A 72,089-nucleotide genomic window follows, 5' to 3' on the forward strand; every position below is an offset into this window, starting at 1 on the left:
CCCAGCCTGAAGTGTGACTGTATCTTATGATAAACAGCATACCTTTAAAAAAGAGCAATATCAATAATGGGTCCATTAATTTCTTGCAACCTTGTTACTCGTGTAGACAGGCACTACTTCCTTATTTGTTTCATGTCTACATTTAGAAGTTACTGCCAAATCATCTTTTGCCTGACTTACTCCCATAGAGACAGTACAAATTTCCTAGCAAACCAATTACATTTCAAATTTTGGGTTTTTTTCTATATCATAATTTGAAACCATGTTTTCTTCCTTTTAACAAGTTCCATTTCCAACTTTGCATCTCATTTTCCTAGCTACCTTATCCAAAATAAAATTCTCTGGGTAGATACTCAAAATGTGGTGGGTTTGATTGCCCCATCACAAGTGCTGCTCTTCTTGGTTTAAACTCTAGTGAGGGTAGCTGTAAAGAACATTTTTTTTCTCCTTTGTGTTTACATGAGCAAAATATCCCAGTTGCTTCAATAAGACTCCATGTAGTTGCAAAGTCATCCAAACAGTTTATAGGACATGAAAAACAATTGCAATCACACAATCTAAACTTTCATGACATTGTCAAAGCTGAGAGAAGGGTAAAAAAACCCTTGTTTATTGGAATCTTAGAATCACAGAATATTTTAAGTTGGAAAGGATCCATAACGATCCAACTTATTTCTCCTCACAGTACTCTCTAAAACTAAAAAATATGACTAAAAGCATTGTCCAGGTGCTTCTCGAGTAGGATTGACACCCTGACTACTTCTCCAGGGAGACTGTTCCTGTAACCAACTATAGTCTCAGTGGAGAACCTTTTCCTAATGTCCCATCTGAAGTTCCTTTGATGCAGCTTCATTTGATTTGCTTGTGTTCTGTTGCTTTTCACCAGAGAGTGTAGATTAGTGCCTTGCCCTCTGCTGCCGTCATTGGGAAAGTTGTAGACTACAGAAGATGCCCCTCAGCCTCTTGTTTTCCAAGTTGATCAAAGCAAGTGACATCAGCTGCCCCCTGCAAGCCTTGAGGCTTTCCATCATTTTAGACACCCTTCTTTGGATGCTCTCTAACAGATTTGTACCCTTTTTCTATTGTGACCCAAAACTGTACACAGGGCTTGAGGTAAGCCTACATCTGCCCCAGCACCTCCCTTGCCTGGCTGGTGATGCTGTGCCTGCTGCCCCCCAGGACATTCTTGACCCTCCTGGCTGCCAGGGCACAGGTGACTCATGTTCAGCTTGCCATCAACCAGGAGCCCCTCTTCCCTTTCCATGGCACTTCTTTCTAGCATCTCATTCCTCCATCTGCCCATACATCCAGGGCTGCACCATACCAGGTGCAGAATACAGAATTTGCTCTTGTTAAATTTTATACAGTTTGTGATTGCTCATCTTTCCAGTCTGTCCAGTTCTCCCTGAAGGGCCTCTCTACCCTTGAGAGGAGCCATTATCATCATCAATGTTTGATTTCAGTTTGTTATAGTATCTTTAATATTATTCTTTATTGTTTTTTATCATCTAATTGTTCTCCCAGAAGTAATGTCTTCTGCATTTTACTTCTCTCAGATGTTCTGCATCTCAGTTTTAAATCTGTAGAATGTTCCATATCTGTTTTGGGAGAGGAAGGGGTAAATTTTTTGGAACTTGACAACATTTTTACCATTTGAATGATGGCAGCCTATTAAGATATTTTGTGCTTCATACTGTTCTCCTGAATTGCCTTGTGGGAAATTATGAGTTTTTAGTCTAAGATTCTGTTTTCTTGTATAAAGATGCTTGCAGCCATGAGATTTTGATGTAGTGAATACGTAAAATAAAGCAGCCTCAGATTCTCCAGCAAGCAGAGAAACAACCAATTCATTTGATTTCTTTCTCTTCTCTCTTCTGACTGGTGCAAATATTATAAATAATAGGGAAATTTAATAATTGCAAACTCTGTAAGTGATATGTAATACACTTATATTTTTTACAACTGCTCCCCCTTTTTACTCTATATTTTAAAGAAAAGGGTCCGTATTGATTTTTGGTGTGCTTGTTGAAGTCATAAATGATTTCCAAGTTACAATGGTAGTAATGGAAAAGGGTTACATTCACTGAAGACCATTACTACTGCAGGTTGGAGCTTTTGCTGAAAGGAGATTTTGCTACTGAAATTAGACATGACAAATTCTCAGAGATTAATGGTGTTGCTTCAAGACATAAATGACTAGTTCAGAAGGAGCCAAGAAACTGATAAGCTTCAATTTTTCTCAGTGCTGGAGAATGAAATACATATCTTGCCTGGCTTTTGTTAAGCTGTGGTAGTGTAAACTGTGTAAAAAAGATAGTACAGCATAGAAGGGCTACGTTCTTTCTTCTAAAATGTACTGAGAATTGATTTAATTTGGTATTCTATGAGAACAGTGGGAATTTTTCAATAGGAACAGGGTTAGTTTTATATGGAATAACTTTGAAAAGTCCCACAGTTACTTTTATCCTGCTTTAAGTGTGTCTGTACTTTAGAATGAATGTGAGATATCAAAACACAGTATTTTTATCTTGGTATGCAAACAAGTGTTTTATTTAGTGCTGTAGTGATATCAATATTCCTGTTTTTCTCCTGTTCTACATGCAAAATAGTTGATTTAGAATTAATACTTCTTAAATTGGCCTTTAAGGAAGAAATTTATAGCAAATTTGCTGTTCCATGACATGTTACTATTCAGCAAAATGCTTAAGAGTGACCTGAGAATTCAGGTAGAAGGAAGAACATACTTACAGTCAGCTTAGTATTTGTAAATAGTAAAACCTGGTCCAGGTCACACTTGCCCAAGCTTACAGTGTGACACTTTTTTCCAAAGTATATGTAAACCATTCTGACTGTCCACTGTCACTTGTTTTCTCTCTTCCTGTTCCTCCATTGCTCCAAAGTTAATCCCTTTTTCTAAGTTTTCTAAATTCTCTTTCAATTCATGCTTTCATTTAGATTTCCTTTAGTGTTAGGCAATGTTGTTAACTTTTTTTTTTTTTGTATTGCCAGTACAGTACTGGTTTCTTCACCATACTCTTGGCCATTTTCCAAGACAAAATTCATCAGCAGCCTGATGCCCCAGGAGTCAGTGCACCTACCTCTGTCATTGCCAAATTGCAACAAAGTCTGAGCTGAGTTCAGAAACTCAGCTGAGGTTTCTAACAGTACTTGTCTTTTTGGAGTTTCATAAATACTCTGGCTCAATTAATATATGAGATTCTGAAGTGGAAGATTAAGTTTGATAGAACCTACAAATAACACTGTCATATTCTGAGGGTTATGTTCTTCCAGGGAAATTAGATCCAATTATCTGTTTCCATTGGCTTGATCTTTCATCTTATTTGTTGGACATGTGGTCTAGTTTAGTCTTGACTGACTTATTCTTTTGTAAGTCTCAGTTGCATTGTTGTCTCTCTTCTTGTCCTATAGAGAAACGTCTCAAGAAGCTCCTTAAAACAGCACATTGGATGTCACCCTGGAGATTCACCAATTTTTTTCTGACCCATTTTGTTAGCAATAGCTGCTTTTCCATGCAGTAGCAAACACAGGAGTACAAGACACATTGAGAGAAATGTTCAACAGAGAGTGGACCTAAAAAATCAAACCATGCTTTTATGTTCTATGACAATTCTTGTTGCTGTGCTGAGTTTCTCATGTATTATAATATCATCTGAACCAAAATAACCCTGGGGCTTCTGTGAATGTTTTATTCATAATATGCCAGATACAGCATAAAGATTTTTTCCTCCTCTGCTAGAACTATATCAGTAGCTTCAGTAGTACACAAAAGAAGATCTTTAGGCACTTTTATTTGTTGTCTTAAGATCTGAAATCTTCCATCACAATGCATATCTGGAAATACAAACTGCTTAAATAAACTGTGTGGGGATTCTGATATTTGCCTTTGTGTTTCCTCACTGCATTATCATCTGTAGTAGCACAGTAACAAGACAAAATCTTTCATGATACATTCAACTGAACAGGTATTTCTAAGGAAAACTCTTTTTGTATTTTTCCTTAATCGTGTGCAGCTCAATTTTAGTGAATGTCAGATTTTGTTCTTGGGTCACAACAATCCTGTATAATGCTTTAGGCTTGGGGTAGTGTGGCTGGAAAGCAGCCCAGCAGAAAAAGACCTGGGGGTGTTCATCAATAGCAGCTGAACATGAGCCAGAGTGTCCCCAGGTGGCCAAGGAGGCCAATGGCATCCTGGCTTGCACCAAAATCCCTGTATCTGACACCGGGGCAGTGACTGTCCCTCCATACTGGGCACTGGTGAGGCCACACCTTAAGTCCAGTGGTCAGTTTCGAGCTGCTCACTACAAAAAGGACATTGATTTGCTGGAGAGAGTCCAGAAAAAGGCAGCAGAGATGGTGAAAGGTCTAGAGCAAAGACTAAATGTGAGGAACTGACCATAGCCCCCATTCCCCATCTCCCTGCACTGCTGAAGGCAGGGAAGGATAGAGAAAATTGAGGGTGAAGTCGAGCCCAGGAAGAAGAAGAAGAGTATACATCTCATTATTCTACTTTGAATTTATTGGCAATAAATTTAATTAATTTCCCCACTTGACTATTTTTGCTCATGACAGTAATTGGTGAATGTCCTTATCTTGATGCGCAAGTCTTTTGATGGATTTTTTTCTCTCTTGGTCAGCTGAGGAGTGACAGAGTGACTTTTGTGGGTACATCCTCTCAACCTACCATCCTAAAATTATCTGAAAGGAGGTTGTAGTGACATGGATGTTGGTCTTTTTCTGATAAAAAGTGATAAGACAAAAATCGTTTTGCCAGAGTAGGTTTAGATTGAATATTAGGATAAGTATCTTCACTAAAACGATTACCATTTATTGGAACAGGCTGCCCAGGAAAGTGGAAAGTGGTTGAGTCCCTGTCACTGGAGGTAATTGAAAGAGTAAAATGTGGTAATTGAAAGAGTAAAATGTGTGAAAGAGTAAATTGAAAAGAGTAAAAAAGTAAGTGTTGGCCCTTAGAGAATGTTCTAGGGTGGACTTGGTATCGCTGGGTTAACAGTTGGGCTTGATGACCTTAAGAGTTCTTTTTCAGCCTAAATGGGTCTATGATTCTAGAAGAGGAATTTACAAAAGGATACAGGTTTCTGCTGAGTATTAGAGCCTTCACCCACCAGTGCAGGTCTGGTAAAGCAGTTAAGATGTATGGGAGAATCTGAAGAGCTGGTAATGTGTTGCAGAAAATGTTATTAGAAAAAGATCAAATATAAATAAATGCTTTGATTTTCATTGTCAATGCAGATATCTATGAAATAAGATCAGATCTGACGTTTTCACTAACTCAAATATAATTTTGAGACAGATGGTCAAGCTTACTTACTATCATTTCTTAAAAAATGAAATAGTTTTAAACTTTACTGAAAGACAGCTTAGAATAGGCTTCCAGAGCATTCTCCAACTTTCTTCTTTTTTTACAATAAATTAGGATGCCATAACCAACATAATATAAAATCTGTAATAATGACAAACAGTGTTTGACAAAATGATATGTGGTTTCTTAGCAGAATCAGTAATTTTAAATTTCAAGATATGTAGTGTTCTCTGTTTTGCCTCCCAGATGAAAGCAAAACTTGACTCGTGTTTCCTCTGTAACTGATATTTTTTCCATCTTTCTTAATAGCTAAAAAAGAGAAAATTTAATCTCAGATATTATGTTTCTAGAAATCAGTTGCTTCAATGACTGTACTGAGTTCTTAAGAAGGTAGCAAACTTTTTTTGCAAATGTGTGAGATGTTTAAATTCTACCCATCTCTATAGTGATACAAACACATTATTATGCTTCTCCCCCTGCTACCTGACACCTTACCTTCAAAGAAATACAGGCAGTGTATGTATTCTTTAGGAATTATGAAAAGGCTAAGATGCTTCACTCTGCCTATAAGAAGATTCAAGAACTTGAAGTTAATATTCTACCACATTTTAATTTCTTGATCACACCTGTTTTTAATACAGTTGAATACCTTGTATTATAAAGTTCACATATATAAAATGTTAGAAATATGCAATTACTTTAAAAATGGTAAAAACCACATGCATTTTAACTGTACAGAAGGGGTAGTTACTACAATCATATTTAAGTATTAGATATACATAACTGAGAATCATAAATGACCAAAGAGAACTGTAGACCTTCTTTGTCTTATCAATAGAAGAATTTGCACATATAAATTGCTATTTATGGGAATAAAACATTCATAATTTTCACAGCAAACACCTAGAAGTAGACAACTTCACTGCTGACATAAAATATTGTTTCACATGATTCATAGGAAGTGGTTGTATGTGTGCCTCTCTCAACCTCTGGTCAATGTAATCCAAATCAATTTGCTTTAGCTCCAATAATATAGATCACCTCTCAACTATGGATGAAAGGCTTTTTCCTCTTTGTTGTGGAATGAGGGGGTAGCTGTCAGGATTAGCTGATGTGCTCTGAGACACCTTACAAGGCAGTATTTTTGGTACTACCCAACATATTGTGAGTTTGCTGAGACTTAAGATGTGTAATCATACCCCATAGGCACTATGTATGTATCTTATTTATTTTGATGAGCAGGAAAACATCTAAAAGCAGAAACTCAAGTTGTTGTGCCCAAGTAACAAGCATAGTCTAATCACATATTGTATTAGTCACATAATTCTCATTTGACTAACATCTCCATTTGTTCAATGCCATATATTTTTCAGGGCTGCATATTCTTATCTCACTTTGAAACTTAAGTTTGATATTCTTGATCTTTGGGCTTTGCTACTGTGGTAATGCATAAATGAACAGCTAAATCAGCTGTTCTTACAGAGAGCCATACAAAGTTTGTTTTATCAAATTGAAACATGGTAAACTTTTGGAAAAATTGTATTGTTTCTTAATTTCTACAAGCAGTGACAGTCTGAAAGCATATAAACACAAAATAATCCAATGAGTAGGCTTTCTTGTAGGATAAAAAATATTATAATGAGAAGTCGTGTGTTGCAAATGTAAAATATCAGCTTTGGACAGGTTAGGATTATTTAGCTTTCAATATTTGAACTAATAATAGCATGATATTCACCTAAATAAAACATACAGTGTTGTCTTTTTTCACAGAAATACCAATTAGACACATGCATGAAAGATATGAAGAGAGAAATCAATCATGTAACTTATTAGCTTTGATATGGGAAAGACTTCTATTTTTGAGGTCACAATGGATATTTATATTAAACTATAGCTATCTATATTTATAGCTATCTATCTAATCTATATCCATATTTATTTATATAATTTGTAGCTATATATCTATTTTTAAACAATTTGTTTCATTGAGGTTTTTTTATCTTCTAAAAGTATGATTTGCCTATATTTCAACTCTTTATGACTGGTCTCTTTCAATTTTAGACATCAAAAAGGACTATCTTGTCAAAATAGGTAGAGGTTCTGTTCTTGTTATGGTGCTGTCATTATGGGCAATTAGAAAAAATCATTGCAGATATGATGTTATTACTGATGCATAATGTAAAACTTTTTTTCCCTCTGATGCAGCTTTCAAGTACATGTACTGTCATTGTTTTTTGACATAATATTGTATTTCTCTAAAGATTTCTGAACTCCCAAAGAAACTGTTGGTCTTCAATAAAATAAAAAAAAATACATAATTTTTTTTAAATTACAATAAAATTTTAAAAAATTACATAAAAAAACTTGTTCAATATCTCTTTCTCTGAAAAGATTCTTCAATTACTAAAGCCAGGTATCCAACTAGGATACTACTGCAATGAACTATTGGCAAAAGCCTAGACTAAGAATTCCTGCTAGATAAATGGATAATTTCTCAGTGAAATGTTCTCAGTGAATCTTAGTCACTTGTCTTTTATGATCATCTTAGGGTACAGTCAGTCATAACATGTACTTAATTTTAAGTTTTATTCCTTAGCCTCAAATGAAGATTGAAATTATTACATTGCATAATATTTATCCCTCTTTCTATTACCACATATGGTGAATCAGAGAGTTAATTAGTTTGAATAAAATTTGAAAATCAGTCTGATTTATTTATAAATAAAAAGACAGAGATAATACTAATTATTTTTCAAAACTTAACTATGGATCTCTAAATTTTCATAACTAGAGGGACCAAGTTTACATGAATGTATAGACCCTCCCTGTATGATTTTAGTTTTCACATACATGCATCTCAAATTATTCAGTCAGTGAATGCTGTAAGCAGATAAATAATGCATATTATTGTCAGAGGTGTGGATAATTTCCTAGTACTATCTTCTTGAGAATGAGAGTGCTTACTTTTGGTAATCATGCATGACAAATGTAAAATAAGCACCCAAAATGCAAATATACAAATAGAAGTTTTATAGAGGTTAAGTTTATCAAGGAGGACGTATTAGAATAGACAGCAAAGTTGTGGGGAGCAGAATAATGCATTAGAAGATAAATTTTCCCTACAGAGAATAATTCTGGTTGTGGAATGGTTCAGCAAGCAGGCTTAGTGAAGCTACCACAAGGCATTATTAAGGAGAATTTTGATTATATTAATTAGGTAAATATTCCATTCATAGAACAAATGAATATATGTAGAGTACACGATCTTTACTAGAAACCTTAATCACTCTTCCAAAGAGGCCTTTCTAGAACTGGATGAACCTAATTAGGAAAAACAGGTATAATTAATACCAGAGAATTTCTGCTTTTCTATTTCACTCCTGCAAAAGTGTAGAATGTGAAAATCTTTCTTTTTGTTCCAAACTTGTTGTTGATATGCCTCAGGGATTCTGGACATCTGTAAAAGAAATCTAGAAGTGTCAGTTTGTGATCTCTCTCATATTTTATATGTAAAATTTAAATGTCTTTGTACTGGAAATATTTGATATAAACTGTTATTGCTTTCTGTATGCCATAAAGATTAGATTGAATGCCCTTGAGCATTTTATGACATTTCATTCTGTAAGTAAGTTTATCATAATTAGAAAACTTGCATAATTAATCCATGTCCCGTGCGATCTTTAATTTGTAATACTTGTGTTGGGCAAAAGTTTTATATCACATTTCATATAGAAATTGAAAATATCACTTTTCTTTTTGGTTTCATTTTTTTTTTTCTGGATTATCTTGGGGTTTTTTCTTCTTAAAAAATGTACTTAAAGGGATATTGAAGAAACTCATGAAATGTTTTGTCGTAGGTTCAAGAAAGAAAATAACACTTCCCACCCAAAACACATAAAAAAAAATAATAGTATGACCAAGTCCCTTGAAACTTTTTTTCTATATTATCAGAAGTTTCCATTACATTTATAAAAGGATTTTCTTCTTAGTATACTTCAGAGCTTTGAAGTAACAGCATATTCAAGGGCAAGTATTTTTCTAACACTGATAATTAGATAATATTTGAATAAATACACATTTCTGTAGTAGTGTGCATGTGTGTGCATGAATAAAGATTTTCTTTATGTATATATACACATATATATATGGGTAGATAAGGAAAGAGGAAAGATAACTCCCATTTTTAATATGGGAAGAAAGGAAGATTCAGGGATTAATCTGTGCCTGGAAAGATGATGGAGCAGATACTCTTGGAAATTATATCAAGGCATATGGAAAGCAAGAAGGTGATTTTACCACTTTAGTGGTTTCACAAAAGGCAAATCATGCCTGAAAAAAAATTGATGGCTTTCTACAGTGGGGCTGCAGACTGAGTGGTTAAGAGAAGAGTGACTAACATAATCTATCAGTACTTGTGCTAAGCATTTGACACTGTTCTGAACAACATCAATACCAAAAATGAAGAAATATGGATTTGGTGGATGGATGTATTAGTTTGAAAACAAGCCAGTGAGGGATTCCAAGTCAGAACTACAATTTAATAGGAAAATTAAGATAAAGTCAGTAATGCAGAAACATTGGCTTAAACTGACAAAGTCAGGATACAACCTGACATCCTGTTGGTCAGGGTGTTGGTAGAAGGCTGATTAAACAGAGTCTGTAGTCTTCTTGAAGTGATAGATGTGGTTCTGTTGAAGCAGTGATCCTGTAGAAGGGTCTGGCCCTCCTCCGAAGGTCCAGTGGTGGTTATGTAGCTCTTGTCTTCTACCAGTGGGGAATCCAGTGGGTAGTGCTGCTCGTGGTGTTCCAAAACTCGTATTGTATCCAGGTAGGAATGTTTGGTACCTACCCCTGGGCAGAGCATCTCACAATGGGATGATGTAATTTGATGAGTCAAGCAGTGAGACTTGATGGCAGAGGTAGCCCCCAAAGGGAATTATCAGGGATGAGTCACAGAAGAGCTAAAGAACACTGTCCCACCTGTTTTTAACAGCTTGTGAAGATGGTCATAGAATACAAACTTTTGGTATGTATTTGAAGCTGAATGGCCGTAAACCATCTGTAAAACTTCTACTGGCCAACATACTTTTGGTTACATTTTACATTGTAACCTAAGATAATAGACCTCTTGGTGGGTAAGGCTTGGCTGGAAGCTTGTACTCAGAGTTGCCATCAATGGCTCAGTGTCCCGAGAAAAACAGGTGATGAGCAGTGCAACTTAGGGGTTCATACTGGGATTGGCATTATTTCATATCTTTTTTGGGGTCAAGGAGAAATAATTGAGTGCACCCTTAGCAAGTTTTCTGATGACACCAAGCTGGGTGGTGCAGTCAACATGCTGGAGGAAAAGGACGACATCCAGAGAGACCTGGACAGGCTTGAAGTTTGGCCCATGCAAAACTCACGTGAAAACACGTGTGCGAGGTCCTGCATAAAGACATTTTTTATAAATGTATTGGGTCAATTCCCACCACTAATAGAGTCTAGTCAGAGAATGGATTGAGGAAAGCTGTGAGAAGGACTTGGGGGTGTTGCTGAATGAGAACCTCAACATGTGCACTTGCATCTCAAAAGGTTATCCCATTTCCTGGGCTAGAATGGGCATCAGATGGACCATTGACAGCCTGAGACTAAGGGAGGTAATTATCTGTCTCTCTCTCTTGTGATGCCCCTTTTCAAGTACTTCACAACTCTGAGGTCCCCAGCAGAAGAAAGGCATGGAGCTTCTCAATCAGGTGCAGAGAAGGGCCACGAACCTGATTAGAATCTGGAGTCCCTCTCCTATGAAGACAGACTGAGAAAGTTAGGGTTGTTCAGCCTAGAGAAGAGAATTATGGGGAGGCCTTATGGAAGCCTTGCCCTGCCTAAAGGAATCCTATAGGAAAGATGAGGAAAGACATTTTATCAAGGAGTATAGTGACATGATAAAGAGTAAAAGATTTAAACTGGAAAATAATATATTTAGAGTAGACGTTGAGAAAAAAATCTTTGCTGTTAGGGTGGTGGGACACTGGAACATACCAGAGAATATGCAGATGACCCATCCCTGGAAACCTTCAGAGCCAAGAGGAATAAATATTAACAATTTTATATTTTAGACTATTGCCCTTATCTCATGACTGTTGCATCATCTTCATCTCAATTGTGCTTGTGCTAAGATGAAATGGAAATTTGAAAGAGTTGTCACAATTGTCCTGTCAGCAATACCAGTTGACATTGAAGAGGTGCTTACATCCAGTATTTGAAGCATGTGGGACACTGAATTTAAAATATACAATACACACACATTTGTGTATATATATGTATTATATGTATGTGTACATAAAATGTCATTCATCTGGGCATCACAAATGTGAACTTAGCTTGCTAGCTAATCACAGATGTACAAAGCATAAATATGGGAAAGAAAGTAAGAAAAACAGAAAGCAAAGAAATTTCTACTAAATACATAATATTAATATTTTCTGTATCACAATTAATGTACCTTTTATTTCATTTTATGGTCATGAATGCAGTTTTACTTTGTATAAGTTTACTTGAAAAAACATGAAGAGCTTTTTAACTGAAATTTCTAAGAAAACAATGTTCATAAATCACAAACAGCCTGTGTCATTTCACTCTGTGACTTACCCCACCTATTTGCAAAAAAAGTCTGACTGCACTGAGTTAAAGAAATCCCAATAAAAACTGTGTTCATGGAGGTTTTCTGAGAGCTAAGACTGCTGCAGTATGGGTAGAGTGCATTTGTACCGTACATTGTTTAAAAGCTTCTAAGTGGAGTGGAGAACCTGTCTGCATACAATCCTAGAAAAGATGTTGCATCTATTGCTATTCCTTAACAATGATAGAAAAAGGACATGACTGAGAGGACACTCGACTGATATATTCACAGAGCTACTGATTCCAGAAAATATGACATAAATTCAATGAATGGAACTCAATTTTACTTAAAGCTTGTCAAAGACAAAGAAAATACACTAGTGAGACACTGTTTTATTTGGTAATTTTGAAATTATTACTCATATTCTTGAAGATGTGTAAAAAAGTAAAAATTAATGGGGGATTTTCTATTCCTTACTCTCTAGCAGCTGCAAAATGTAGCTCTTGGATCTCTAAGGCATTTGCAGATTTTTTAGTTCATTTGTGATAATCAAATAGTGCATTGATTACAGTTTCTGACATTAGGTTGCATAACAACTAAATCCAGCCCAAGAAATTCTGACAAATACATAATTATATAAAATAATTGAGCCAGCAGTATCCTATATTCTTACTGACTGTATGTAAAAGAAACATACAATGTGTTTTGTAAAAATAATTTACTAACCACCAACTTTCTGACAAGACTGGGGGCCGTAAAATAAACTAATAACAAAATAAGCTAGTAAGGAGACATTTGCATTTATAGCAATGAAGTTTTAATTTTATAATCATCTTAAATCAAGACTTATGAAAATGTAATGAGGTCCAATTTACTGTTAATAGCTGTTTCACTTCTCTGAGAATAAACTTTTTCTTACATTTCAATAATCTACACTGATAGTAAATAATTTAAGCAGCATGGTACAAAAGATAGTGCTATATATATTTTAAATGAAGCTGTTTAAGGGAAAAAAATGTAATGGCTTGAGGATCAAAGTAGTTTGTGTAAAAGTAAACAGTAAAAGTATCCTTGGAGGAAAAATAAACAAGCTTTCTAATGTCTGCAAATAACACACTTTCAGAGAAGCATTGTCTTCTATGTGCTGCCTTTGCTCTGAGAAGACTTTGTGGCTTTGACCCTCTGTCTGAGACCTCAGGGCACTGTAGAACCTACTGTCCTGGTGTCTCTGTTTCTTCTGCCCCTGGCCCATTGTCCAAGAGCCTATTTCAGACCTTAGGCACATTAGCAGTGCTGCAGAAAGCATCTTCAGTTCCCAACATTCTGACCCGTCCTTGACCCATAACCCAGGGACTTGAATAATCCCTGCGGCTGGAGCTGTCCTGATGCTCCTTGGCTGCCTGTCACCTGGATGAGGTGGTGGTATGGGCCATGGCTGGTCACAGGGAGTTTCCACGTGTGTAGCTGTATGACTTAGCTGACTGAAATACCTGAATTAGAAATGACAGATACCACTGTGGACTTTCCTTCCTGCAATGGTACTAAGAATTATTACTTCATTCATAAGAAAAATTATTTGATTTAGTTGCAAAGTCAAGATATTTTTGAAGCATTTATTTTACCAGATCTAATTCAGAAAAGTTATTATAAAGATAAGCATTTTTGTTAACATTTTCTTTTATGTACTTCTTCCACCGTGCTATTTTTCAGTTGCTAGGAGGATGGATCGAGACAGGTATCACTGATTTGCTTTCAAAGTGGAAGCAGTATGTTAATAACCTCAGGATAAAGCATAACCTTGAAAGGTGACCTAACCACTGAGAAGATTCAAGATATCTGGAAGATTCATTCTTCATCCCACTGAAAATGTATGTTTAAAGACATTGCTCATAAATTTAACTTGCAACTCTTTCTGCACAGTGCTGCATACAGTTTTATCTAATAAAAAAAATTTGTTACAAGACAAAAGTGCAGAACGGAAACATAAGCACTACGTATAGTGCTTATAGAACATAAACATTATAATAAAATTTATTTGGTTTTTTCTTTCCTCTTCTCTGGCTTAAGCAAGAGCTTGGATTTTTAATTCACAAATGGTACTCAAAAGGGTGTTTAAAACCATATGTAACATCTTATGTCAGAACCTTTTAATAAATCAGATGGTTTCTTAAAGGTACAAATGTTGGTCACTGGCACTTCAGCTGACTATGTATCACTGCACTTGGGGTCAGGCTAGACTAAACTGTATGCAAAATTACAACTTTAAGTGTAAGTTGTAAACAGCTTTTATGTGAGTGCTTTGAGGCTTGCCACAAAGTAACTGTGGAATAAAGATGATTTTTTGTCAACCAAAAGCAACACTGGTATTCCTCTAATCCTTTAATGCCCCTGAAATTGCAGAGGCACGTGGATATCCCAGCATTTAAAGCTTTTTAGGTATCCAAGTAGTTTTCGAGTCATACACCGGACCATGTTTTGATCCTGAAAAAAATTTCTTTCAAATTCTGGTGTTTCTACATATATGTGTCCCAAAAAAACCCATATACTCAGAATCTGGAGTAGAAAATGGATTTATATATATTTGAATGCATGACAAAATAAATTAAAGTCTGCATTTCAGTGAAATTATTGTCTGAAAATTTAGAGATACTTTATAGACTTTACATTAACAATTTACTGTGTAGGAAAATGTATGAGTCAGGATCTTGTTAGTTTGCGTGTCCATGATTATGGGTGGCATATCCATAGACCCATAAGGACTAAATACAGTATAACTAAGCCTTCAAGAAGGAAAATTCTATACATTTGGAACCAGTTTGCAGAAGTAAATCTCCTTCCTTTTTATCCCACTTCACCCCTACACGTATAAAACTTGTGTTTGCTGAACTGAATTACTTCTGAAACTAATGAAAGGTGGGGATATTCTTCTGGAAGGTGAGAGAAATTGGCTTAAATATTTTCCAACAGAGGACAGAATGCAATCATTTCATCTTAGAAGATTTCTACAAACCCAAATTGATTGGACAAAAGAAGGCCATTATTAAATTTTCCTCATGTGACCTCTGTTTCTAGCCATGGACCAGATTTTGGTGACCATAAAACAAGCAAATATTCTGCCATAAATCTGTTGAACCAGAACTAGACTCTCTAAACACGTAAGAGCTGAAAGAGCAATAACAACTATTATAAAAAACTCAGGATTAATATAAATCTTTCATTTTACAAATATGGCAGCACGTACTTTTACTTATTTTAAGCAAAATAAGTTTGGGACCTTTTAGTCCCTCCACAGTTCTGCTTGACACTTTAGCTTTATAAATAGAACTTCCTTTAAAATTAAGCAGCTTCACAGAGACTACACGCTGCTTACACCTGTGAAAGCTAATACTTAGCAAGATACAGCCTCTCGTTTTCTAAAGCCAATACACCTTCTGTGCTTCTCCCAGGACATTACACTTGGTTAAATAGTTGGTTGTTAGTATTCATCTAGTTTAGAAAGTATTAATTAGCATTCTTTCTGCTACTTTACAGAACCCTCTCTGATCATGATCAGAGTAGTGAATAAAATATGGAATTCATACCATTAAAAAATGAAAAAAAGAAAAAATTATCCCAAAGAGAAAGTTATTTGTTCCTGATTAAAAAAAAACAAACAAGGTTCAGCACAAATACTTTTTAATTTGCCTGTCTATCTTTCAGGCAGAGACAGCAACGACTTCATCAATTAAATGGATGTAGGCTTATCAGTCTGAAAGTCTTTAGGATGTCTGTAAAACCCAGTACCTTTTATCTTGGTCACTCCTCAAACTCCTTTCCTACCATCCATGTGGCAGGTTTGCACCAGAATATTAACTGAATCTGGATGGGGAAGGAAAACAAGGGTATGTTTCCACTGAAGTGACATCTTTCAGTGGTAAAAGTACCCTTGCAAATACACCAGTTCTAGCAATTAAACTGTTTTTAGTGGAATGTGCAGTGGCCCCTTTAGAAGCACTGCTAATGGAACTTGTCTTTCTCTAGCAAATATCACAAGTTTTTTTCCTTGAATGTCCTTACAGACCTGAATTATTTTGTTTTGCTTCAAATATGATTTTTTTTTCACACCTAATGACAGCCAAGTTGAAGACTGATTAGATTTTAAATGGGCATAAAGCTATTAGATCCATATGTTAGATGATATTCAGCTGAAAGAGGTAATTGTTTACATGACTTTGAATGCCAATAGCACAATAAAGAAAATCCCTAAGGCTAACTTCTTCACACACTGCATTTGTTATCTACTGGAATTAGTTTACTACTCAAATCTCAGCTCTCATATAGCAAACTCTGAACACCACAATTCTTATTTTTTTAAAGGACTTAAACTAGTTACAGAGTTCTAGTTCAGTTCTGGCTGTATAAAGTATCCTGATGAAAGACTCATCAGTAGAAAAACCTAATAAGTTAGCTTGCTCTAATTTTTGAATACTTTAGAGTTGGTCTAACAATTAAAATTCTAATTAGAAACTGAAAATCTATAGATATTTTGGTACAGAAAATGGAAATAATTGCATCACCAAAATTTTTAACATTATTTTTGTGATCAAAGATATGTTTAGAGTTAATATGACCCCTAATAAAAAGCTGCCACAGGACTGAATTTAGCAAGTTCATATATTGACCTAGAAATTTTTTTGTATTTAGAACAAAGAAGCAAACAAGGCATTCTTAGGTGGACCAGAAGTTTTATGATAATTTCCTTTTTTCCTTTTTTATGAAATGTCTACCATTACCAGTCCTAAGGGAAAATAAAACAGTTCCACTCTAAAAGAAAACTTACAGGAACTGCTATGAAAACCTATAAAAACCCATGCTGCGTAGAATATCAAGGAGATAAAAAGAAAAGTATTTTCAGAAAGAGAAATATGCTTTGGATGATACAAATTTTATTTACTATACTGAAATTATCCATTTCTAACCTCAAGGCAGTTATGCAGTCTTAAATTAGAGATAAATCTTGTACAAAATAAAAATCAATCATGTCTATTTTCCCAATATTTTAGGCAAAGAACCAAAAATAAATGGCCTCATATTCCAAATGCAATATTAGTGCTCTAGTAAGAATGCCACAGCTGGGATTGTTTATGTCATGAACATGAGTACAGATAGGGTTTGTTATTTATTTTTAAATCTAGATTCAATTAAAAATAGAATAGGCTACCACACAGAAATAAGCATTGATTTTTAACAATTCACTCATGGAAACACTGCAAGAGAACTCTTAAATAGGAAAAAATACTTTCATAGTGTTGGAATTAGAGCCATAATTCCCTGTGTGAAGTGTACAAGAAATTCCTCTGAGTTTCTGCTGATACCTGGAGCATGCTTATTAGCAAATAATAGAAGAGCCTTTGATTCAGGTTCTATTTCTCTGTAATTTCTTATTTTGTTACCATGAGCAATATTGTGCATACAGTATTGGTTTTTTTTAATCATATAAATTACTGCCTCAACTATGCAGAATTCCTGAAGAATGATTTTTAGGAACAGAGGACCACTGGTTGAGCAGGATAATTTGGTGCTGCTCAAATAAGAATATGCTGTAAGGGTCATTTTGTTAAACTTAGAGGTTAGCCATAAGAAGATTTTTCATATTCAGGGCCAAAGCTCAACATCTTAGAGGCATCCAAATAGAAAGAAAAATATATAATAATGTTTTTTTCCATTTTACAGGTAATGGAAACTGCAACAGCAAAAATAAGGTATTACCTGAATATACAGTTTTATTATGCTTAATGCTTTCTAAAAATGTAAATGTGTAGAAAATTACTTTCAAATTTTTATCAATATTGTAGGGGTTTTTTTTACAAAGCCATAGATTTGGATAAAAATGCAGTTATGAAAGCCTTTAAACAAACCTAAAAAAAAAATAAAAAAGAAATGTTGTCCCTGAAGTCCATCAAACCAGAAATTTTTCATGCATTTATGGTTTCATGTGGTGTTTCAACAACATGCGTAAGCTTGACCTCTGTTTGTTACCCAACAAAGATTGACAAAAGCATTTTCTAGCAGCAAGTGCAGCACAGAAGTTCAGAAGACAAAAATTTCTCTATTAGCATTGAAGAAACACCAAACATTTGCAGATTTAGTAATTGTAAATATCTATAAACCTTGTATGCATTAAGACATCATCCTAAAATATAAAAAAATATTTATCTGAAAAATAATCAATACTTTTTAGGATCAAGTCAAAAGAAATGTAAAACCTATACGCTAGTTAAAGTTAGAAATAAAACAATGGAAATTTAATTGGACAAGTTTTGGGGTCTTTTTTCCCTGTTTGAGGATGTACTTAATTATACTCACATCATATATATATGTGTATTAAACTCCTTGAATGACCTCCCTGAAAATCCCTGAAGTAAAATTTTTGAAATAAGTTTCAAAATTCAGTTTGAGAGGGAAGGGAATAATATGAGAATCTATCTATATTAATAGTTTATGGTTGATAAAAATTTTTATTATTTAGTGGGAGGATAAAACTGTGTTCAAATGTTTTGAGAGGTCTTATACACTTGTAAGGCATCAATTCTATTGTTACACAGAAACATAGCAAGATTCTGACCTCTTTGACCCATGATCAGAGCAAGGCCCATGAGTAAGCAAGATGTGATTATGTGTAAGAGAGTTTTTCACTGTTTCACAGGTGTGAAGCTATAACATAACACATACCAAATTCCACCAAAATGAGGCAGAAAAAAACCTGATATAAAAATCTTTCTTTGCTTCAACTGCTAATAGTTATTGGTTGGATCACTAATACCTTTGGATTTAAAGTTCTTTTCAAAAGTGGATAATATTTTGCGGGTTTTTGTTCTTTTGGCAAACCAACGAGTTGTGAAATAATAGACTTTAAACAAAACCATGAATATAATAAGCCAAGACAATACATACAATCTAACTGACATAAATGTCTTACCTGGTGTCTCTGAATCATAATTATAGTATGATCATGACAGCTGTCTTTTACAATTACCAAAAACATTTTCTATGAAACTTGTACTGAAAATAATTTATTTCATTAAAGACACATGAATTCTTCCCTCCCCTCTATTAAATTAACCAACTAACATATTTCAATTAACTATTGTAGACAAAAGCAAAAAAGAAGGATATAAAGTAGTAAACCATCTGTGCTGTTAAATCTATACACAATGCAGTGTGCCAGAGATGGAATTTTTATTTCAAGTAAAACTTTTAATTGCTTTGCTTTTATGGGATTGCTTACCTTAAACTTTTCTTTCTATAGAAAACATGTGCAATTGCCATTGATGTAATTGGAAAAAGATGCATTTTATGAGTTTATATTACAATATATATTTTGTCTTCCTGCTTTATTGAATACATAAGTCTTACCCTTAGTTTCACTTACATCTTTTCTGCAGTTATCACTCTTAAACTTCGAAGTCAAGTTTTCCAAAATTCACTTACATATAGAAAAGATGTCATATTCCTCATTGTAAAAGCACTTTAATCTAATGTATTCTTTTATTTTCAGAACATATTTATCTTCATACCGTATTCCTAGTAGGCATATATTATGAGGGCTTTTTTTGTAATAAGGCAAATATTGCCAATATTCTATTTTTCATTAGAAGGTAATATGGTTTCTGTCAGGTTTGCCTTCTCTGCACACACTGGCCAGTAACAAGAAGGTACTTTATTTTTGGAAGAAAACCAGAAATAGTGATGCCCTCAGATATTATCTGCTTCCCATTATGTTCAACAAGAGAGAAACAATGCAAGGAGTGGTGATGATACTAAAAAAAAAAAAAATGAAAAGAGAAAACTGTGAAATTGAACCCCTCTGATAATTACACAGCCATGAATTTTAATGGATTTATGTCCTAATATCACTTAAAATTTAGTTCCTTTCACCTCCATCTAGTCACCAAAAGGTGGCATTTACTTTAAGCTTATTGTCAAGACACTCCCATTACTTAACAGAAAAAAAATTAGCATCTCTAAAGGATCACTCATGCACCTGAGTATGAATTGCTTATCAGAAGTGCTTGTTAAAAAGCCTGAGCTAGGAACTTTGTCAGCAGCTAATTGCTCTCCAGATTGCTAAAGAAAATGTTTCCCATAGAACTTCAGAGTAGGATTTATTTTGCCCACCTTCAAATACCTAATAGTTAGAAACTTTAACCTTTCAGTTCAAGTGCCCTGGTCAGTGTCAGGTATGAGTTGCCATGAAAGAGGTAGCACCTCTTGATGTCTTAAGATTGGATGATTTACTGCAGAAAATATTATTTTCAGTCAGCTATATTTTCAGACAGATTTTAAACAACTTTTTTGCATTAGGCATCTATTTTCTCATATTTGTAATTTTTCTGATGCTTAACATTTTTTGCCAACTACTTCTATATAAGCCGCCAATTAGCCTAAAATTTATTTAATTTGTTCCTGAGAAACTATTTTATTTACCTGACCCCTGACAGGTGTTATAAAGATTTTTAAATCTTGGAGTGAGCACTGGCTGAGAAACAGAAGATATTAACTTCTCTAGGGATGAGAAACCATCTTTGCACATTTCTGGAGCATATGTGTTTGTACTTATTTTCTGTGTGTATTTGTCTTTCTGTGTCATCCCAATTTTGGTGCCATTTGAAGCTTTCCTGAAAATATAATATAGTCTTGGCCTATAATAAGTGGTTCTGCTGAGTTTGCTTCACATGGTAAAATTCTGGATTCCAGACTAAATCTTTTATAAAAACAATATTTTAAAAATAAATTTATAAATAACCCAATATGTCTCAAAATAATATAACTGCAGTGACCAAAAGTTATTTCAACAATATTTTTCTCAGTATTTTAGTGAGTAATCTAGATAGAGCTGAGACCATATTTTTTTTCCTGTTCATTTTCTTCATTACCTAGATCACTGAGTACAGCTGTTGGACCCTGGTAGTGACATAGGTGAGAGCCCATCACTGTGTGCTTAATTTTCTTTGGGCACCAAAAGAGAAATCATCTGCTTCCTGTACCAATAATGCAGAATTTGACAGTATATGGGGTTTTTTTAAGTTTAATATTTTACTAGAGAATAAACATTTGATTCTATGGTATAGCAGGTTAGACTAGACTATGCTACATTGTGCACTCATTTAAGCTGATAGCCCTGATGTACAAAATACTTCTTACTAGTGTGGAAGCTTTGCCCTAAACTTGCATGGATTCCCAAACTCACTAAAGCACACTTGTTAAGATAGAAATAATGCCTTTAAATTATGCCTAAGTACTTAGAGAAATTGTTACTTCTTTTTATGCTTCAGCAACAAGACTTTAAAGTTATGCTAGAAAAGAGGCAAACAACATGATTATTAAGCTGGGCAAAGGACACTTCCTTTCTGAAGACGTGTAACTTTGCGTAAAGGATTAGATTCAGAAGGCCTCTAGCTGTTTAAATCCATGATACCTAATAATAATGCATAATAAAATGTTTCTACTACATACATGTCTTCTTAATAGCAGAAAGCACTAGAAGTTCAACACGAGTGACGAAGACTGGACCAAGTTTATTGCTTTTTCTGGGACTGGATGATTGTCACCCTGATTCTTAAGACTTCCTAAAGCCTTCTGAGTTTACATTCCTTTGGAGAACTTTCCCACACAATTTCTGTAAACAACGTATTGTTTACATTCTTTTATGGGGGTGGAAAGCACTTGATGTACTGGTGGTTTGTCCAATGTCTTTGGAGAGGTGGACCGTTCACTCTCCAATCCAATGTCACCCTTGGGAAGGTATAAAAGACAGAGTCAGATAATAAACGTCCCTTTTTTACCTTGCAAGCAGCAGGTGGTCCGCGTGGTGCTTTCACGTGTCCCACAGCGACATCTGGTGACCCCGACGTGATATTGCAGCTTAGGCTGAAAGCACGCGGGTGAGGTGTTTTTTTCTCTCTCTGTCCAGCGCTCTGCCTGTCGCTATTGTTGGTAATGGAGAGTTTTGAGAGCATCAGGGAGGAGTCAGTGGCTTTGAGCGTTTGGAGGGAGGTGTTGAAGCGGAAACGCGTTCTCTTTTATTGGGATGATTTTGAGAGGCTGTTTTTATGGGCAAGGGAACAGGGATTCTTTCCCAGTCTTGCCGAGGCTCTGTCCTGGGAGAAATGGGCTCCTGTGGGAGACCGCCTCATGGATGCCCTGCTTGATAATCGTTTTGAAGGCATTGGGCCGCTGCTGATGTTGTGGAAGAGATTGGATGCCATCTGGCAGGGCTCTGACACTGGTGGCTCTCGTGATTCTCTGAGAAATTTTTCTACCTCTGATGTTGGGGAGGCCGAGTCCCTGGGGCGTGGCCTGGATTCCCCTTGTGCCCAGGAGAGTGAGTCAGAGGACGGCTTCTCCTCTGGGGAGCCCCGGGCTCCCAGCCCGCTGGCTCCGAGCGTCCGGTCGGTGGAGCGGGTCCGACCGCCCCGCCCTGCCCCGCGCCGCCGGCGTGGTGGGACGAAGGGGAAAGAACTTCCTCTTTGTGCCTTCCCGGCGATCGGGGGCGAACGGGGGCTTGTGGACCAGCCCTCGCCTCGGGTTGCATCTGGCTCAGTGAAGGTGAATTGCCCGAATTGTGGGGTCACGTTCCCCTTTAAAGCGACCCAGGCGGATTCGCCCGGATCGGTTTCGGGTTCATCTTCCGAGGATGAGTCAGCTCCAATCCCTGAGCCTGCGCAGCCTGCTGGGCATGCGCAGGCGGTGGGGGCCGCCAAGGACGGGGCGTTGGTCTCTGTTCCGTCGGGCTCCGCCCCAGCAGGCGGGCAGCCCGTCCCGTCCCGCCTGATGGGGGCGGTGCCCGCCGGGCGGTTGCGTGTCGCGGGTCCGAAGCTCCTTGGGGGCGTGCCGGCCTCCGTTGTGTCGTCCCGCAGTGACATTTCTCCGCGCTCCGCGTCTCCCTCTACATCCCGCCCTTCCCCCGCCCCGGGGGACAGGAATGCTGAGCTGGGGTTGCGGTCCGCGCCGCCGCCTGCGTCCGCCGCAGTGTCCTCTGCTGATGGTGCGGAGGGCACTGCTGGGACGCCGGCTGGGTCGGCTCCATCTTCCCCGCCTGCCGCGGGGGCTGGGACTGCTGACGCGGCTGGCGGGAGACCGGTGACTCCCCGTGGCCGTGGATCCTCCCTGTCGTCCTTCTGGACCCTCCCCCCTTGCCAGGTGACCGTGCGCCCGAGAAACTACGGGCGGTTCTGGCAGGAGGTCCTCGATAAGGCTGAGGAGATGTGTGACCTTGGTCCCTCGCAGAGCCTGCCGGATCACGGGGAAGGCTCCTCTGGCTCTGCTGATGCTGCAGGGGGTGTGGTGTCCAGTGATGTCGCACTGCCTCGCAGCCCAGGAGCTTCCACTGTCCCAGAGTCCACGGGACATGAGACAGTGGACGATGCAGCCTTGCCAGGGGGTCTTCAGGCTTTCCCTGTGCTCAGGGGTGTTACTCACAACACTCATCAGCCTTTTTCGTTTAAGGTGTTGAAGGAAATCCGAGACACTGTGGCACAATATGGTCTTGGGTCTGATGAGGTTATGCACACGATTCGGCTACTTGTTACTGACCTGCTGACGCCTTTTGATATTCGCGCTGTGGCACAGGCTCTTTTTAACCCTGTGCAGTTTGACCTGTTCGAGGACAAATGGGTTAGTCTAGTGGCTAGTGCAGTGCGGAAGAATGCTACACGAGGGCAGCAGGATCCCAGGCGTGTTGTTAACGCTGACATGTTGATGGGCACAGGAAATTATGTTGATCCTCGGGGGCAGGCTGGATACGATCCTCTTGTGCTTGATCAATGCCGGACGTTAGGCTTGGCAGCTATAATCCAGGCCCTAGAAATGGCTGCTCCAATGGAGCCCTTTCTGACTGTTGTTCAAAGGGCTGACGAGCCTTTCATAGACTTTGCATCGAGGTTGACTGCCTCTGTAGAGCGGCAGGTGGTAGAACCTGAGCTGAGGCGAATGGTCCTTGCAAGATTTGCTAGGATCCATTGTAACGCAGAATGCAAAAGAGTCATACAGGCTCTTCCTGAAGGGGCTACCATTTCACAGATGGCAGCAGCCTGTGTAGACATAGGCCCGTCGGTTCGGAAGGTGGATTCTTGGGCTGCTGCCGCACAGCCAGTCTGGAAGCAGCCGCAGGGGGCTGCTCAGACAAGCACCAAACGAGGGAAGAAAACACAGAAGGGAAAATTTCCCTTGTATGTGTGTGGCCGGTGCGGAAGGCCAGGCCATCTATCAGATGTTTGCAAGGCGACTGTTCATGCAAGTGGCCAGGCAATCCCGAGCTCGGGAAACGGGAAGCGGAGCGCGAAAGGGGGGCGCGCTCAGACACAAGTTCCTCTCCAGACCCCGGAGCCCATGGAGGTCTGCTCAGCCAGCTCGTAGCCAGCACCTGCGGGTCAGCAGGTGTGGATGTCTGCACAGCAGCAACAGTTGTTTTGGACTCTTGCAAGGTGCACAAGGTTCCCCTGGACGCCTTTGGTCCTTTGGGTGAGGGCATGAGTGCCTTCCTTATGGGGAGGTCTAGTGCCACCCTTCAGGGCATCATTGTGCATCTGGGTCTTATAGATGCAGACTTCACAGGGCAGATCTGTGCAATGATCTCCACGCCCACCCCCCCTGTTACAATCCCAAAAGGGACACGGCTTGCTCAACTTGTGCCTTTTAAGTCTTCTGTTCGCAGGACGGCTGACCAGTCACGAGGGGATGGCGGTTTTGGATCCACTGGACCGCCTCAAGTTCACTGGACCGCTGTCCTGACTAAAGACCGTCCCGAGATGCTGTGTACCCTGTCCATCCCTGGTGCGACGCCGTCAGAGATCCGCCTGCGCGGGCTCCTTGACAGCGGCGCTGATGTCACGGTTCTCTCCCTTGCCGCCTGGCCTCCAGACTGGCCCCTGGATCCAGCGGAGACGTCTGTCGCTGGCCTGGGAGGAACAGCGCGATGTTATGTGAGCCAGCGGCCCGTGCTGGTCACAAACCCAGAGGGACAGACGGCTTGGATCAGGCCTCATGTTACTTCTTCTCCTGCTAACCTCTGGGGGAGGGATGTTTTGTCTGCATGGGGGGTACGCATCGGGACGGGTTTTTGATGGGGGCCACTGCAGCGAAGGGCGAGGAGTGTCCTACGCCTCCTATACGGTGGCTGGTGGATACACCTGTTTGGGAAAACCAGTGGCCCCTCCCTCAAGATAAACTGACCGCCCTTCAAAATTTAGTGCAGGAACAGTTGGACCAGGGTCGTCTGGAGCCTTCCAGGAGCCCCTGGAACACCCCTGTTTTCTGCATCAAAAAGAAGTCTGGGAAATGGAGGTTGTTACAGGACCTCCGGAAGGTCAATGCTGTCATGGAAGGCATGGGAACATTACAGGCGGGCATGCCATCGCCTACCATGCTTCCTGCAGGCTGGCCAATCTTCATCGTGGATTTGAAGGATTGCTTCTTTACAATTCCTTTGCATCCCGATGACAGACCAAAATTTGCCTTCACAGTGCCAGCAGTTGACAATAATGAGCCCGCACAGCGATATCAATGGAGAGTTCTGCCACAGGGGTTGCGCAACTCCCCAGTTATATGCCAATGGTATGTGGCTCGTGCCTTGTCTGGAGTTCGCAAGCAGTTCCCTGATGCACGTCTGTATCATTATATGGACGACATCCTGGTGGCTGCGTCCACTCAGGAGGAGCTGCTGAGGATTCAGCCTCGGTTGCTCGATGCCTTGCATGCTCATGGGTTGCAGGTGGCTCCAGAAAAGGTTCAGCAACAGCCTCCTTGGAAGTATTTGGGGGTCAAAATTCTGGAACGGACAATCCAACACCAGGAGGTGCAATTTGTGCATTCGGTGAAGACACTGAATGATGTTCAAAAACTGATGGGTGTCATCACCTGGTTACGTCCATACTTGGGACTAACCGACGCACAACTGTCTCCTGTGTATGATCTGTTGAAAGGAGACCCTGATTTAAAATCACCTCGCACATTGACCCCTGAGGCACGTCAGGTGCTGGAGGAGGTTCAGCGGGCTGTTTCTGCCCGTCAGGTTTATCGCATTGATCTTTCCGTTGATGTCACTGTGTTCGTTACCACTCCAGATTCGCATCCCACAGGTATCATTGGTCAATGGAGTGACAAATGGTCTGATCCCTTGCACATTTTGGAATGGGTTTTCCTGCCCCATCAGCCGCAGAAGACGGCAACGACATTGGCTGAGTTGATTGCTCGGTTGATAATCAAATGCCGGCAGCGGTGTTTGCAATTGATGGGTGCGGATCCTGCAAAGATCGTACTCCCAATATCCCGGGAGGACTTTGACTGGAGCTTTGCACACTGTGTGTCCATGCAATGTGCTCTGGAAAATTTTTCAGGGCAAATCACTTATCATTTGCCCAGCCACAAGCTACTGCAGGTGGCGAAATCTACGCAGATCTCTTTGCGGCCCAAAAATAGTCAGGAACCCGTGCAAGGACCCACCGTCTTTACTGATGGTTCAGGGAAAACAGGAAAGGCCATTGTTACTTGGAAGGACGGATCTGAGTGGCAGGTTCTGAAAGCTCATCAGGAGGGGTCGGCCCAATTGGTTGAGTTGAGGGCTGCTGTTATGGCATTTGAGAGATTTTCCCAGGAACCTTTCAATTTGGTCACGGATTCTGCCTATGTGGCTGACATCGCACAGCGGTTGGGTCATTCAGTTTTGAAGGAGGTCAGTAACCCTGCCTTGTTTCATTTACTGAAGACCTTGTGGTGTGCTATTCAGGCCCGGGTTCATACGTTTTACGTTCTGCATGTGAGAAGTCACACCAATTTACCAGGGTTTGTGGCGGAAGGTAACGCGAGGGCTGACAGGTTGGCTAATCCAGCGTGGGTAGCACCTCAGCCTGATACACTCGCGCAGGCCAAGGCATCGCATGGGTTTTTCCATCAGAATGCACATACTCTGCAGAAGCAGTTTCAGCTGACACCGACAGAGGCTCGTGGCATTGTTGAGTCCTGTGACGACTGCCATGCACTTGCTCCACCTCTACCAGCAGGGGTAAACCCTAGAGGCCTTAGGGCCCTGGAGCTTTGGCAGACCGATGTCACCCAGATTGCTGAGTTTGGCCGGCTCAAGTATGTGCATGTCACGGTGGACACGTTCTCCTCTGCAATGTGGGCTTCCGCTCACACTGGAGAAAAGGCCCGCGATGTCATTGCCCACTGGAGGCAGGCCTTTGCCGTTCTAGGCATACCTTCTGCTGTGAAAACCGACAATGGTCCTGCTTATGCATCGCAGCAGGTGCGGCAGTTCCTGCAGTTGTGGGGGGTGTCACACAAGTTTGGTATCGCCCACTCTCCAACTGGCCAAGCTATTGTAGAACGTGCTCATGGTACTCTGAAGCGGGTTCTTCAAAAACAAAAACGGGGAATGCAGGGTGAGACCCCACACAGTCGGTTGGAGAAAGCATTGTACACCATCAATCATCTTACGGTGCAGCAGAATTCAAATAACCCTGTCATTTTAAATCATCATCTCTCGTTGCAGGCTTCAGACGAGGCACATCAGCCTCGAGCAAAAGTTCGAGTGCGGAATTTAGTCACCAAACAATGGGAAGGTCCCTATGACCTTATCGCTTCGGGGCGCGGGTATGCTTGTGTGTCCACAGATACTGGGGTACGCTGGGTACCTTCGAAGTGTGTTCGTCCTGATCTGCAACCACAGAGGCAGAACCCGATCAACGGGCAACATGGAAACCGTGACCAAACTGAAAGGCATCAAATGGATGGATCGTCGAGTGATGACTCAGTTGAAGATGATGGCGGGTGATCACTCTGACGATTCCTCCGTGAATGGACATTGAACCTTATTTATTTATCTATTCATTTATTTATTTTTCTTCCTTTACTTTTAAACTAAAAAGGGTGAGATGTCACCCTGATTCTTAAGACTTCCTAAAGCCTTCTGAGTTTACATTCCTTTGGAGAACTTTCCCACACAATTTCTGTAAACAACGTATTGTTTACATTCTTTTATGGGGGTGGAAAGCACTTGATGTACTGGTGGTTTGTCCAATGTCTTTGGAGAGGTGGACCGTTCACTCTCCAATCCAATGTCACCCTTGGGAAGGTATAAAAGACAGAGTCAGATAATAAACGTCCCTTTTTTACCTTGCAAGCAGCAGGTGGTCCGCGTGGTGCTTTCACGTGTCCCACAGCGACAGATGATATCTATTTTGGATGCTGTCATGTGACAAGGAATACTTTTAAATATCACTACTAAAGAACAGTCTCTGATTCCTGAGTAAATGGGGAAGTGTTGGGTGCCTCTATTAGCAGCATGCCTGTCTAGGATTCCATGCAGACTAGGCTTCAGAACAGCTGCATGAAGAATGTAGGTATCTAAAAATTACACAATGCTTGTTTTCTTCTACTTAAGTTCTTGATTGGATGTAGCTTTTGAGGAATAAGTGACAAATGGAACAGACTTCTGTAATTGGACGGACTTTGTATTACAGGGTGCCATGTATCAGAGTTATTTCTCTACACTCTATTCTAGAGGAAACCAGGGAAATAACAGTGCTTTACAAGAGTAAGGACAGAAGTCTGAAAAAACAGATTTGCAAAGTATTTCAGTGAGTGGAAAGCATGAAGAAAATGGATCAGAGTTTAATTCAAAATGCACTTAAATGTGGAAAAAATAGTGTTGCTACAGGCGTATAAAAATCTTATTGTGCATGGCACTAAATTTGATGTTAGCTGACACACTAGCACTCTGAGCTAACTACTAGTGGCGTATTTCAAATTCATTGTTGAGAGACATGTTGACTTTTTTGTCATAAGACCTCAACAGCTTTATTTTAATAGGAAATTTAGGGGGAAAAAAAGAAAGTTATTAAATGTATATCAGTGAACAAAAGTTACAGAAGAAGCAATTTATTTTCCTATTCAGATTTACAGTGAAGCAGTTTTTATAAAAGTTTCTTTTCGACTGGTCCTTGTACTAATACTATTTTAATGTAGACAGCCCTTAGTCATTGGGACTGACTGTTCTTTCACAATCAGTGTGTTGATTTAGATAATATGGGAAGGAAAATACAATTGTTAAATAATCAAATATCCCCCAATATTTTTTTATCTCACACATTTATTGCATTTGATATCAGTAGCATTGTGTTGCATAGAATGATTGTTTTAAAATAATATAAGGAAAGTTAATAACAAGTAATTTCAGTGCCATTGCTTTTCCCTCTTCTGTCTTTGCAAGGCCATTATTGCTCACCTAGAAAAATTTTGCCTCCCAAAAGTTGGTATTTCTACAGTAAACTTGCAATAATTTGTTACTTTCTGTGTAACGCAGTTTTAGCCTTAGAAAAGATTAATTCCAAGAATTACTCAGAAGAAATCCTCTACTTTTTGTTAACTCATATCAGTTATGATCTAGGTATTAGTACTTCTTTTGAATTGGGGTTCTATATTTTAAAGAGTTAGCTCATAAAAAACCCCAAAATTATAAAGTGTGGTAAACTGATTAATAAGAGTCAAATCCTCCTGAGATATTCAGTTTCTGTTTATTAATTTCCATCTTTCTGGATGATGCTCTTCTTAAGCTTGCTGAGGGTTTTGTTTATTTAAAGGAGGGAAAGAAGCAATGGTTCAAAGTTTAGCATTTTTATTCCTTCTTTGTTAACAAAAGACCATACATACAGAAGCCAGCTCTAAGTATTTAAGTCCTTATTCACCTGTATGTTTTCAACTTTCAATATATTTCACATTCTTATTAAAGTTCTCTGTTTACAAGTTCAACTTAATGATACCAACATTGATTTCCCATTACCTCTGGATTAAATTTATATAGTTTCCCTTATACATGGCATAGAATTTCACAGAACTTTCCAAAGCAGAATAAACTTAATAAAATAGGACTGAAAGAGAGACCTTAAATAGCCTTTAGAGTAAAGGCAGAGTGGCAAAAGATAACACATGAATAAAATTTAAATTCATGTAAGATAGAGGAATTTGATTGGTAACAGAAATATTTTCACTATAACCAAAATTCAATTAATTTTTCCTGGGATATCAAAAAATCAAGTTGTCCAAATAGCATTTAAGATTCACAAATATAGTAGTGCTATGGAAGAAGTCTGTCTGGCAGCCAAACTTTCAGTGGGACTGGGTGGGAGGTGGCGGCGGGGGACTCAGGATAAGAGCAAAAGGAAGAAAACTGATGAATAAAATTATCTTTATCCCAGCCAAATTTAGAAATCATATCTTGAATATGATATGGTATCTTGAATATGAATAACAGTTCATGTCAGTGTCAACAAAACTCAAGTTAACCAGAACTATAAAAATAATAACCTTGCAAGTAAATATTAAATCAGTGAGCACTAGAACTAATTTGATTTGGTTTTATTTTCCTGTACATTTTTCTGTCTATTCAAAACACTGAAATATTTTGAATGGAAGGGTGATGAGGCCTTGTGTGTGCAGATTCACTGATGTCTAATGAGAGATCATGGCAAAGCATTTTCAGCAAATATAATATTTCTACCTTCTTTTCTTTCTTAGATATATTCTTGAGCCACACTTACAGGAACATAAACATCTTTAAAATTTTTATCCTTCTATGAAATCTGCTTCATGATGATCAGTGAATTAAATAACTATTTAGGGATCTGTGAGCTCATACTTACCTGGAGTATGATCTTAGGAAATTCACTTCTATAGAAGCAGGCTGATACCTAACACACCAAATAATTAAAATGTTTTCAATTAAATTCAATTCTAAACTTAAAAAGGAATAATTAGTTGCATACAGTGCTTTCAAGAGTCATAAGCTACTGTCAAATTCTGCTGTCAAAGCAAAAAGAGATTATATCAGAATGAATTAATAAGAGTATTGTTTGTCAATTGAAGGACTTCTACTTTATCAAACATTGTAATGCTCAAGGAGTACTGAACCCCATTTGGGTCACCACATTTTAGGAAATAATGAAATGGATATATCTCAGTGGATGTCATTATAACTGTGTTGTCAGAAGTCTGAGTATGGGGCTGGCAAAGAAAATTGTAAAGAGCAGGGACAAGAACTGGAGGAAGTAATCCAGAAGAGAGATGATGGAGTCTACTGTTAAAGTTTTTTTATAACCCAAGGGCAGTAATGAGTTCTCAAAATATTTGGGAAAAATGCAATTGCAGCAAACGAATATTAGATATTATGTTAGATATACAGGAAAGTCAGAGATTATTAAGTGTTCAAAAAGACTATTTAAAGATTACAATGTCTTTATGAAAAATTCCAAAGACCCCACTACATCCAGATTTATCAGAAATGACCTTGGTATGATTAATCTTGCCTTAGGGTACAGGTGATATAATACAATCTTTGGTGTACTGATTTTCAATGAGACAGGCAAGGTGATAGGGAAGAAGAAAATGGAGAAACTACCAGAAACATTAGGTTAAATATCCATGGGATAAACATAATCTTTGCCTGTGTGCCTAAACCTGTAGAATTGAGTCCCTGTTGTATATTTCTTCTGATATATGAATCACTAGTTTCATAAGATTCAACATGAAAAGGTGTAACACACAAACTGTAAACACTGGAATCAAACATATTGGCATAGTTATATCTTTGGTGACTACAGCAGTTCAAGATGGTGAGGAAATAAATTTGAAACACTAAAAGAAATCCAGATTTCTTCTATCAAACAAGCCCTGAATGAGAAACAGGAAAGGTGAAGTGATTATTTTGTTTTATTTTTTTCAAGCTATGCTGATACATTAGCTTGAAAATGTTTTCCATGTTATTTCAAAGATGAAGTGTCTTCTTGACTAGACTGAGTCTGTTAAGGGTTCTTAATGCTTTTGCCCTAGTAAATAAGGAACATCAGCAATTATAGGAAGCACAAAACTGAAGTGATTCAAAACTTTGTCTCCACATCTGTTTTTCCCCCTTCAGCTTAATCAGCAGTTACCTTACAGCTCCCAGAAGTAGTTCCATGATAGATTCTGATATGCAGCAAATACAAAAGCTCCATCTGTCTTTCCAAACTCAAACAATATAACATTTCTCTTGTTCCAATATTTAGCCAGACTCAGAACATGGATTAGGAAAAGCTGCCTGAGCAAAACCATATTAAAACAGAGATTATACAGATTGGCTGTCTGCAGCACTACAAAATACTATCATCACAATTCTGTCTGCTCTAGTGAAGACATCTATGTCTTGATAGGAGCAAATGTCTTGCAGAGAGGTTTAGCAGAAATTTACAGAGTATCAGGCTAGAACAAAGAAAATACTTCATTTCAATGTTTACATATTTGAAATAGAGTGTAAAATAAGGGGGTTTGTTTTGTTTTGTTTTATGTCATATAAAGTGACATAATTCATTGTTTTCAATTAATTAATTCAATTGTTTTTAATTAATTAATTAAATTAATAATTTTTTTCAATGAGAGCTCTTAGTTTTTTGACCTTACTTTCCAGTCACCCAGTATTTTGGGAAATGAGTCACTTCCTAGCAGGCTGTCCAGGAGGTTTCTTTGTAATAGTGCTCAGTCCTTAGCCAGATGCGCTTTTCTGCCTCAGTACTGGTGGAAGACAATGTATAAAAATTTGGCTCTGCAAATCTAGAGGCTTAGAACCTCAATTTCAAAGTCCTATGCACTGCCTGTTCTCTATTCTTGTGCTATTTGATCAATAATGATTGAATAGCTCAATTTAGAGAAAAAGAGTCTCAGGGAATATGAAATCTTAAAAGTTTGTCTACCTGTTTTCTGCATTAGCTAAAACTGGAAGAGCAAAACAAATTATGTCGACATAAACAAGTACACAAGGATTTGTCTAAGTTTTCAGATTTCATAATCCATCTCCATATACAGATATTATTAATTTTTCAATTATCATAATGACAGTCACGGTGAAGGAGAAGAAAGAGCAAGTAGAGGAGAAGAAGAAGGAGAAACAGTAGTAGTAGAAGAAGAAGAAGAAGAAGAAGAAGAGGAAGCAATATTAGATGAATTTTAGTGAGCTGTATTCAGACCATACTCTGTAGAGGTAGGGGGGTTTGTTATTCCTAGTAATGTGTGAAACTTGAGAATTTATTATCAACAAGTCCAAATGTATGTCTCAGAAATGTATGGGTTTTTTCCAGAAACTCAGTCATTGAACATGTTTTCTTGATTCATGAATAAATTGTCAATATTATAAATATATATAAATACTATTTCAAATATTTTCAAATATAGAGTAATAATTATTCTGAACATTTCTAATCTTTCAACTATTCTTCTCATTTGTTTTCTTTCATTGAAATTCAGATTAATTTTCTTGGTTAAGAACAAAAATCTGGGGGAGAGTTCTTTAAATCTGTCCTTAACATTAAGTCAGCCTCATAAGACCTTTGAACAATACTTAAGTTTCCCCCTTTCCACTTTTAGCAAAGACCTTTTCCACCATCCCTGTGATTCTGGGATCAGAAACACTGGATGATATGCAATTGTGATGCAATTAATTTTGGTTGTGCTTCAAATGATGCAGGTGGTGTGGACACACCTTTGGACTATTGGACTTCCAGTCAGGAAGCACACCTAGGTCTGTTTTGTCTGGATTGATTTTCACTCTAAAGTAAGGTATGGTCAAATCAGCACACTGGTTCTTCTGCAAGCAGCATCTTCCAGCCTAAAATGACCACTCTTTTTCTCAGGCATTTATCCATTGCTATTTAGTGGCAGCAAAGGAACTGGTATTCTCAGAATAATTCTAAAGATGTTTCATTTGCATATCTTATTTTTTGATTCTGGTGGTACATAATTATGAGAGGGGGCTTACTTCTATTGTAACAAGAGCAAAATTTGATGAGTTCTTAGAAGGACCTACCCTTGTATTTAGAGAGAACGGAGCTGATGTTCACTGTTATCCTTCACCACACACACACCAGTGTTATTATGAGAAGCACTCTGTGTATTAATTGCAGTAGGATGGAATATTTTAGAAAGAAAGGCAATCATTAGCTTTGCATATAATCCTTTTGACATGATGGGACAGATAGCAGTGCAAGTAAAAGACTTAGAGGCAATGATCTTGTTTCCCACTTATTCATATCAGTTAAACTGCTTTATTATTGTTTTAATAACCATGACATTTTGAATGAATGTTCATTTAGGCTTTTAACTAAGACACTGCTGTGCTTTTTTCCCCCTAACATTTTCCTGTTTAAATGTCTGCTATTTGTCCTAAGCATCTTTCATCTGTCTTGTCTTGCTTCCTCTTGTTTCAATGGAGAACCTATATGCAGGTTGTTTTGAAATACAAGATGCCTAACCCCACTTACCAGTATTTGACAATCTGGTGTAATCAATAAGTGACTTTTAAGGATTAATTTAAATATTTGTTGTGGAATTTCTTTCTTTTCTTATCATAGGTTCTGCAATTTTATTTTTAGCTATCATAAAAAGCCTAGTATGTTCCTTACTTTTCCAGTAATTAAAAATTATCCATGGATCTGTGTGACATGGAGCAAGTTTTTTTCAGTGGCTGTTCATGCTGTTTACTAGTTTCCTACCATTTCTTAGCAAAACTTGGAGCTGTAATTTTGGTCCTCTGTATTCAGTTGTGATGCTGGTGAGGTAATTTGGTGAGTTTTATAAAAATAGAAAAGTAGACAAGGCTAAGGAAGGTGATATTGCAAGAGGTAACTGTAATGTTTGATACAAAATCGCATGCAGTGGAAGTTGTCAACCATCCAACCAGAACTGCTACCATCCACACCCCTACCTCCCCTTGTTATGTTTCAAGGCTACAAATGCCAATGGAAGTTAAAGATTGCATTTTTCTTCAGGAGTAAGAAACGTGTGGAGCACATTAGTGGGGACAAAAAAATGCAAGAAAAAGAGCTTGAAGGACAGTCACATGCTGCACTGCAGTGTTTCAAGATGCTGGTTGAGCTTCAGTGAAATGCTATGATCCCAGCTTCCCAGGTGCTGCACACAGACATACAAGCCTCTGAGGGCACAGACTTACTCCAGCTGCTGGCACACCCCACTCCAGCTGCTCAGGCTTCCTCTGGCCCCAGTGGCCGATCCCATTTAATTCTCATGCCTAGAAATATGCAGGTGCTCTCATACACATACCTGCTCTCCTTAATATCCCTTAAGTCTGGTATGGCCCCGAGAAAGAAAATGTATCTGCCACTTGTTTCATGTATCCATCATGAATATAACAAGAAAAAGGAACACCTAAGATTTATCATGGCATTTTTAAATTAAGTCTGGGGCCTTGACTTTGTCATTTAACCATATTTTTAGCAGGATATTCTTCTGCCTTGTCATGTTGGTCTTTAGTTTCATCAGCCATGCATTTGACACAATACTTAGTTATTTTTCAAGATTTTGGGTAGAATGGAAAAGAGAAGAACACAATAATGGCATAATGCTTGCAAAAACAGAATTGAATTTTTCAAGGACTAATGGAATTTCAGCTTTTTTGACTTTTTAATTGTCATAAAATCAGTTGATAATGCGCTGAAAATCATAGTCTTGTTTTTGACTTACAGTTGAAGACAAAATAACTTCTTTATGTGGTATACACATGCCAGCCAAGTGCTCCCCCATGTTGTCTCTTACTCGAGTGAAATGCTATTAAACACCACTGAAATTGCCTGGTACCATTTCTCTCTATATGTGCTTCAAAAATTTTTCTTTTTGTGTTGAAGATAAAAATATCATTCCTGCCTTTTTTTTTTCTTTCTCCCCATTTTGAACTGGGTTTTGAATGCTCTTACACTAAGATGAAAGAAGATTGTTGAAAATCTGTTTGTAGCTGAATTTATTTTGTTTGAGCAGTGTGAACCAGAAGTATGGTTCTATAGTTTTTAAAACTATATTATCAAGTTTGCTGCAGCCAAAACAGTCTTCAAATAATCTTCAAATGTATATTTAAAAATATAATCCACACTATTTTAAATTTATGTATTTCAACAGGAAAAAAACTAGAGATTGCATTGTGATGTACTTTACAAGAGTTATCCTTTTCTCCTTTAAAGGAGTTGCAGAAGATATTCAGTTGCATATTTCTACACAAACACACTACATCATATCCTGAACACAAAAAAATAGGGATTTTTTTCCTAAACTTATAACACACTCACATAATTTCCCTTTTGATTGTTCATATACACAGCATCCTAGCAAAAGGCTCGTAAGTCAGCGAATCACAATATATGTGATTACAAATGCAGGAGCTTAGTTGAGAATCCAACGTCCTTTCAATTTAAAAATACATTATTATAGTAACTGGATTGAGGCATATTATGAAGATAGAGGAGTCTCAGGGAAGTCACCTTTATCAAGAAACACAGAAAATAATTGCAATCTGAGCCCCATTTTCACAAATTAATGTTTTTTTTCCTGAGGCTTCACAGGCTAGCTAATCTTTTGTTTAGCAACACATTCTTCAGAGCATATCCCTGTGCCTTTTTTGAACAAGGACCACTTATGAGTTTATAGTATTGCAATTAAGTCAATGGCCACTCAGTCATAAATAAAACTTAGCAATCAGTGATTAAAAATTAGGTTGAATTTGCATGTTTTGGTTTTGTCAAACCCTCAGCATTCTTTCTAGATGAACATCATGTCTTATTTAAATTTCCTGAACAGGTGAATTTAATACTGGTGAGGTTCCTCCTGATCAGTAAATCTCCACAGCCTCATGTACACCTTAAGTAGCAAAGGTTGTGAATTAAGTGAAAGTATGTACTATACAAATGATAAATGGCAGGACCAGCGTAAAAGCTATGTAAGAAGTTCAATCCCATTCTAAAAATGATAATTTTTCCCCCAGAGCAATTACTCAAAAAAATTTTTCACTTTAGATACAGCCTTCATATAATTACAAGAAAATAAATAATCCTTAGTCACAAAATTAGTGAAAAACTGACTTGTCCATTTAGACTTCTTGCAGCAACAAATAATTATATTTAATAGGTTGGAGGTTTTGTTTTCAGTGTGATATACTGACATTTTGTACTTTGAAGTCAGCAGACTTGTTTGCACTCTTTAGAATACTGGTCAAATTGTAACAAATGTCTATCAAATTGCTTGGTTTATATTTTCAACTGCCCCACTTATTTACAGAAGAGACCCTAAGTGTATCACTAGCCAGCAATGGGTCTGGTTATAAACTACTTTTAACCAGAAATACTATACTTTGTTGGATCATAATAAGGGGGTGTTTTGGAAATTAAAAAAAAAAAAAAAGAAAAAAAAAAAAAAAAGAAAAAAATGTTGTAACAAAGGAGAAAGCTACTACACAGAGACAGAATTTTAAAAGCAGTCAGTCATAATCTCCAAAAAATCCCAGACAGGCTGAGTTTAATAGCTTATGTGAAATGCAAATGAAAAACAAAAAAAAAAAAAAAACAAGCAAGAAACCAGCTCAGCTGGTTTACTTGCCTCAAGGGTCTTGAAAATGTCATGTCCCTGCAACCCACTGGGATATGAGAAGCAAACAACATCTCCAGGCCATGGTCACGCTTTAAATACCCAGTATATACACCCTTTAAGAAAATATTTCAACAAGGAACAAACAATATGCTTCTGAGTCCTGAGCTTTCCAGACTTTGTTTATCTGTTTTTTTTTTTTTTTTTATTTTCTCTTTTTTTCCAGATTTTTTTTTTTTTTTTTTTGAGCTAATTTCATGGACATGCTACTAGGTGAAATTAAAGCTGCCATCAGCTGCCAGATGTTTGGTAATAATTTTGATTGGCTTCAAAAAACACAGTGACTCCCCCTTAAGCTGTTAGTGCGCTTCTTCCTAGGCTTATGCACTTCAGTAACCTCTGCATCTTTGGGATGTTTCCCTATCTGGCTTGATCAATCTCTTCAAGACTGTGCTTTTATTGTTTCTGGGTTCCTTATCTATCACCCCTTCCTCCTGACACTTGTTTCTCCAGGCGTTCCTGTGCTGCCATGCAAGAGTGTTTAAAAAAGAATAAATCAAGCAGTAACACCACCACTCACTCATGCAGCTGATCTCTTACTGATGTTCTGTTCAGTCATTACTGCCAAATGTCCTGTAGTGCCACAGAAACTAATAGTTGTCATCCCTTATGACTGAGGCACCATCAAGAGCAGAGTCATTATTCTGTTTTCTAATCACTGTGCAATGATTACTTGCTGCAGACAGCTGATATATCATCACCTGGGATGTACTGCATGGATACGGTACCGATTGGAATCTCTGTCTTCAGTGTAATTTGCTAAGGGACTAATGGAATAAAACCTTACTGGTCTAGTTAAAATTATTTACTCTGATAGAGTTGACACCAAGAAAATGTATAATTCTGTCTTTCTTTAATTTTCTTACATCTTGAGGATATTTAAGGAATCTATTTTGCACCATTTTTCAGCATGCATATTCAATGAAGTCTACCTGGAAGTTGAAGGTCCTTCATAATTTAAACATTTTTTCTAGTAACTGATGATATGAAGAGGCTTGGGGAGCTCCAGAAGAATCAAACTTCTTTTTCAGACTATCAGGAAGTAAGACTTCCTATGTGAATCAATAAAACACATGGACGTTTATGGCAATAAGTGACACCAAATACATAGGCTGTTAATCTCGTGCATTGTTTTGTATATATCTGTCCAAGTGCTTCACCGTTTAGTGACTTCTTCTCTGTCTCGCTGGTATGAAATTTTATCTTACCAAAATACAGCTGATATACAGGTACCCTTTCTCTTGTTTGCCTACTTCTGTAGTGTCTAATATGCAGGAATCCATATCCCATAGCAGGGTCTTAAGTTGTTAGAGTAAAAAAAAGAATTAAATTGTGATTTTTAGGTGTGGGTCAAAATTCTGCTAATGAATCAATTATCTATTTGATTTTCTTGTACATGCATCAGAAGAAATTCATACACATGAAAAGAGAACAAGTAACCAAACAATATCTTAAAATCAGAAAAAGCATGTAGAATTTGTCTCTGGATGGGGTATAGCAAGGTTTTTAACTCTCAGATAATCACTGTCTGTAAATAGCTGAACAGTTAAAAGGAGAATAAATATAATTTGGTATCAAGTCTTTCATACCAAGGAATTCATTCATCATACCAAGGATTCATATATTTACATTTTATAAGCTCACACATTTCTGCATATTACTTTTTTTTTCCTCAAATGAACATGGAATAATGCAGATTTTTTTCTCATAGTTGGGCATTTGTTAAACCATAGATGGACATGTTTTATATTATTTTGAAAGACTAGAAGGGTCAGAATTACATAAGACTGCCTTGCTACCCCTTCTTTCCCCATATTTGTTTATTTGGTTTTGTTGATTTTTGTAGATGGTAGTGTTTTTAAATTAATTTAAGAGTGATCTTTTTACAGCTACTTAGAATGTCAGTGTCAATTTGCATGATGGGTTTGCTTTTTTTTCTGTCTTTCTTTTTTTAAGTAAAGACATCACCTGTTACTGATTAACTTGGATGTGACTCCTGGAAATAAAAAGCCCCATTCACATTCAGTAAATTCCATCTGATTTAAAGCATCTCAGTGTCAGAGCAGAGCAGTAATGATGGCTAACCAATTTTCAAACTGATTTTGCATCTGTTTTTGCATCACTGAAGAGAATGAAAGCAGTTGGTCCATAAAAGGTAATCAGGCCCACATTCCTTCATGCAGAGTATTTGGGTAGAGGTCTCAAAATTTTTTTTGCTCTACTTTGTGAGTTGGAGAATATGGTGATTCTGGCCCGCCTTTGAGTGTTTGGGCAGCATGTTACAAAACTAAATGTGTCTCTGTCTGTCTGTATACAGCTTATAATGGCCCTCAAGATTATGTGCAATGGTTTTGCTGTTGCTATGCGGTTTTCTCTTTATCAATTAAGTCAGACCAGATAGTTTAGATACTTTCTAGTCACTTACCTATAGAAGATTAGAATCTGATAGAAGAAAGATAGAATCTGATAATTTTTTCTCACCTGATAACACTTCTGGTTCCAAAACTGTCATTTGGTTTTTCAACTGCAGGTTTGTAAAAACAAAATCAAGTTTTAGAACCTTTTTCATAACAGATTAGCTTGACAATAGATTAATATCAGTGTTTGTCCAACAAAAAACAACCAAACAAAACCCAAACAAACCAAAACATAACCAAACCAAAAAAAACCCAACAAGATGCTCCACCCACTTCAGATGCTTATAAACGATTGTAGCTTGGCAGGTAGTGAATACACCTAATTAGATAAATTAGACTGTATACCTACAGTCTAATTTATAACATCCTGTAAACAATGAGAGTTATCCCACAACTTAAGTATTTACCCAAGGCTGAAATGCTCATAATCTATTGTGCTTTAAGAGCCCAAATTATACATCTAGGTCTTTGAAATACAACATGAAAAAATATGGAACTCAGCTCCAATTAACCTGGAACTCAGTCACACAGATCAGGCAGAACTAAAGTGCTGAAACTGCATTTCAGAAATTATCTCTGCTCATTGAGCACCCCTCTATTTGATGATCTCTGGATGCTCATGATCCTACTTCTGGGAACATGAAGAAAGAAGAGCTCCTAAGTTTTTTTTTTGCTATTTAGTATTTACATTTCTTACATTTCTTCTGTTGGTCCTTTTTTTTTTTTTTTTTTTTTCTCTGACCATTAGTGGCCTTGACCTGGCCCATGATCTTACAGCAAATCTATCTTATACACATAGTATTGGACTTGGGACACAGATGAAGCAAAGTAATTGTCACCTTCTTTTAAAACTATTTCTTCTTTTTTTCCTTAGGTCTTTATGGAAAAAAAAAAAACTGTCAGAGGCCAGAGCAGAGAAAAGTGGTGAGGGCAAAGTACTTGGACCAAGAGAAACCTGCAGACTTGAGACATTGTCTTCCACAGTAAGACATTGTCTTCCTTTTGTTCTCTGTGGAGAGGCTTGGTTTTATGATAGGTCTAAAAGAACTTGGCATATTGAAAGTACCTAAAGGAAGGTACAGAAGAATAAAGTTGCTATCTATACATATACAGAGTGTAATGCAGACTGAGAAAGAGAGAAAATTAATTGAACAAAAACATGGTCAGCATCCCAACAGATGGGTGAGAAAAAAGTAATTCTGAAAAATTAGAGACAGTTTCTGTGATCTAAATAGCAAAAGTTTAGGACTGTCTTCCAAGAGGAAAATAAGCAATGCTGAACATTTTCAAGAAGGAGCTCAGTTTCTTTTGTTTGCTACTAAATAAATATTTGATTGGAAAGTACTATGCAACTTAAAAAATTATTTCACTGAGATTCAAAGAAAATATTCCATGACAACCTTCTATTTTAGGCATAACAGGAAAGTTCATCCATACAATTCTAATTGGAGTGACTCAAGTTTAAATGAAATAAAATGGAACATGTTTTTTATTTCTTCTGCACATATATAAAGAATATTGTTAAAGCTCTATTCCATGCTCTAGGACATGTGAGCACTTAATGTGCTCTTTTAAATACATTGTACAATATACATTGTACAATACATTGTACAGTAATATATAGGTTTTAATTATATGGCTATAAAATGTATTTCTCTACAGAAAATCTGTCTGATACCATGCATATGATACAATAGGCTCACTTACTAGAGTGAAAAACAGTTTTTCTTCAGTTCTCCTGCTATTCAAATACCACATTGAATAAAGAATCTGTAATTGTGTGTCATAGTCTTATGCCTCACAGTAATATTTTTATATTTTCATCAGTCATCTTCCCTTTCCCCTTTTTTCTTTCCTTTTTTTTTTTCCTCTTTTTTTTTTTTCTTGATTTTATTTACTACCACTAAAGAATTTATGCTGCTGCTACTCTGAGACGTGCTGGGTTTTAAACCAGTTCCTAGAGAATATGAATTTAAGATCAAATTTACTAATGAGAAAAATCTACAAATATTTTGTGAGACATTCCAGGATTATGAGTGAAAAATTTGAGGCAATGATCATATCCTTGAGTATCATAGCAGGTGTCCCCACCAGGTAATAATTAGCATTGACTCCATGATTTCAGAAGGCTGATCAATTGCTATACTATACTATACTATACTATACTATACTATACTATACTATGAAGAAAACTAATCACCCTTACAGAAAGTCTGATACAATCAGACCAGATTGGTCAATCAATCCAAACACCACCACCAGTGACCAATGAAGAAATCATCCTTTGCTAAACAAATCTCCATAAAATATTCCACATGTTCACAACAACAGGTGCAGCATGTAAAGATAAGAATTGTTTCTCATTCTTTTCTCTGAGCTTTCTCACAGTTTCTCACAGCTTCCCAAGGAAATCCTGGGAGAGCTATGTCTTCTCTTTTTAGGGGATATGTGATTACAATACTTGAGAACACTTAATAGTAGGACATCTTTCATATATAAAAGCCAGGCACTCAGTAAAAGAAGAATGCATCATTAATATCTTTCAAAAGGTATTACTTGGCAAAAGGCTCTACCATCTTTTCCCAGATATATTCATTTATACCTGCTCAGGTTCCTTTTCAGCAGCCTTTTCCTTGACTGGTTCTTGTTCTTATCTGCCTAGAGACCCACTCCCATGATCTGTAGAACTTCATATTCTCCACAGTCTTAATTCTGGGCTCCTTTTTCAGGTGGTCTGAGCTCTCTACTAATCTCCAGAGGTTTTTTGCCTGCAATTTCCATGGAGACAGCCTATCGCCTTCCTGGGTCTGTGATTTAGCGTCATTGGTGAGCCCTCTTCATTCTTTCATGTTCACCTTTGTCTCTTTTATCTATCTTAGTTCAGCTTCTTGATTTTTAGATCAAGCCCTCTGATTCCATCTCTGATTCACTTCTACTTTGCAGTTCTTCTACTCTTTTTCTATCAGTGTATCTTTTCTGCTTTCTTCCCTTGTTTCAGTTATTGGCATAAAATGTGGTGACATGGACACTTCCTTGCAAACCCCGTGTTCAACCAGGCCTCACCTGTGAATGAATTTTGTAGGGAACCTCTTTCTTTAATCTTAGAGTACAATGGTGGGCTCTGGGGTGATAGATCATGTGAAGCCTGGCTACTAGGGTGATAAGAAATGCTGAGGTGAAAACATTGGCATTAATTTCTTTCCAAAAATAGACTTCTATTCACATCTTGAACAAAGAACTTTTAACAAGTCCAGATTTAGGATCATATTGACAAGCTGGAAGAACAGATCTTTTACTAACAAATATATTCTACTTGGTTTCATTTTTGGAAGTGTTTACTTTAGGGACTTTCATTAGGCCTTTAGATTTTGCATCAAGTAGAAACAGATCTCAAATTCTAGTACGGAATAGATGCCTAAATTCTTACTAGTCTCAGCAATAAAACATGAGTTAGGGGTGGTATTGCTCCATTTTATTTAGTCATCAATGTTGCCACTCTCTGTCTAGGATCTATACTTTTTTTAATACCAGTGTATAATAATTCAGGGAATTATATAGTTTAAAAAGGGATGTAGCATGCAACTGAAAGGGGATTTTGGTAATATAAGGTTGAACAATTTTGGTAATACTGCTGAAAAGTGTGTTTCTGTAAGTGTCAGTTCAATTATTAAGAACTTTTTATCTTGCTTTTAGAAAGAAGATGGTCACCCTGCCTCTACTCTCTTATGTTTTTCTGCTCACAATTTTTCTCTCTGTTATTCTGCACTTAAAGCAACTTAGAAGAATTATACCAACATCAAAAATCTCAAAAGGATGTTATAAAGGTTATTATATAAAGTAACCATTATACTACTCAAGAATTCCAGCGCAGTAATAAGTCACTAATACAAAAAAGTTAATTGAATCAATGGTTTTATTCATATGAGTAAGCATTAGGAGATAAGTGCACAGAATAAGATTTTAAGTATTCCAGAGATGGCTTTAACACAGAGATGCTTTGCTTTAAGAGGAATTGGTTCTGTAACTCTTTTTAGCAAGTAAGTGACATAACCTTACAGATATTAGGGTATAACTCTTCCTAAGACTCAGGTGAAAAAAAACCCTGCCTTTCTCATTCATCAATGAAATGGTGAATAATTTGTATAGTGATATGGTTAAAAAAAAATGTTATACTTTGAAAATACTGTGGGAACTATAAAAAAAAAGCCTTCTGTCTCAGGATTTTCAATAAGATTTTAACTTATAAAATATCAAAGACACTAAAGCTTTCAAGTGCCTAAATTCCTATGGGTTTCAAAAGGCAGCAAAATAGAAACTGTGGCTGAGATTAATCTAGCCTTGTCCTGGGTATCCATAATAAAAGCATCTGAGGAAGTCTTCTGAGATCCCTTTAAATAACCAGTAGGGAAAGCTAGTAATTTCCCTAGAAATTACCAGCTAGAATGCAGAGCTGGTGCCCATCGTTCTTCATTTAGAATCATGGAGATTGGAAAGACCCTTCAGAAGTCAAACACTCTGCTCTGAACAGATCTAATTAGATAAGATTGCTCAAGGCTTTGCACAGATCAGTCTCTGAGGACTGAGATTCCACCACCACTCTAAGCAATGTGTTCTTGTATTCCACCACTTTAAAATAATGTTTTTCTAATACCTAATCAGAATTTCTGATGTTTGCACTTGTGCTCTTTGGCTCTCCTCCTGCTACTGTGAACCACTATGTTGACCCTAGCAGGTGGTGCTTGCTCAAGGTACAGAAAGGGTCCCACAGCCAAAACTGACTGCAACACCAGGCACACATGGACAGCTGTTGACCTGCTGGATGTGACCACTTCTCTAGTCTTTTGCCTTAGTGACAGGCTTGAACAGACACAACCTGGGCCCTCACATGCCTTTTATCCCTGCTGTCAGAGATTTGTGGTTGTTCTCAATATGTTTTGCATTACTCCCAGCAGTACCAACAGTGTACAAACGGAAAAGCAATACAACAGAGGCAGACAAGCCTCAGTAGTCCCTCTGTAGCACCCTGGAATGTAGCCCTGGAAAAGCAATGAACCTGAGAGGGTAGCTTGGGTCAAGCCACCAGACTGGTGCCTTGGTCCCCGCAGGTGGGAGATTTCAGTAACTATAACTTGTCTCTTTTGTGTAGACAAAAGCTTTGGGGGCAGTCAGTTCTGATAAACCCCCTTACAGGACTTGTTTGTCCTCACCAGCACCCAGGGAAAAGAAACTATTCTAAAATTGCAGATCTGTAAATGAAGCAAGAACATTTTTTCAAGCCTTCCACCCCCAGTGTGGCCATGACCTCCAGCTTTCCTTCATTTCTCATTTTTCTTGACTCAGGTTCTTTCCCAGTCATGTTTTGTCAAAGGTGTCAGTCGATGGAAGCTGCTCTTTCACCTGTGTACTCTCACAGCAGATAATTTGAATGGTTATCTCAGAGTTGGAAGAAGATGTGTATCCTTCTCAAATAACAAGTAAGGGTCATGCTATTTGCCTAGAGAGTATCTGGAATACTTGAATGCAAAGAAAATACTTGGGTAGTGATTCAATAAATCCTGGTTCTTCTCTGGAAATTCCTCTTTAAAATTCTTCAGTGAAGATCCTTCACACATTGTGCTCCGTATTAATTCATCCTCTGTATGAGATACCTCTGTTTTCTTCTGAGGAATGAAGTAAACTAAAAGTGCTCTTTGAAGTATATTTGCCCGTTCAATTCCCATTAACCCACCATTTGAAATAATAAAATCTTAAATTTACACTCCCTGTAGTACATCACAAGTTATGTACTGTGAGAGCAGTAGGGATTTTCAAAAGAGCTTCAAAATGCAAAATGCTCTAATCCTATTGGTGTTTTTAATCAGTAAAACAAAAAAAAATTATGTGCCTTATTATTTGAAAATTAGATAGAAATCTGCATGCCATCATCTCAATAGTTCAAAGTATTTAATAATTATTAATGAAGCATGCAATAACTTAAAAATGCATATAGTCATATCTTTATAGGTTAATGTACTTTATCATAAATAGCTTTCAAAGAATCCATTATCTGTCATGTAATATATGAAAAGTCTATACATACCATGATCTCCATTGCATATTCTGACAAGTAGTAATGTATTTTATGTCAAAAATCACTTCTGAATGTCACCTTATGCTGTGGTATATCCTTATAGTTCGAGTAAAAATGGTGTCAAAAATCCACTTAAGAACATTTCAGTAATCTGTTCTGACTTTTGAGCCTTCATGATTTAGCAGCAATTTTAAGGATATGTCAAGCTATAGCACAGTTCAGTACTTCACAAGCACTATGGCTGTCTAGAACCATTTATCTTTTCTTTTATGCAGTCTTATTTAAAACTAACTGCAGTGATTTCTTGTCTAGCATTGAAAATACCAAAGAAATTAGCTCACAAGAATATAGGTCTGAAGGATAAAGGAAAAGGGTTTGACTAAAATATACTAGAATTGAGATGTGCCTAGAGAATCAAAAATAAGTGAAAATATTTATTTTCATGTTAATTAGTGATAGGATGCTTCCCAGATTGAATATTACCTCTAATTAGTTTGGGCTATGGGATTAATAGTTTTGGTTTTTTTTCCTTATATGCCATCACAACTCAAAGGTTAATTCATGCTCAGTCAGAACAAGAAAATGTCCCCACAGAAATAAGTCTGTTGTAAAGCCTTCTGGAAATTAGTTATTTAACTTCTGTTTTGCAACCCTACCCACAGGATTTTCTATAGTGGTGTGCTGCTACATTACTGGCAAAGTGAATCAGTTCCTAAAGATGGTGCTTCTTCTCTTGAATGTATTAAAGAGTAGCTTTTAAGCAACATAAACAATAACTCAATTAGAATAAATGGTGCATAATTTTCTATGCAGAGCTGGGTAATCACCTGAATATCGGTGGTAGTGTATGTGTTGTAGGATGAGATTCAGAATAGGGAGAAGCTATTACTTCATTTGGATTCTGTGCTAGAGAGTGGGAGAAAAACACTGAGAAGCAGAAGGGAGGGAGTAAAGGGCAGCTGATGCTGCAAAAATCTGTTAAATTGAGATTTTAAATACACAAATGTTTCTTATACAGCTGTGCCATGGGATTCACAACTGTTATAGAAATGGCACAAAGAAGCTGTGATGTTAGGATTTACATAGCAACTAGTAACTTCCAATTTAAAACAAGAACCATACTGAATTAAAACCTGTCATTTACAAAATCTTGTGACCTGGACAAAATAAAGGGATTAAAGGTTGGCTAGGAAGTCAATTTAATAATAACCCTATTCGTTTATTCCATCTTTGCTAAATATTCTACATAGTCAATGTAGCCAGGCTTGGGAAATGTACTTACCCTTACCTATTAGTTTTCTTCTGGAGATACACTAATCCAAAATGACTACTGAAAAATTAAGAACCAAAAAAAGGGGGGCGGGGGGGGGGCGATGTGAGATTTTTGACAGCTTTCTTGTTGATATTTTTCTAAATTTTATTTTAAAGCTACCTGAAACATGAATGTTTAACAAGAATTTTTTTATGATTATGAATTATGACAACTTCTTTTACAGCAGAAGTTACGAACTTTTGTTTCTCACACTTCTACCCACTGATTCATCCCTGCCATGAACACTGCCCAGTGTGTCAGTGCTGAGCTCCTACACAGTTAGATGATAACTCTTCTGTTTTTCAACAATTGGAAGCTTTCCCCTTGATTTGACTTTGTAAATAGGAACCAAACAGAATTCAGCCCTGGGCTAATGGTCATTTTAGTATCCAGGACAGCGGCATTGGTTCAATGACAGCCAGAAACATCCAAGTGTGTACTTTGAGTAAAAGAAAATAAGCTTAATGAAATGATTATGTTTCACTTACCTTAACTGAAGAAATATTTTCTTGGGTGCAGTTGTTGAGGATTCCTTTAAGACTGGACAAGTACAAAATTAATAGTAGAAGTTTGACTGTTCAATTATTTGACGGTGGGTGAATAATACTGGAAATGCAAAAGGATGTGCTGTTTCTGTGTGAAGGCTGGAGATGGAGGACAGCATGTCTGATGTAGGAAAAAAGTGCAGGGTAATAGATATCTGGGAGAAGACAACAGGATGTTTTACTTGATTAAACCAACACCAGATTGCTGCAGAGGGCAAGAGTATGAATTGAGTAGATATGAAGAATATATTGTCAATTGCTACAATGCCAAAGCAAATGGAGTCCATCACATGATTTTGCAGCTGAACTCTTGTTTATTGAGAGGACAATACTATAGTGTATGCTGTGATACTATCTTTATGATAAATCAAAGTCATAAAAAAATTGCATTCATCACATCTCTTGAACTATTTGTGTGTACTGTGCAGTCATTGACCTTCCTCAGTGCTGTTTTTAGCAGCAAAAATTCTTACAAATACTTTCAGACACAAATATGCACATTCTTTGGCAAAATAGTAAGTTTGAAACAAAATATTTTTGTCTTCATCCTGAACTCTTCATTGCTATTTTATGCGTTCATATTATGTAGACCTCTCATATTATGAAAGACATGCTTGGGGATGTGTAGATGCTATGGCTGATCTCATACTTGGCCATAAGTCAGTAACAAATCTTAATTAATTCACCTGAGCTTTCTATTGACATTGGTCTTGTTATATAATACAAAAACATATGACTGTTAATAATGTGTGGTGTTTAAGCTTTCATAGTCTTTGTCTTAACTAGCATTTAAATCAGTACCTGTTCTGATGTCCCTATGTTTATTACTAATTCATTTAGTAAAGAACAATGTCAAAATATAGCTATTACTGCCTCATGACATATCTTTCAGATGTGTTTAAAAACATTGAAATAAAGGTACTGGAGGTTTTTTTTTCCAAGCTCCTTTTAAGCACAGAGCTTTTTTTGTGTTACAAAATGTTAATGTGGTTAACCAGAGTATTCAAATGGAACAATTTTTTGATCTGCAGAGTAGTTCATCCAGTGAAATCAAGAAATACAAAAGCCTAAGTTTCTCTGCAAAATTGAGAACGCTTATTAACTGATGAAAATAATAGAAAATGATTTTGAGAGCTAAAATAAAGGTATCTTATCACAACTATTTCTCCAGGAGATATGTAAAACGTAGAGTTAAATAGCTAACTTTAAACTATCAGCAGCTGTGACTAATCTATCCAAGTAATATCTGTAATAATTCTTTCCTAATGAATACAGAAACAAATAATTATTATCAGTCTGTAATTCTGCAAAGTCTTGTGTACCCAAAATAGTATATATGGAAAGAGAACAGGGAATACTGCACTCTCAATGTGCAGTTAGTATGAGGGTTTCCTTAGGTAAGAAAATTGCATAGATCATTTGGCTCAAGAATGTAATTCAGAGTGTTAAGGTACCCTGAAAGTGTTAATTACTGCTGTCTTTTTGAAGGTCAACAAAGGAGAAGTAGCACAAGCCTGGAAATGGATCATCAAGAAAAAGAAATTACATTTTCATGTATTTGAAAAGGGAAAAATCCAAAGGCAAGAGGTATATATAATCAATGAGAAATATTTCTAGCCTTAACTAAGACTTTAGAAAACACCTATCTTTTGATCTGAAAAATTATTTAATATACCAGATATTCACTGCTGCCAGATACATCTTCCTGGTGTTCATGATCTCATGCTACTTGGATTTGTGCTCTATTCCCTAGGCTGACAGGCGGAACAGGTAAATAATATGAATTTTGTTCCTGTCAGGTTACAGATTATTTTGAAGTGAAGCACAACTTAATTTTACAGACAGTTTGCTGAAATTTATTTTATGCTTTGGTAAAGCAATTTATAATTCTGATGAAATATGAAGTATTTGATTATTCTATATTACCATCTTTCATTTGATTATGTGAGAGTCCTGTTGGCAATTTAAACCACTGAGAGAGCAAATTTTATCTTGGACTGGACATGTTAGTTGCTAGTCATTGAATATATGTACTGTCTTCTGAAACAGGTACCTGGTAAATTGTGAGAGGCAAGATAGGAACAGATGGAGCTGAATGACACAAAAATGTTAAATATTATACAAAATTAGATAAGCTTGTAGTTACAGAAAAAAAAAGCTTTAAGATTTAATCCACATGACAATTTCTGAATATAAAATACATTTGATACACATTTTTATTTAAAGAAGGTTAAAATAATTATTTTTTAACAAAAAAAAACCCCTGATTTCTATGATAGATAAAGAACTACAAGATCCCCTTGTATGTATGTTTACCAAACTGTGGTATGGAGTCTGAATTTGAGATCCCAGGTCATGACTCAGATTACTGCATTATTTTAGTCTCTGAACAGAGGTTGCTAGCACTACTTTTCAGCCCTGTTATTTGCGTCTTCAAGAAACATAGTTGCCTCACGTCCCATCATTAGTGTGGCTTTTCTGTTTTCCTTTATTTTCAGTATTGGGTCTCTAAGAAGATTTCACGCAGAGAATTTCAGACAGTTCTGTGCTATTTACAGTTCCTTTCTGCTGTGGTCACACAGGGACCTAAGCAACCATACACCTGCTTAGGCAGTTTTTTACAGTGTATTACAATGCAGCAAATAATACTTGTACATCCAAAATCTATACATCTATACTACTGAAGCCAGAAAGACATTGCACAATTGATGAACATGTGGTAAAAGGGAGCTGATGAATTCAAAACAAATTTAACAAATTTTTAAATTGTGAGCTTTATTCTAAAAGCAGATTGGAGTCATGCACTTTTTCCAAATGCTGTAAACTTTTGTTGAAGACAACTAGGTAAAGAAGCGGATTCATTTTATTCCTTGTAACTCAGCCAGTGCATTGCAAGAGCTAAACAGTGCAAAGCTCTGTTCCTATTATACTGTATTTTAACTTGCTCTTATGTACAGCAAGTCTAACTTCCAGTATTTGTCTACTTTTCTCAGTATAGTGACAGTTAACAGACACATCTGCTTATTCAAATTAAAAATACAAATATTTTAAATTGAACAACTTCTAAAGTAATTAATATTTTATATAATGTATATTAAACCCAAAATAATTTCTCTTTCCTTTTTTTTTTGTTTTGTTTTGTTTCAGAGAACAACTTGTTTAGCAATATTTGAACTCTAATTTCCATAGAATTATCGAAAAGAAAGAAAAAAATAATGGTGGAAGACACTGTATGCCTTTATTATTCAAAGAAGAATGAGAGTTTGTCTTTCTTTTTATGATGTACCTTGAGATAAAAGTGTAGCAGGAAAAAAAAGCTATATTGTATACTAAATCTTAATTTCAATAAGATGTAAATAATGTCCTTTTCTTCATCATTGTTCTTCCTGTCTTTTACCTACAGCTATCTTGTATAAAAATGTTCTATTGAATTTGTAAATTTATTGCAGCAAGAAGTTAAATCTCTGTGACTGCATCCTCATGGCTCATTGTTAGTCATTTAGCTGTTAGTATATGGAATGTATTCCCTTGCTGCTTCTGTATGGCATGAGGAATTTCAATGTATAATAGTATTGTAAATAACTTTCTTGTCAGCCACCAAAATAAGGAACTAATACATGTGCTTAAAACTTGCTTAGTTAGAGTGAAATGTAGCATCAGAAATCTTCTCCTCAAGGTGGGTGTTGTACCTGGTGAAGAAATTTTAAAAAATTAATTAAAACACAGTTATAGCCAGCATAACTATTTCCTGGTAATTGCCATGCTTTCCAAACTGTGCTGTCTAGATCTAATTTGTCTCTCATATCAGTCACGTTTCTTACTTAGTTCCATGATGGTTTATTTAAAAAAAAAATATTGAAGAAAGAAAATCTAAGATATCAGAAAAAGTTTTTCCTCTTCTATTCCATTTCTGACAGTTCTCTACAGTAGTTTATAATCTAAATTTGTTATTTCCTGAGGAATTTCTGTTCGGTCTTTCTCAGTTCTTACTCAGTTTCTTGTTGGTCTATGACATCTGAATCATCAAAACAGACATTATTATTCCATTATGTAATGATTGTAGAGCAGGGTAATGACCTTTGCAATGTTTATATGGCATCAAAGAGGATGGGAGACTTGCAGAATTTCTGTAGTACAAGGGTCATGGGGCTTTCTTGTAGCAGAGGACCACTGCTGCTGCATGCCTTGACTTTTTAGTGAACTGAAGTGCTTCCCTGCTTCTGGAGGAAAACTCATCAGTTTGCCTTGTAAATACGGTCTCTTCACATTCATCTCCTATTTATTCTCAAGAAAACAATTATAAGTTTCTGTATAGGAAATGGGGCAAATCTTAAGTAGCTGAGAGAGCAGTTTTTATATAATCTATGTGTCAGAGTGAGAAATGTAAGAACTGCTGGGTGCTTTGAGCAAGTTTTTTTCCAATGTAATCAATGAATCAATGCCTTAAACAAAACAAACAAAAAAAAAAAACCCAAACAACAAAAAAAAAAAAAACAAGGACATAAAACCTTTAACAGTTTAAATTTTTTAACCAGAAGAGATATCAGTGAAGAATCACTCTCAAAAGCCTAAAATAAATGATGAATCTTCCCCCTGACTCAGATTAAGTTCTTAAAAGATCATTACCCTGTCTTCTGTGCTGACTCTAAACTGCCAAGAGGTCTAAAGTTTTATGTTATTTTACTATAAATTTGCCTTCTGATAAGTTGTGAGTGCTTCCGAAATATAAACATAAGGAATTTTTTCCTTGAGTAGCAGAAAACTCAGTAGGTGTTCAAACCGCAAATTAATTTTTATAAACTATTTGACAAATATTTAATGTTAACCTGTTTATATATATTTAATTTTTTAAAGATAGCCCACTTTAACCTGTGTATTTATTGGAAACAGGCATTCTAAACAGTTTTAACTTGTACTGTCTGATAAGATACAGTCCCCAAAATTGTTTATATTGAGCAAGCTCTTCTGCATATAGAGCTCTATTGCACGGATAGTCCCAATTCTTGATTCGTTGTACTTTAAAATTATTCTTTAAAATTAAGCATAAAATTATAGATTTATCTTAAAATTGTAGCCGTTCATTGAAACTTTGCATGCTTTCATATGTATTTAGAATTTTCTTTACATTTTTCCAGATATTTTTAAAATACATGTCTGTACAAAATTTCTGAGAAAGTAGGCTCATAGAAGTGTTTCTTAAATCAAAACATTGCTAACTATGGAACTATTACTTATGATAATTTGATTTTTTTGTGCCAGCAAACAAACACTTTCACAGAAAAAAATTCCCAAACCTGTGAAGATTAGCACTCATAAAAATGGCCACCCTCTCATTGTTTGCTGTCTGAACGTAACCAATTTGCCTTCTGAAAAGATATCATCTTTGTTTGCTGTCATGCTGACAACAGTGCCATGATGAAGCAAAAACCAAAGGAGGTTGGAAATAGAATGTGAGAAGCAGGTAGCTGGTACAGTTAGAGGAACTTGCTAGGTAATGCAATTGTTATTTACACTACACTGTATTAATTTCAGAAATTAGCTATATCAGTGTCTGTGTATAAATTAATCAGTTTTAAGCCATTTCCCTTGAAGTTCACAGTTTACAGCACTGGAGTCTGTACTTAACAAAACAGTTCATAATTGAAATTATTCTGTGTGTATGTTTACTTTAAGATTATTTTAAGAAACACAAGCATATTTGATTGCTGTCTATGTTAATTCTGCATTATAAATCTCAGCTAAATGCTGTGGGCAATTGAAAAAAAGTGGTGTGTCTTAATTCTGCTCTGATAAGTAAAAAAAGAAGGTTTCGTCTTTTTAGCATACCATGTCTCTTCTTATGCATCTCTCTGTTGATTTTGTGTGGCCTAGTTTTGGTAGTGGAGAGGATACAGGAGTGGCCTTTGTAAGATGCCAGAAGCTTCCTCCATGTCTGGCAGAGCCAAGGCCAGCTGACTCCTAGACAAACACGCTGCTGGCCAAGGCTGGGCCAACTAGAAATGGTAGCAACACTTCTGTGATAACGTATTTAGGAAAAAAGACATAAAAGTTATTGTGCAGATGTAATTGCAGCCAGGGGAGGGTGAAGTGCGTATATATGAGAGGAACAGCTCACGTCAGGAAAGAAGGAGGGGCAGGAGGTGCTTCAGGCACCAGAGCTGAGCTTCCCCTGCAGCCCATGGTGAGGTTGCTGTGCCCTTGCAGCCCATGGAGGTCCATGGGGATACAGATATCCACCTGTGCCCTTGCAGCCCATGGAGGTCCATGGGGATACAGATATCCACCTGTGCCCTTGCAGCCCATGGAGGTCCATGGGGATACAGATATCCACCTGCAGCACAGGGAGAACACCATGCCAGAGCAGGTGCATGCCTGAGAGGAGGTTGTGACTCTGTAGGAGACCAGAACTGGGAAGGATCCTGGCAGAGGTCTGGACCCACATTGCAGTGGGTTAAGGATAGAGAAATGATCCACATTGTAGCAGGTTTCCTGGTAGGACTTGTGACCCTGTGGGGGTCCCATGCTGGAGCAGGCTGTTCTCAAAGGACTGGACTCCATGGAAGAGTTACCTGCATTGTAGCATTTTGTGGAGAACTCTGGTAAAACAGTGGGAAGCCTTCACAAGAGCTTTACCATCACCTGCTAGCCTGAACTGGCTGAGCCTTCACAGCCTGTTGTGGGCTGATGAAAATGATAGCAGGATTGCTATCTCACAGGTAATCAAGTGTTGAACAGCCAAGTTCCACACAGCTGCTTGGTCATTCCCCCACCAGTAGGCCTGGAGAGAAAACTGGGAGGTTAGAAGACAGAAAACTCATGGATTCAGATAAAGACAGTTTAATAGGGAAAGTGAAAGCTGCGCACACATGCAAAGTGAAAAAAGGAATGAATTCACATCCTCCCAGGCAGGAAGGTGTTCAGCCATCTCCAGGTGAGCAGGGCCCCATCACATGAAATGGGAATGTAACTTGGGAAGACAAACACCATCACTCCAAACATTCCCTCACTTCTTTCTTTTTCCTCCACTTTATGTGTTGAGCTTGATGTCACATGGAATGGAATGTTCCTTTGGTCATCTAGGGTCAGCTGTCCTGGCTGTGTCTCCTCCCATGCACACTCAACTTCTTGGCCATATGAAAAGCAAAAAAGGCTGTGGCTCTGTGTAAGCCTTGTTTAGCTTACACAAAGAACAAAAACATCTCTATATTATCAAAACCGTGTTCAGAACAAATTCAAAACACAGCCCCATAGCAGCTACTGTGAAGAAAATCAATTCTATCCCAGCCACAACCAACACACCAAGATTGTTTAATAACTTGTGAATAAGGCAAACTGAACACTACTGTAAAGAAGAAAAAGTAACACATACTGATCATAGGTACTCCTTTGTTTTGTGTTGTTGAGCCTGCACAGAAAATGCACTGCAGATGGATTGTAATTTTTAAACAATGCCGATTCTTTAGGATGTGTGTCCATCTTCTTCCCCTGTTTCTTGTTCTCACTGTAACTCTACCTATTAAAAAGGGCTATTAGCATTTATAGATTTTCTACTTCATATATAAACAGGTATCTGTGCTGCTTTTTATCTACTTGAATAGTTTCTTCCTGAGTGAAAACTACTTATCTGTTTTCATCCTCAGACTGCATGGGATGAAAAGATTTGTAAAGGCGACTGAAAAATATTGCTATTTAAAGGCTAGGGTCACTCAAATACTGCTAGGTTTGAAAAGTGTGATAACTTATAATTGTGGGGTTTACTGATTACAGCCATGATGGTAACAGACAGTATTGGATAGCAAATATACAGAGCAGATTAGAAGAACAGTGTGCAGGCTCCACATTATTTTTTGCCTAGGTACATGTTGTAAATGTAGATGTATTACATTTGTAGTTGTACATGTTGTACAAATGTAGATGTTCTACACTGTAAATGTAGATGTACTAAGTTTTTTTTTTTTAATTGTTTGATCTTCTTAATAAAGAAAGATGTTCACTGGCTGCTATAAGATGAAATAATTATCAAAGAAGATTCTAGTGCGTCTACACAGTTATAAATATTACATACTTACATATGTAAAATGCATAACTAAATGCACTTTCACTTGATTTGCAAATCTTGTTTGGGGGTGTATTCTGTATTACCTGAACATGGTAATGGAACTAGCATCACAGTATCATTAAAAGGTTGGTTCTAATTTTGTTGTGCTAAAAAAAGTGATTAAGAGAGGCTCAATTGATCTGAAAGAAAGTAAACCTTGCCTTTAAAACCTAAGTGGAAGTCAGATTTATCTGAATCTATTGGTGCAGTGCTTTTCAAGTCTTGATAAATTATTTTTCTTAAAATGTTTCCTGACATTACTCATCTTTATAGGAGGTACAGCATTATATCATTAAAACATCAGCTCCTGCTGGGAGATGCATTCAGTGCCTTGGAATCCTGTAAGAAACAGGTGGTTTTTAAAAGCTGGTTTTAGTCACTTATTTATTAAGTAAGAATATATTTAGGTGTCAATAGCAATTAGTCATTGAAGATTCTTTTCTTTTAATTAAAGCTTACACTTTAAAATACAAAATCAAGACAAGTTGTTCTGAAGAGGAACACTTTGTCCCTCACATTTCCTACCAAGTACAGATATTTTCAGGACTCTCCTAACAGTAGGAACTCTTTCTTCTAATCTGTTCCCTTCATGCACTTTGGTATCAAAAAACCACTTGTGGGCTATGGACCAAGCTGATAATGTGACACTACAATTACCAGGCATTTGTAAATTTTAGATACAGACCTGATCTTATTTATTTATTTTTAAAATATGCTTATTTCTTATCTGTAGGTAATATATGTAAATAAAATATGTATCAAGGAATTGTTTGAGCTGTAAATTAGGAAAATTACTATTAAGCCATTGTTATCTGTAATTAACAACATATTTGAGCAGTCATGAAATTTCACAATTCACCCAGTAGAACATAAAGGACTTTTTGTCATGTAAATACAGTTAGGAAGCAAAGGAAGAAAATTTGTCTTTTTAATTTTTTATGGAAATATGAAAATAAAAGGAAAAAAGCTAGTAACTATTCTCTCAGCAGAGTACTAGGAGCCAACAAGAATTCAAATAGTTGCTAATAACGGAGGATTTCTACCACCCATGAGGAATTTACTTTTCATGCAGAACACCCATGATTTTCAGCTGAGAAATGAAACAACAGGTCTTGAGTCTTTCAACTGGGACACTAGGACTTTTTGAAATCACTGTCCTCAGACCAGTCTAAGCTGCAACAAAGAACAAAATATTTTTTCAGCAAAGGGGAATGAAAATTTGTCACTGACTTTTTAAAAACTAGGTCTGCTCCTCAATTGTAAAAATAATAATTACTTTGTTTTTTAAAAGTTTCATTATCTTTTACATGGAATAATATTATGACATGAATTGATTTTAAACTTTTTGCTTTACTTTTCATCAATCTGCCTCTCAAAGGAGAAAAAAAAATCCAAAATGGTTAAAACTAGATTCTAGATACAAATTTCAGTTGGTAGAAACTAGATTTCCCTTTGTACAAAATAGAAAGCCAAAAAAGTGAAGAAGCAAAAATAAGCTGGCAAAAAACTCCTCATCACTTCAAGTAGTGGGAAGCTAAAAGCAAATAATCTTATTGAGAAAACACATGTGTAACACAGAATTAATTTTCTCCTTTCTGAACTAAAGAATTGAGATTGGCCTTATACTATACATTGACTATCACGATGCAAGTATGAATAAGGAAAGAAAAAGAATTAAAGGTGACTTGGGAAAAAAATAAGCAAACACATTAATGTAATGCACTGTTCAAAATTGAGATAATGTAGATGCAAATGAGGATATTATCTGCTTTTAAAGCAGAGAAAATCCAAGTAGTGTAGTCAACTTTTATTCTACAGAAAATAAAAAGCCATTCCAGCTCATTCTTAAAAGCATAGGCTACTATTTTTTTTTTTTTTTTTTGAGAATATTTAGGGTTAGTAAAGGAAGCCTGTTTCTCCAGGAAGGCTCATTTTCTGTGTAAAATACCTCAGTCACACTCTGACACATATACCTTGCGTAAAGCTGTCAAAAGTTTGTAAAAATATAGCAACACATTTTATAATATCCCTCATTTTCTAAATCTTGCCTGTATTTATGACAGTAAATGCATGTATTTATCAAATTGGCAGGCACTGAAAGTACTTTAAAAGAATGTTCTCTCTCATACTTTAGGAAAGCTTCAAAGCGATCCATAATAGCTGGATGTGTAGTTAGTTGAATGAACAATGAAAGACTCATTGCTGCAATGTATCTGCAGGGAAGAAGCAGAAAATCAGAGTGAAAGTGTTAATCACTATAAGGAACTCAGACACTGAATTTTATAGTTTGAAAGCTGACTATAAGAAAGCAATGAAGGTTCCATTAGGTTTTTTTGCTTTTCCCCCTGGGACTAAAAGAACTGGGGTCTATTTATTAATAGTAGTATTAACTGTATACATTCTTGGTCTTAATTAAATTTTATTTTGGTGTTGCCTTATCAGTGAGAATCAAATGGGAAGAACTGAATTTTGAGAACAGGGGGTTTTTTTATCATACTGAAGATAGCCACTTTATTATTTTAAATTCATCTCATTTGACTGAACTCTAGAAACAAAAGCAATCTCAACTCTAATGTAACTTCATGGTTCCAGCTTTCTTTTCTTTTTACAAAATAAGGTGAATAGGTGGCAAGGCAATTAGATGAGCATCCCCACTGATGGCTGTTTTCAATCCTTTTATTAAACTGTTAAAAATATTAGATAGTTGTTGTATGTTGATTGCATTTATTTACCTTGTTTTGGGGTGGGTTTTTTTTTTGTTTTGTTTTTTATTAAAGTATTATAAAAGCATATAGGAAACTAAAACAACAAAAACATAATAAATCACTGCAGGAATATGAGGAATTAATAACAAAACCACACAGTTTTTTCAGTGTAATGTTTAAAAGCATATAAAACTTAGGAGTTGACTGATATCAAAATAAAATTATCATGGAAAAGTAAAAGAAGCTAATATTTTGGTAAAGGCTTTGAAATTTGTCAGTTGTATTAAACATGTACCAGTTGAGGGCTTCTGGGTCCCTGACCACTCTGCTTGTCAGAGAGCCGAGTCCTCAGGAGCCGGATAGCGTAATGAAATCTTCCTCTATGAAGGCGGGATGACTCACAGGCGGCTTTGATTCCAGGAGGGTTTATTGAGGGACAGCAAATCAGGGAGCGAAGGGAAGACAACCTCTCCGGAAGGGAGCTCGCTCTGAGAGCCCCGAGCAGGGGGCGGAGTGGGGATTATAACTGGGACAAGAGAGGGAGGGTCCAGGTATGAAATATCCAATGAGGGAAGGCTTCAGGGGCGAAGTCAGGGTTGAGTGACAGGGTTACAACCAATGAGGGTAAGGGGAAGGAGTGGCTTCAGGGAAGGAACCAATGGGGATACAGAGAACAAAGAACTTTCTAGAACCAAGGGATGTCAGACATACTGATTGACAAGGGGAGGGGATAACAAAAAGATTGACAACAGGGGAGGCGGGGAACTACACATTTGTCGCCTCCCAGGGTAGTTCGGGGGGACAGTTTCCCAAGTACCCTCCCACAATGTAATTACTCTAATTTAGACCTGATTTAAAGGGAATATGGGTTTAAATCTAAAAACTGTTTGGATGTGTCTGTACTTCATAATGGAATGAACTATAAAGATAACTAATTTTTTGCTGACCCAAGATGGTTTATGTACATGATTCAGTGAGCACTAGGGAAAGATACTGGATAAATCTGGAAATTATACCATCAAACCAGATTAAGTATTTTCACAGAGCATTATCCGATAAAATATTCCCCTTTTGTTACAAAAAAACCAAGAGGATTTAGACTACCATTGACAAAGTATCTGTAGTATGGAGGAGAAAACAGTATTAACATTCTATCTAGCTAATATAAGAAAAGTGATCAAAAAGTCTTACCTCCTAAGACATCAGACAAATGCTTGATAATATTTTAGGGTATGTTTTTATTCCCCTTCCAAAAGGCTTGGAGCAAGAGCTTGAATTTAGAACTCATATTGTGGTGCATTGTTTTAATCCTCCAGAGTCTGGACATTCTTGCATGTGTGTCAGTCTTTTAGAAAGCATGATAAAGTAGAAATGCAAGCAGTTGTTTTCCATAGATTATCCTGGTTTCGGAGCAAGAAAATCAGATGTTGGTTCATAGATAATACTTGGTAATACTATCCTTACTGAGACTTTCAGAATATGATATTGGAAAAAGTTAATGAAATGAAACCCAAGAGTGTTTGAAATACTGAAGGATGAGTAAATTTCCTATTCTAAAGAAACAACTGCAAACATGGAAAGAAGATCTTCACATGTGTCTAGAAATAACACCTTTTTTATTGTTATTTTTTAAGGAAAAATGCTGTGCAAGTCAGTGATCAGACTTCACTTGAACAAGTCAGACGCTCCTTGCTGGAGTTGCCAAAAGGCAGAGAGGCAGCCTGTTTGTGAAGATTTAAGCAATGGTGGATTTAAGCAAAGACCAAAGAGCTAACCAAAGATCAAAAGACTGACTGAGAGACAAAACCTGTAAACCTGTGCTGAAAGAGAGTCTAATACTGAAGATGCAAAATATCTATTAAAACAAAAATGCTGCTGGAACAAAATGATATAGACTACTGATTATTGGGCTGGAAGTGTAATAAGGAAAAAAGGAGGTTTTGAAGCAGCCATCATAAAGGAGTGAGTAATAAATGTAAGAAAATTCTACTTAAATACAGATAATAAAAGAATACAATGGTGATATTGTAAGATTGGATATTGTAAGTGGTGATATTGTAAGATTGGACTGTGACCCATTACACCTCCTTTTCTTTTATTAAGCTTTTTCATGTTGTATATAGTTTTTATTGTTTAGCTTGGTTTGAGTATCCCAAAAGATATAGAACACTTAAAATTTGGGCCTCTCTAGCCTCAAGATTAAATAGCTATATCATGCATTCCTGCTGACATTGCCATAGATAAGGCTAGATATCCTTTAACCACTTTTCTAACCTCACCATTTGTTTGGATCTCCTGCTAGTCAAGCCCATGGAAGTATGCCTTATAAATTATTCTCTCAGGTATGGCTTTACAACATCTTAATTTCTTTCATCATTAATCATTTCTAGACAGCTTCAATGAACTTTATTGAAGCTTATGGAGTTAAAATGAGACCCATTATAAGTAACTTCACAAGACTGAATGTTTCACTTTAATTGATTTTTTAAAGCTTTGTTTATTAGACAAATAAAGATACAGTACTATATGTTCTGATAGCCTTTTTCATCATAGTTATTGAAAAATAACTAAATAAAAATATGATATAATATGCAATGGCATGAAGGAAGATTTAGGCAATTGAAATGTGCAAATAATGTAGAATCTAAATTTCATTTAATAAAATTGAAGATGGAATTCAGATCTAGAAGCTGTCAAACTTGTGTTTTCCTTCTGAACCCTGTTCTGTTTCCAAAACAGGCATGCATGTTTACCTCTCAGATGTTGACAAGTATGTAAATTCCTCATTTAAGTTCTTCTACTCTAATGGCCAGAACAATCTAAAGACTGGAACTGTTCTAGTGTCTATTAGGGCCCCAGGTGGTCCTTAAATGAATTCTACTTGACAAAAAAAATTGTATTTATATTCTAGAGTTAACAACATCATTATTTTCTAAGGCTGGAAGGCACATAGTTGTTATTAAGGGTTGAAAACCCTTTGTTAAAATACAAATCTACCACTGTTAAAATAACTTTTACTGTAGTAGTTTTTGTTTCCTTAAATACGTGCCTATATTATCCTAGTGGCTAGATATCTCAATTGTCAGAAAAGATTCTTGTTTCTTCACCTCTTAACTAGTACCAAGAAAATACGAGTGTCTGAAAAATTAAGCCAGCTTAAAAGATGAAACAACACTCTTAAGGAATAAATAGAAGGAGCTACATCTAAAAAAAAAAAAAATCAGTTCTCTGTTTACAATTTTCAATGTTAAATTACATTGTAAAAATGCCATAATGCAATCCATAGTAGATTTGTTCAGTGCATTTAAACATTAACTAACTGAGATTTTTTTTTTTTTTTATGATTTTATACATTTATCAAGGAAAGAAAAAACTGTGTTGAGTGAATAATCAAATGACACTGGAGAGCTTTAAAGGAAACCCTTATTTAGCTGCTTATCAGGAACATAGTTCTGTCAAATTAGCATACTTCAGGTAGTAGGTCTCTGGTTGTGATAGCGTTACAGATGACTCATAACAGACAGTATTGTATACTTACAGCTATGCTTTCTTTAATGATACATGTTTTAAGCTCAATAAATCTAAAGAACAAGAAAATTTTTATTTTTTAATTGCTAGAAAACATTATCATAAGTCATGCAAAAAACTCATGTCAGAAAAAAGTATTCAATAAGGTCATATATGCTGGTGAAGAATATTCTCTCATTAAATGACAGCACCCTCTGTATCCAATCCTGTAGAACTTCAAACACTTTTTTTTCTAAAGTAACTTAAGGCAATATTGAGAAAAGTACCCCCATAGACTTCAAAGGAACTTTGCTTATACATTTTAGATTGAGTGAAACTAAAATAATCCATTTATCTTAGATTCAGAAACAGACAAAAATTATGTTATCAGATTTCTTGTACTTACGGGACAGAACTGATAATATTTGTTAATTTGTTTCTTGACAAAAAGCAGGAAACATTTGCTTGTACATAGTTTTTTAGCAAGATGAGTCTATAACATGTGTCTTGTGGTTTAAAATTTCACTTAGAAAAAGTTATTTTGTTTCCTGTTTCCTAAAATGGAGCTTACCACACTTTTTGCTGGGTTAACCTTGATTAAATATCAAACTCCAATCTCGTCACCCATCTTCCCTCCTCAACAGGACAGGAGAAGAAAGTATGTTGAAAAAGCCTGAGGGTCAATATAAAATCAGAGTGATGGCTTATTAATTACTGTCAGAGGCAAAACAAAATTGACTTGGGGAAAATACATTTAATGACAAATAGAAGAGTTTGGCAATGGTAAGAATCAAAAATAATAAACAAAATGTCTTTCTTCCCTGTCCTCCAGATTTTTTTCATGCCCTGATTCGCAATCTTTCTTCCTACCCCCTCTGCCCATTCTGCTCCTGGAAAAGCACAGGGGGCTGCAGTCATTTCATAACAGCTTCCCTCTGGCACTCCTTGTCACACATTTTTCTTGCTCTGGTGTCTGTCCTTCCAGATGCCACAGCTCCCTGAGGAAATGTTCACTAGACCCATCATGGGGTCCTTTCCAAACACTAGAAAGCAATCTTTGCTTTGTCTCCTGGAGTCCCTCCTTCTTCTCTGACCTTGGGCTATGCAGGATGCTATTGTTGTCTCCCTATGTTCTCTCCTCCTCTCACCATGTGGCACTTTCTGCCCTTTCTTACATATGTTTTCCCCAAGGTGCCACACCTGGAGCTGATGGGCTCAGTCATCTTGTTTACTGGGTCTGTTACAGAGGTGTCTGGAATTAGCTGTGTCCAGCACAGGGCAGTCCTAGCCTCTCCTTACAAAGACCTGTTCTGTAGCTCCTCACTGCCAAAGCCTCTTCACTGGGCTCCTGGATCCAGACAACGTACAAAACCTTGAATTTTTTTTATATTTAATCTATTCAAGTAAAAAAAAAAAAAAAAAAAAAAAAAGAGAGAGAGATAGTAATAAATCCTTGTAATTGTATTATTTTAAGATTTGTAATGACAAACAAAACCACGGGGTATATTAGCTCATAGTCTTAAATGCAGGAGTTATTATTATGCAGATGGAAAATTCAAGTCATTAATCAAAAATCATTAGAAACTCTGCACTGTTTTCTTCATTTTTTGAACACCAGTTTTCACATGACATTTCTTTCTGAAACACCTGCTTGCTCTGCTAGGTATTCTGAAATCATCAGATATAGGAAAAAAATACAGACAAAAGATCAAGCTTTCCATAGGGACTCTGATCACAGATAGAAATAATATGGACTCAAGCTAAAGCTGTTTTTCAATACAGTAGATGTCAGTGGGAGAATAAATAGAAAAGAGTCAACTCTTCTTCCCTGCCAAAAGGCTTTCTGAGTTTACAGGATATATGCATTGGCTAATGGACTGGCTAGTAGGAGTAAGTCAGGCAAATCAGAAACCTGATCAGTGTTAAGTTATTCATGCTAATCTGAATTGGCTGCAGAACAACCATGAGCCTTTGGCAATCCTGCAGCTACCTCGGAGCATTTCCACCAGCCAGTGAGCTGCGGGGCTGGCTTAGTATTTTGGTTAGGAGGTTACCCTACTGAGACCTCATATAAGTAAATTTTATTACCTCTTGCCTTTTTATCTCTAGGCTGTGTTCCCAAGGCTTTAGCTTTGACCTGGCAACTATCTTGATGGCCACAATTTCAATTCTAAAACCTGGGCAGTATGTAGAGAAACTGGAGATACCAGGGTGAGGATATGGTTAGGCTATGTCGCTTTTTCAGCCTTCTGCCATTGGATGGGAGTGCTAAGAGCTTGAACCAGATAAATGCTAGAAGCTTTCAAAATAAGCTTTCAAGCAGTCAAACTGTATAACTCGTTAAAATACCTGTACATTTGTGTTATGTGAACTAAACCCACTGAATTAAATCAGGATTGGGTTCTCACTTGGGAAAGAGATGATAAAGCTGAGAGCTTTGTAGAAAAATTGCAGGCTGTTGGACAGCAGAATTGACTGTTAGTGTAATGCTCTTTTCCAAATTAATCTTTGAAGTGCATGTCAGAGAATGATTTTCCAGAAGCAATCCTCAAGTACTTCAGTGGTATTGTTTATGACTGAAGTAGAGTCCATGTTTTATAGATGATACAATTTATTTATCTGTGGGTTTACTCTCCATTTGTCTAAGCTAGAACCTTGAAGTTTTATTGGCACATTACTTGTAGTTTAGGTGTTATTCACCAGAAATAGTTATTCTATTTGTAGGACATTATCACAATTAAATCAAAGACACTAGGCTAGAAGAGGTGATGTTTTATTACACTCATCCCCCAAAATAATAAATTAATTATTTCTAAGCTTTAAAGCCTAACTTTAAACAGGAAAGACTGATCATTACCAAAAAAATGGTACTTGCTAATAAAATCATTCCCAAGTAAAAGCTGGGAGATCTATGGAAAAAGTGACTCCAGAAAACCCATTCCAAATAGATTAAGATGTCACAAGCAAAGGTTTTAAAATAATTAAGATATTGTACAGTATTGCGGATAAATACTCAGGAATGCCATCCACAAAAATTCAGGTTCTATGCCAGAGTAATACTGTTTAGGAGCAAAATCCATCTCTTATTACTGATATTTTTAAATACTTTTATCTATTAAAAACACCCTGTTAGTATTATCTCAGCAAGAAATGTTAGATAAAGACAAGTGAGCTATTTTGTCATTGCAGATTTTTTCATACGTCTACTTTTTGAAAGAGTTGTCTACTTCTTCTGTGAGATGTTTCCTATAATTTTATTCTCTACTAGTGTTTCTAAAGGAGAGCTGGAAATGAAAATTACTGGCTAGAAGTTTGTTTCTGCTGTTAAGTTGCTATGCTCTTACCATCTTGCTCTAATTTTTGATCATATCTCGTACCATTTTCTGAAAATACCTTATATTATCTAGTGGATTCATAAATGTCTTCTTGAAAACATTATGCCAAAATATACTTGGCATGTTCTCTAGACTTTATATATAGAAATTACCTGAATAATGTGACCAAAATATAGTCAGAATGCAAAGCTTTCCTTTCCTGTACATATTGAAGAAATTAATTAAAAAGTTGTCTGACCTGGTGTCTGTGTGTCCTGATGTAATATTGGATGTGAGTTTGTTTTTCAAAACAAATATATGAAATACCAGGAAATTTTTTTGGCCATGAAGATGTGGGGGTTTTTTGGCATATGTATGAATTGCATGTGTTAAAAATGAAAATAAACAATGCAAGACATTCCTTTGAAAATTGATCTTCCACACATTCTGTAATGAAACAGTAGTAATTATATTTCTTTTGAATCACTGAGATCTTTACATGAGCACTGGAATTGGGATTTATGGAAATTAATATTCTGAAGAAAGCCTTTATATAGGTAGCTCACTAGAATAGAATAATTTAATCTAGCTGTACTATTTTAAGTCAACAAAACACTCCACTTTTTATTTGATTTATGCTAGTCTGAATGATGAGCTGCATGACAGTATTATTAGCCAGTGTCACCAGCAGGTGTTAAGATGCCTCCCAAGAAAGCATCATGACGCATCTAGCCTACACGTATATATATATATATATATATATATATATATATATATATATATATATATATATAAAACACTAGTGTTACTTAGGGTTGCTGAGGTTTGTCCAGCCTCATTCTGTATGAACTTTTGATGTGAATGATAAGATGGAACGTTTTAGAATTGAATTTGGCTCTGAGAGCAGGACAGAATGGGATTTGTCAGTCTGTAACAATGTACAAGCTTAAGGTGAAATATGCAGAGGAAATTTTAGCAGGGCCTTTGATTACAGCTACTAGAAAGTTAATGGTTAGGTATGACAATGCCTCAGAACACTTTATCAGATTATTAAATGCTTGGCTGTATATATGACTTGTGCTGGTCTAGTAATGCACAGATTTCTCAGCCTAATTCTGAGTATTACACATTTGAGTTAACTAAACTTCTGTTAAAACAAAATCTAGTATCTTATTCATGCTTGCATTAAAAATATTAACTGGACATTAAATGAAGTCTCTTATTCTTCAGAGATGCTACAAAGATTACTTCTAAAATTCAATAGGGATTTCCTGGTTCATTCATCTTCTGCGTGCAGTAGAAATAATCAAACCTGTCTCCGCTTTTCCCAGTATAAATGTGAGTAAAACCTGTCTATATTCAACCCTTAAAACTATTTCTGTTTTTCTTTAGCTTCATCCTGGAATAATGGGTGTTTGTTCACTTGGATTTTAAAGAGATCTGAATACAGCCCAAGACTGAGTAAATTAGTCTGTGACTCATTATGCTGGAATGAAATTAAATTAAAAGCAGGTTTCAGCCATATCAGCTTGTAAGAAAGATGACTTTGGGTAGTTCTTCAGTGTTAAGAGAGTAAAAGTCTAATCTGTAAAGAAACATGGTGTGGTATTTATTTTTTTAAAGAGATTACTTTTTATTTAATCTAAATTAATTTTAATTCTCTTTCTTAATCTATATCTGGGAATGTATTACTACATTTACCTTTTAGAGACATTATGAATGTTTTAATTAAAAATGTTAGAGAAATATATTGAAAGCCTTGGTAGGTATGCTTTGGGTTTTGTTTTAATGGAAATCCTGTAACTAAAAGAAGATAAATAGGAGGATTTTCCAGAGAGGTCTGGTAAAAAAAGAGATAATATTTAATATTTTTTTAAAGCTGAATTGCTTTAAAAGCAAAAGGAAGCTGTGACCCAGAGTGATTAAATTAAGATTTAAGTTTTCATGGAGAAATTAGAGAGATGGGCAATCTCCATGAAGTTTACAGGGGGAAATTCCTGTAAAGTTTACAGGCAAAAATGTCAGATTCTGCACCTCCAATGGGTCAGCCTTGGTTGTGTGTATAGACTGGGGAATGAGAGGCTGGAGAGCAGAGCTGTGGAAAGAAACCTGGGGGTTCTGGTTAAGGGAGAGGTGAACATGAGTCAGCAGTTCCCTGGCAGCCAGGAGGGTCAGGCATGTGCTGGGAGGCATCTGGGCAGCTGGACAAGGGAGGGGATTGTCCTGCTCTGCTCTGCACTGGGGAGGCATCACCTTGATGCATGCACTTTCAAAAAGTCCCTCTTAATCGCTCTCATAACCTCTTTTGTAACAAAATTGTTGTAAGGTCTTCCTGGGTCCTTCTCTTCTCTAGGCTGAACAATCCCAGCTCTCCTAGCCTGCCTTCATAGAAGGGGAGCTGCAGATCTCTGATCATATTTGTGCCCTTCCTTTGACCTATCTCCAACAGGTCAATGTCCTTCTCAAGCTGGGGAACACAGAGCCAGATACAGCACTCCAGCTGGAGTCTCATGAAAGCAGAATAGAAGAGGACAATTCCCTTCCTCGCCCTGCTGGCCACACTGCTTTTGATGGGGCCCAGGATATAACTTGCTTTCTGGGCTGCAAACATACATTACCAGCTCATGTTGAGCTTCTCATCAAGCAGCACCTCCAAGTTCTTCTCAGCAGGGCTGCTCTCAATGAGAGAAAGTATGAATCTGCATTATCTCCTGCTGAGCTGGTTTCTTACGCAGTGGTGTTCAGTGCCTCCAAATATTTATTCAACACTTCCAAATGACCTCTAAGAGCTGCAAGACTCACTAGACTAAGTATGACTTGTGTGGGAGTAGCTTCCTGCTGAAATATGATTTAAGTAAAGCTTTATTCTTTATGTAATTACTTATCATTTGGACACATTTCCTATGGCTCTGTTTTAAAAAGTAGTGCAGAATGAGGTTTTATTCCACTGCTGTCACTGTTCCAACTTTTGCTTATTTTTCCCATTTTAGAAACTGCCTTAGCCCACGTTCTGAGACGGTATTAAGAGGATGCAATTGCACTACACCCTTACACATCAGGATTGGAAAGCCACTTATACTTAAGATGCACTTGATTTCAGTGATAGGAAGACTAGGATTTCTTGTTATTCCTACCTCTTTGCTAAAGCTGTTCTGTGCAGTGCACTTTCAAAAGCCCGTTTCTATTGCATCTGTTCACTTTTAAGAGTGCAATCCTATGGTACAATTGCCAAAGGCAGGAAATGGAAAGGCTGAACAGGCATCTAACAGTAGGATCTGTAGTAACTTGAAACATGAATATTAAGTGTGGTGGCTCTTTCTAGGTTACTAGTTCCAAAGGAAATAGGATCTGTTGCCTTTGAGACAAAGCTAGATTCTGCTCAGAAGCCAGTTAAGAGAACCCAAGGAGTCCCTGTCTTCTCCTGTAGTTTACCTCCACCATGGTATTTAGCACCACCATGGTCTCTTCCAGTGTTGTCACTTCCCAGTTCCAAGAATTGTCAAATGATGTCATTGTATTCAGTGAGGGACAGAGAAATTAAAATTTTTTTAAATGGTACCCGTGACTAATCCAGACAAAATAGATTTAAGTATAAACTGTGTTTAGAAGAAGCCTATCAAAATAGCAATGTGAAGATTCAAAAATCAAAAAGAAGCTTGTGTCGTCATTCCAAAAGTTCGAAAATTACACCTAATCATGGAAAGAAATAGAAAGTTCCTCTGAATGGAATGTTAGTTTCAGTAATTTGTGTACAGAACTGTGAAAAAAGCTCTGCATTTAAGATAAGCACTCAGCCATAACATACATAGAGTAGGCAGGAACCTATGCTCAATAGGATTGAGAAAGAATGGAAGAATTAGGACTTTGTAAGAAGAAAATTACAGACTTAAAGTTTAGAATGTATGACCCCAGGAAATATGCTTTGCCAACAGCCTTTAGTGGAATTCTGCGCAGAAGAAAGATTGCTTATGTCCAGACTGCCAAGTGATCTGCCCTGAGCTAGAGACATTTGTCTGTAGTGCCTAACACAATATGAGAACAGCTTTGGGATTGTAAATAGCATAGTTAAATTAAAAAAAAAAAAAACCAAAAAAAACTAACACAAAAAAGCAAGCAACAACAGCAACAAAACAACTCAAAAAAAACTAAAACAGAGATAATTCCAGAATCCTATATCCATCCATCTAGCTCAAAGGGCTGAGTCCTGCCATGCTTAGATTAGACATGCCCTAAATCTGAGCTATTTACCAGGATAAGTACGAAGAAGAAGAAGAAGAAGAAGAAGAAGAAGAAGAAGAAGAAGAAGAAGAAGAACAAGAACAAGAACAAGAACAAGAACAAGAACAAGAACAAGAACAAGAAGAATGGCCACGTTTGAACTTTACTAGATGACAATTTACTGGGTTGTTGACATGCACTTCTAAACAGATATGTTGCTATAAATCTGGATTGTGTAATTTGTCACAATTAAAATAATGTTGGGGGTTTTTTGCTTCCAGATTTAAATGTCATGAGTTTAGTAAAAATTCTTTTCATTCTGCAAAAATATTTTCAAAATGTATGGAAAACCAAATCATGAGTCTGAGTTTTGTCCTGTTCCTGCTTACACTTCACAAAAGCCTTCCAGCTAACTTTCAGTGGGAGTTGGATTTTTGGGGATTTTAAAAAACTGTAGCATCTGTTTGGTGTAAAACTATAATATTTTCCCAAAGTCTTCTTGAGCCTTTTTTTTGGAAGACGTTTTAAGCAGAAATGGTAGGTCAGTCAATCAGTGTTTGTTTTCAAAAGCTTAGTTAGGATAAAAAGTGTCTTATACCATTTGATTTTCTGTCAGCATCAGAAAAAAATGGATAGTGATTTTCACTCTGGCATTTTTAATACTCTTATATGAACAGAATTTCTGATGTGAATTATGAAACTGGTTTGTGTGCTTCTTGTGCTTCAATTATAAATGTCATCATGATATAAACAGAACATCTTCCATTCAGGAGGTAAAGCCAAAAAAATTGTTCCTGGAACATAGTATTTCGGTGACATCATAGAAGCCTATTTTAGTCCTTTTATTGCAAACAAAGCTGAGAATGCTTTAGCTTTTTGAAATATATTTGTTATAGAAAATAGAGGTACTCAGATTTTATTTACTATACTATTACTATAGAGAAAATGATAATGGAATACAAATACAGGTCACTCTTCTAATCTTCATCTTGTAGATGGCTGAACTTTCAAACTGCAACTCCGAAAAAACGCTAGGCCCCCAGGTGTTTTACACTAAAAACAGCTATTAATAAGTAAGTAATGCGAATAAAAGTAATTTTTTGAGTAAATAAAAGAAATAAAAAGCTGGTAAAGCTATCTAATATAAACATTAGGGGGAGGACAATTGTTTCAATTAACACAATGGTACAGAAGAAATACCTTGTGATAGGAAAAAATAAATAAAAAGTCTCAGGAGCTACTCAAATTGGAAACCAAAGTCATGCTACAATAGTTGAGAACTGTAACAGACTGAAATGATATATGGAGTGGATGCTAGTCAAAATTCACAGATAACCCTTTGGCAGGAATACATTCTGAAATGTTATTCATCCAAATTAAAATTCTTAGAAGTCACAGTAGTCCTGCTGCACCTTATACCTAGAGCTGCATTTTGGCAGAAAGGGTAGACAAACATTCACCAGCGGCAGAGACTGTACTCATAGAGGTATTTTCATCTTCAATGATATGGGGAATTCTAGAGGCATGTGAAAAATATCAAGGTAACAGACATGAAATATCTTTGTTAAAGGAGTGACTAAAGAATCTGAAGTCCTCTCCATTGGGAGAGAGGACTGTGTGGGATAGATACCATGTCACTCTAAAGTAACTGGCTGATAATTTTCACATATGCAGCCTCTAGCAAATGCAGTGGGGAGAAAAAAAACACATAGATGAAGCAAGAATGGAAGCATTTTAAAATAAGTTTGAGGTAGTGAAAATGAAATAATCACTTATTTACTTCGGTACTGGAAATGAATAAGTGACTTGCACAGTGAACATTGTGTGGATTTGTAGAGAGGTAGGGGGTGGGAACTAGGCAACTGCAACTTATAGCTGGAGGTTAAAGCTGAAACTCAGTGGCATTGTTCTTTTCATTCCACATGTCAAAAGGAAAAGTGTTCACACCGTATTATTTCTCTTAAGCTAAAAGCTCCCTTGCTTTTAGCAAATGCTAAAAGCAGAATTCTTGATTTTGTTTAGCATGTGCTATACTCTTCAACTGAAGTTGTTTTTAATACTTTATTCTTTTTGTCCCTTTTTCAATCCTTTATTTTGTCATTTTGGTATATGCCAATTACTGACACATAAAAAAGATAATCATTAAATCAGGCAATTCTAAAGTAATGTATTTTATTCTGAGCTGCATTGCCAGTGTTAAAGCAATGCATATCCTAAATCAAAAATGGATTTGGGTGTCATTAAAAGATTACAACATTTACATCTCACATTGGGCAATGGACTGTTCTTTCCAAAGTGTAATAGGAAAAGGTAATAGTAAAAGATAATACTTGGCTGACCTAAGAGAAGAGCACATGCAAAATTCATAGCTTTTGACAGAACAACCTTCTAATTAAAAAAAAAAAAAAACAAGCCCAAAAATACCCCTCAAGGTAAAATCTAAGAAGCCATCCTGAAACAACATGCACATGGC

General features: G+C 36.7%; 1 long non-coding RNA gene across 1 annotated transcript; it reads right to left on the reverse strand.

Moving 5' to 3' along the window:
• Positions 1–30,636: 30,636 nt before the first annotated feature.
• LOC116183315 (uncharacterized) lies at positions 30,637–47,770 on the reverse strand. Its single transcript, XR_004147915.1, has 3 exons — positions 47,718–47,770; positions 39,912–39,954; positions 30,637–30,667 (listed from the first exon to the last, which is right to left on the reverse strand). It is a non-coding gene; the product is annotated as an uncharacterized LOC116183315 (long non-coding RNA).
• Between the last annotated feature and the right edge of the window lie 24,319 nt (positions 47,771–72,089).

The sequence above is a fragment of the Lonchura striata genome, chromosome 1 (genome assembly GCF_046129695.1).
Source record: "Lonchura striata isolate bLonStr1 chromosome 1, bLonStr1.mat, whole genome shotgun sequence".
NCBI classification, from domain to species: Eukaryota; Metazoa; Chordata; class Aves; order Passeriformes; family Estrildidae; genus Lonchura; species Lonchura striata.